This window comes from Triturus cristatus, chromosome 10, assembly GCF_964204655.1.
Source record: "Triturus cristatus chromosome 10, aTriCri1.1, whole genome shotgun sequence".
In the NCBI taxonomy this organism is placed as follows: domain Eukaryota; kingdom Metazoa; phylum Chordata; class Amphibia; order Caudata; family Salamandridae; genus Triturus; species Triturus cristatus.
Genome location: NC_140593.1, coordinates 75,399,567 through 75,471,655, shown reverse-complemented (window position 1 = coordinate 75,471,655; position 72,089 = coordinate 75,399,567). Strand labels below are relative to the sequence as shown.

General features: G+C 45.2%; 1 long non-coding RNA gene across 1 annotated transcript; it reads right to left on the bottom strand.

Moving 5' to 3' along the window:
- Positions 1-34,439: 34,439 nt before the first annotated feature.
- Positions 34,440-65,691, bottom strand: LOC146788863 (uncharacterized). The gene is made up of 3 exons (XR_014969716.1): positions 65,596-65,691; positions 39,274-39,406; positions 34,440-34,844 (listed from the first exon to the last, which is right to left on the bottom strand). It is a non-coding gene; the product is annotated as an uncharacterized LOC146788863 (long non-coding RNA).
- Between the last annotated feature and the right edge of the window lie 6,398 nt (positions 65,692-72,089).

Sequence of the window (72,089 nt, the reverse complement as noted above, 5' to 3'; positions counted from 1 at the left end):
ATGAGTTCTGCCTTTTCTCAGGGAGCCTGGCACCCTAGCTGATGTATGGAGGATTCCCTTGTCGATTACAGACTGTTTGTCAATAAACACTGTCCGAATCAACCAACAACTTGAGGCTGACCTTTCTTCTACTCATAGAAGAGTGTAATTTTACTAAAAGGCTTGGATTTCGAACTGGCTTCTGTAGGGGTATATTTTGCCCTTGTGGAGCGCAGACGTGGCTTCATTGTTTGACCCTTAGTATTACCATGGTTGAATTAATCAGCTGGATTTTACCGCTCCCGGCCAAGATGACGAGAAAAGTTTAAGTAAGGGTTCTCCAAACTCGGTCTTGGAAGGCTGGATCCATGCCAGATTTTTAAGATAACTACATTTATCTAAATGGGGATATGCTAAAAATCTGGCATGGATCTGGCCCTTCAGGACTGACTTTGGAGAACCCTGGTTTAGGTGAAGCAGCAATTGCTGCTGGTTCCAACATATCCTGCAGTGTCCTGTTTGTTTCTTCTGTGTGGGATCTATGCCCTCGACGCCCCTGCGTGTCCCCAGTAAGAAAGAAAGCGGGTGAAAGGTCTCACCGGCAGAAGCAGCAGAGGCAAATGTGTTGTAGGGGCAGCAGAGAGAAGCCACTGGTCTTCTCTGGGGTATCCGGGTCCTTCAAATGTGGGCCTGGCTTGTGTGCAGAACAGGACATGCATTTCAAGATGGTCTCAGTTAAGAAACACCGAGGAACATGACAGCAGATTAAGAACTGATTTGGAGAGCTTGATAAAATGGTACAAATGTGAAGGGTAAAAAATGTAAATTCATTCTGGGGCAGAACTAGTATTGTGGAGATGAAATGTTAAAGAATGGGACAGACCAAATGAGGATTTGTAGCGTGCGCTAATCACCCGTGAGGGTATCCATGTGCTAGGCCCAGGCTGCTCAGGGCTTTAGCCAAAAAGCCAGGCCTTGAGACCCCTTCTGAACTCCTGGAGGGATGGCGAGGTCAGAAGGTGGAGGGGGAGGCTGCTCCAGGATTTTGCCGAGAGTTAGAAGAAACGACCGCCATTGTTGCTGCGGCTGAAGCAGGCGTAGTGCGCAACAAAGAGCAAAGTGGAGTCCAGGGGTCTGGAGGGTCAGCCGGTGGTTCATCTATGGTTCATGTATGCTGATCCTTGGTTGTGGAGGGCTTTATAGGCATGCATCAGTCTTGAATGTATCATAGTGAATGTATTGAGAAGTTCGCTGACCGCACTATGACCAAATATTATTAAAATATGTGAGTTGTGTGTAGACCACAGAGCCTGGGGTCCCTTTATGTGTGAGTAAATCTGCACCCTGGGGCAGGCTGTGGGCATTCATGGAGAGGCTTAGCTACCAAGGAGGGTAAATATGCAGACACATTTCAGAACCACATTCCCATCCAGACCCAGATAGACCACCATGGCCAGGCAGCGATTGCCGGGCTTTCTGTGAGTTTCAAGGATTTTAGGACCTTTGTTTCTTCTGCTGCAAAGACTTGGGAAAAATGTATGGAAAGCAGTGAGATGCAAGGGGTCGGCTGAGAGATATTACAAGTATGAAGAGCTGTGCACAGATAATGTTAGGGTGGAGTCTCACAAGCTTGCACTTAAGGAATCTTATGAGTTCTTAACTCAGATGATGCCTGGTGGCCAGGGAAGTTTTTTTTGTTGGGGAAAACGATGTCACCTCTACACCTCCAGTGATGGCTGGTCCACCACTCTGCTTGGATTAAGGGCCTGAATTAACCCTAGGGGTCCTCAATGAACTCATATTGTTTGAGCACATTGCGCAATCGTAATAGATAGCGAATATGAGTAAGTGACCCAGGAAATGAAATTGCACTTGGAGAGTTGTGGTAGTATGGCTGAGCAAAAGGACACACTCAATTCTAGCAGATCCTGTCCTCACAAACGGCAGCCTCAAAGAGCGATAGAACCATTTGCCAGTTCAAGTGTGGCCGGCAGAGGGATGTCTACAGGCCTCCAGTAAGTGCTAATAGCATCTGCCAAATGTGAACGTGGCGGTGTAGGGACCGCTTCCGTACTGGTCTGAGAGAGCATGTTTGGAGACTTGGTCTGAGTGTAATGTCTCTCTGGGAAGCACCAGTGGGCTTTCTCATATGGGCTGCCACAGTTAACATTCCTAGGGAATTGGAACATGATGTCTCTACCAAGAAGGGAAAGTCCTTAGGTTTGCCGAAGATTGTGGATGAGTGGCAGTCCCTGCAGGTACGCGGCTCGAGAGATGTGAGCAGTAAGAATTAGGAATCTCCTGCAGGTTCCCAGTGAGCTGAGATTGCATTTGGAGAGGAGCTGCCTGCAAGGTATCCCTGATGGGCTCCATCCCTGTGCTACAGCATAGGGAGCAGGGGAAGCAATATTTCCTATGAGTAGACCCACGTCTGGATGGGGCTATTCAACAGATGGAACAGAAGCCTTGGAAAACCAAGAGAGGGACAGTGCCACACAAAACTAGATCTATTCTACCCATGGGTAGATTCCCCAGAGCCACTGAGACCCTCTTTACACAGACAGACAGACAGACAGAGGATGAAGATGAATTGGAGCACAGTGTAGACTCCTAGGTCATAGTAAGTGGCAAAAGTACTGTTGACCCCTTCTGATAGGACTACCAACCTCACAGATGAGAAAGTAAACAGGACCTGATGGGTAGTTTGGGGAAGACTCTGCTCCAGACATCGCCTTCACCAGGTACTGCCACGGGTTCTCCATATAGCGATTCTAGGCCTACTAGACTACCGAGTAGACCCTTAGGGGATAGAGTAGGGGATACAAACCCTGCTCGGTCTCCAGGCTGAATTTGCGCAGTTCCCAAAGACAGCTGGAAGTCCCTCCAGAGGTGTCGCTATGGAGGATAAAGGTGACCCCCATCTCTAAATGAGGAACCACAGCATGAGGTATCTCTTTGCCCAGGAATCACAGAGGGACTACAAGGGCCATGGAGGAGTGCACATTGTGCCATATATGTGTCCATAAATGAGTGTGGCTCGTTCTATGCGTGAGCTGCCCCAGCTCTTCTGATGGACCGCACACAGCCTACAGACGGACAGAAGCCCCTCTTTAACTGGTAGATGGACTGCAAATCAGATTGGAGAAACCAACATGTTTTTTTTTCTGCAATTCTGATTTCCTACTTTACAACCAATCATAAATGGTCTCTATGTTTAGACCATTGCTATTGGTTACTATGCAGAGAATGTGATTAGCTGGACCCAGCCCACCCCTTCCTGGATTGGTCTGTGTAACGAATGCACAAGTTGCCCTGTGCAAGTGGTCGAGGAAGCGGCCTGTGTTATCCAGTGGGAGTATTTGGATACCTGCTGGCAGCTTCCTGTCTGTGAATGCAGAAAGAGAGATCCCAAAATGGCGGCTTTGCAGTGCCTGCCATTTCCTAAGACACAGTAGGAGATAATGAAGGCACATTCCCCGCGCTGTGCTCTCACCGTCTATGCAGCGCATACTACTGAGCGGGATCACTGCTGATCACGAGCATGACATGTTGTCCCAACACTAGGCCACTTACCAAGTCAAATGTTTAAACTAACGAGCTCATCCCTTTACAAACCACCCCCCGGGGAGAATCCGGCAACCCCGCGCCCCGGAGTTTGCTCTGCGCGCTAATAGCTTTCTCTTTCCACTTCTGAGCTGGATGGGTAGGTTCACTGTGTTAATAATAAAAAAAAAAGAAAGCAATAATATTTAATTAATTCTGGCTGAACACACATGGTTTAATATACTTGGCACTGTCGCTCCATCACATGATACGATAATTTAATGGAATTTTTTTTATTTAAATTGCTGGCAAGTTTATGAAATTATACAGCAAATAGGCCATGCACTTGGGTGTAATTGACTGCGTAAAATGTGTTTTATACTATACTGTTGGCAAATTAGCCAATCCCTGTCACAGAATCAATTATCTTCAGTCTTCGGTGCACACAATGCGGCGGGTTCTGCGTTTGTCAAATTTCCCAGTTGCCGGAGGAATGGCTTCGCTGCACAGGGAGCTCTCAGGGTACTTTGCATACTGCTTCGTGTTCTGTCAGGATCCTGGGAAGGACCTAATCTGCTTCAGAGATAGACTAACTTTATTCATATCGCGCTGATGCAACTCTACGATAGGCTGGTCAAAGCATGGCGCGAGGGTCAAGTGGTCGTCATGGGATCTAACAAGAGTGTGTGAAGAAACCATCATCTCAACAGATGGATTTTTAGCGTCTTGCGTACAGATCGATAGCAGTCAATTTAACATTCACTGCGGAGATCTGGCGTAGCATGATGGCCAATGGTTCGAATCCCAGCAACTGGTTCTATGATGTTGATGAGACAAGAAGCATGGAGCTGGGGGCAACAGAAACACCTCTTGTTAACAGTAGTACAAAAGGGCAAACCTCTGGTCGAAATCAGTAGAAATATAAGAAATAGCAAATATTAGGTTTGCTGGACTTGGGTTCAAGAAGTGTGGACCAAGAGCTGAGACATCGAGCGTTTTGCGCTGGTGAGATCCTTGCCTGGTTCAAGGTTAAGAAGAAGAGCTGTTGAGTGGTCGATGAATCAAGAGCAGCCGCTTGGGCCAGCCTTCGGCGGGAGTCAGCGAAAGGCTGTCCGTACCGCTCGATGGTTGCCGGTCATCCCTTGAACCACCAACGGAGAAGACTTATCAACAGCTGTGAACGACCTTCAAGAACCCTTGTGGTCGTGTCCTTCTCAACTTCTGTAGACTTAAGGAGGGCTGAGAGTCTTCCAACGATCAACTCAGAAGAACTAGGCCAGCTTGAGGACAAGCTGTGCATCTCTAGTGGCCGATCCATACTGGGCCGCACATCGCTCGTATGACGTCGGTGGCGGAGAGCCCAGAAGGAACGATAAGAAAGTAGGCTTTCTGCGTAGGATGCTCTGGGTCCCTCCCCCTTTCCGCAACAATATTGCTGTCAAGGCAATGAATCACCATGAACGTCATCATGGACATGTTCTGTCTTCACCAACCTCAACACTCAGCACTGCCCAACCTCTCCCTTGCTCTTCCACAGAATATACTGAACTATGTTATGTACTTACCCCTGAGCTGCACAAAGATCTTTGTAACATTTTGTAACACACACGCCTGCCACCTATCTCCCCTGCTCTGTGGTGTCTCATTTGCGCTCCATAAATATCCATAAAGAAATGAAACAAATTAAAATGACTGGATGTGAAAGGGGACAGGAGGCGTGGCCATTTTCAAGATCCCTGGACACCTGCACAACCGCGGTTGTTTATTCATTCCTTTCAAGCACTGTCACATAAGATGTCACTGGGTGATGGACAGGGTAGTTAATAAGAGAATGTGACCTCGGGGTGCATCAGTGATTTACCATGCAGGGTATTGGGGCAAACATTAAGCCCAGCAAGAGATTCAAAGCCTGTTAAATTAACAGGTGCAAATTAATTTGATTATTCGAGGTGTATTTATGTAATGTTTTATATTTTGGCCTATGGTATATTTTATTTTATTTCATCTCGAGACTTATGGTTTTTTTTTTTAGAATGGCTTTTTATACATCATTGTAAAAATGATGACAGGAGAACAGAGATCCGACATGCAGTACACAGACCTGGAGTGAGAGACTTGAAAGATATGTGTGAATACAGTCCCTGACGTGCCTAGACTGTCATCACCACCAAAGGTAAGGAGAAGGTGTGGGTGTTGCCACCAAAGGCGAACAACAGATTTAAAACAAGCATTGGAAATGCAATCGGTCTCGTATTTGTTTGAGCTATTAGTATTGTAAATGACAATGTCTTATACCTATGTGTTATGGAGTGTATGTATGTGGTGTGCAGTGGAATTATGTGGGTTGTATTGGATTAGTTAGTTGTGTAATTGTGTGGCAGGGAATTGTGTGGTGTGGAGTGGATTTGTGTAGTTGAATTATGTGGCATGATGTGCTGTGGAATTGTGTGGATAGTAATCATGTGGTATTGAGTGTACTGGAATTATGTGGATTAGATTGTGTAAACTGGAGTGTAATTATGTGGAATGGTATTTTGTGTTGTGGAGTGGTATGTTGTGAAGTTTAATTATGTGGTATGATGTTGAATTGTGTGGCATGATGTGGGATTGTGTGGTGTGAATAGGATGTATGTGCTGTGTTATTTAATTGTGTTGTTGCGTTGTATTATGTGGTTTGGTATCGAATTATGTGGTGTGGATTGGAAATGTGTGGAGTTGAATTGTGTGGTATGGAACATTGTGGATTGCTTTGCGCTTTTGAGAGCTATTGGTATTGTCAATATATTTTAGTCATATGGTATGGAGTGGAGTGGATGTATGTGTGTGGATTGGAATTATGTGGGTTGGATTAGAATTGTTTGTTGTGGAATGGTGTGGCATTGAATTGCGAGGTGAAGATGAGTTATGTGTAGTGGAATTATGTGTCATGTGGTGCAGTGCAATGAAGTGGGTAGTAATTATGTGGCATTGAGTGTACTATAATTATGTGGATTGATTGTGTCTTATGGAGTGTAATTATATTGATTGGTATTGTGTGTCCTGGTTTCGAATTTTGTAGCACAGTGTGGAATTCTGTATTGTGTATTGGATATATGTGGTGTGTAGTGGAATTGTGTTGTGTTGTTGAATTATCTGTCTTGAAGTGGAATTATGTGGTGTGGAATGGAATTTTGTGAAGTTAAATTGTGTGACATGGAAATGTGTGGCGTTGAGTGAAATTATGTTGAGTGGAATTATGTGGCATGGTGTGTAGTGTATTTATGTGTGATGTTATGTGGCATAGAGTGGATTTATGTTGTGTGTATATGTGGTATTGAGTAGAGCTTGTGGACTGCTATCTATTTTATTGGTCTGCAATTAGTAAGTGCACAATTAATAGACAACATGTCAGAGTCGTGTTGCATCGTCCTCGGACCATATCTAATTGGGAACTCATCAAGCAGCTGATAATTCAAAAAGATCTGATCCCACCATGGATGGGTGATCGGTAAGCTGCAAACATCCGGACCTTATCGATGATCTGATTTCAATCATGCAGACACTTTAAGGCTGGGACTGTCACTCCACTCCACTACAATCCCTAATTAGATATTTTTGCTAGGGTCATGTAAACTTGAAACAGTGATCGATACTCTGTAACTTGTAGACTTGAAATATGGCGGATCAGATATTTGTGACACGTCACAGAGCACTCACCCACCAAACTCAAAATCAGGCCCTTTGTCTTCAATATTGGCGCAGTCTATTGCCAATATTCAGGGTTGACTGAAGAAGCCACGGCCTCCACGTCGCAGCAGTCGATAGTAGCAGCTGCTACCCCTGGCTTGTACTCTAGTATCCCTGGAAGCACCCCTGCTCCTCCTGGTCGTAGCATTGAGGAAAGCAGCAGGAACAGCGCCCCTAGGGGCATATCAACAACAACCGGCGATAATTATCGCTCAGCGCTCTTAGCGTGAGGATGATTATCGCCGGCTAGCGTGAATTTTTATCGCTGAGATAGCGTGCTATTAGCAACACTTATCTCAATAGCGATAAAAATCTACACGCTAACAGGCTAACGTGTGATTATCGCTGGAAACCCAGCGATAATCACAAGTTACCTTGTTGATAGGGACAGGCAAACTTAGCCATGATATCCTCCTTCCATAGGATATCATGGCTAAGTCAGAAAAATACCAGACGTAAAAAAGCAGCGTTAACCGCGGTTAGCGCTGCTTTTTTTGTCTCTAACAGGGTTAGCGACATTCTTGATAATAGGAGAAATGTCGCTTAGCGACATTTCTCCTATTATTTTACTCTGGAACGCCCCCTTTGCATCTCATTAGAGATGCAAGGGGAAGCGTAGAGTAAAAGGGTGCTAACATGCAAATTTGCGTGTTAGCACCCTGTTGTTGATAGGGCGCTAGTTTTATCTCTGCTTTTTTGGCTTTTAAAGCCAAAAAAGCAGAGATAAATCCCTTGTTGATATGCCCCATAGAGTCGCGCGTGACTGGTGGGGGCGTGTACTCCGTGCCGCCGACTCACACCTGTGGCACCAAACACAGGGACGTTGAGGGACTATTGTTGGACACAGTACAGAGCCCGGAATGTGATAAGGGGCCAAGGAGCGCATGATGTCACTGCTCTTACCCGCAGCATTTGTCAGTGTGCATGGGAGCAGCCTCGTAATTAAAGTTTTCGGGTAAATGATACCGTTTTTTGGCCGCAAATAACAAATTCAATGATACGGTGAAGGCACAGGGGTCGCTTCTTTCATAAAGAAAAAACCCTCAACTGGAGTTTCATTGGATCCTAGTTGGAATGTGTTCTTTTAACATTCCTGCGAGCTCAGTGGATTAGCTTGAAACAATGTAAGCCCTCGGCTGGCGAACTTTAACTTTCAAAGATCTCTTCAGTGCAAACATGAGCAAAGTCCTTAAGAGCGAGTGTGAGCACAGCCAATAGGAAGTACAGTCGTCCAATGCAAAGGTTTCACCGTACATAGGGTGACCAACCGTCCGTAAATTTCACGGACAGTCCGTAAATTGGACCTCACGTCCGTTGTCCGTGAGGATCCTTTTTACGGACGCCTTTTGTCTGTAATTTTAGGCATTACAGAGAACAGATCTGTTCCCCTGCGAGGCCTCAGCCCCCTGATGGGGCCGCCTCGCACTCCTCCGAGTACAAGAGCAGCCCCACCCCGCCCATTGTCATTCTGTGTGGGGCTGATTGCCACATACAGAATGACAATGGGTCAGTCTGGGCTGGCACAGCATGTGGTGGCCTCCTCCAGCCTCGGTCCAGGGCAGGGCATTCTGTCACATGGAAGTGCAAAAACGCCCGAGCTGCTGCTAGGTGAGAATCCAGTTAACCAAAGGAAGGCGGTGAAAGAAGATCAAAGGAAAGGATTGTAGTTATAGTATAGCAGCCATGATTGCTGCTTTTTTATTTTATGCAACTAACAACCATTGACAAAGCCAATAGTTCTGGCTTGTTGTAGATGTAACGTTACTTGTTCTAAGTGTAACGTCACTTGTTGTATTATATATCTGGATGCAATGACACAAGCAACAAAAATACCAGTCGGGCGGCACATTATATTAAGCACTGATTTTTAGTTTGTGTTTTAAGCCACGCATTTTATTACATTAAACACCCTTTTGGAGAGACCCCCATAGTTTTTACATCCCACTTAAAGCTCTGGAAACAACACCATGTCAAAGTCGCCCCACGTCCAGGCACTGTGCATCATGCATGACTCATGCCTTCCACTTTCTCAGATTGCCTAAGTGCAGGGGCATAGTGAACCCTGCCCCACCCCACCCCTTGCTTTAGGAACTACAGCGAGGGTGGAGTTCTTGATGGGTCTCATAATTAATGTGAAAAGGTGAGTGAGTAAGTAAATGAAGGGATGGGTGGAGGGATGGGTGGATAGATGAGTGAAATGATGGATTGATGGATGAGTGAAAGGATGGATGACGGGTGAGAGAATGGGTGGATGGATGAGTGAAATGGTGGATGGATTGATGAATTGATAAGTGAAAGGGTGGATTGATGAATTGATAAGTGAAAGGGTGAATGGATGGACGGATGAGTGAAAGGGTGGATGTAAGGCTGGATGAGTGAGTAAAAGGGCGGGTAGATGGACAAAAGGATGGATAGATGAGTGAAGGAGTGAAATGGTGGATGGATGAGAAAGGATGGAAGGATGAGTGAAAGGATGGATGAATGATAGGTTCAATGGATGGATTCATGAGTGGATGAGTAGATGGATGGGTGGGTGGATGGAAGGATTGATGGCTAAGTGAAAGGGGATTTGAAAGAGAAAGGGGGATGGATAAATGGATGACTGAATGGGTGAATGGGTAGAAGGATGAGTGACTGGATGGATGAATAAGTAAGTGAAAGGATGGCTGGATAGGTAAATGGCTGGATGGATGAGTGAATGGATGGATGGTTGGAAGATTGGATGGATGAGTGTACGGATGGATAGGGTGAAAGGGTGGATGAATGGATGATGGATGAGTAAAAGGGTGGATTGAGGGATGGATGAGTGACATGATGGATGGAAGGATACGTGATAGATAGGTTTGTAAATGATTGAATATCGATATGGATGGGCACACAGATGGAAGGACAGAATGAATGGTGAAAGACTGAATGATGGATGAAAGTATGATTATAGATTGTAAGCGCCATTATCTTAAGCAACATTTCTTATACATTGACTTTCACATTTATATGAGTCTGTCTCTATATAATATGTGTGTGTTGTAATGCACTCCAACACTGCCCCACATACTTGGAATGAGTAGCACTATAGAAGAAATTAAATACACATGAGAGAGGGTCTATGTGAAGATGAGGGGCGCCATTGAGGGTGGTATCAAGGCCGGACTGGCCGGACCGGGCATCAGACGTTTTCTCTGGGAGCTGGAAAGGTGGGGGCGGTTTCGTTATCACAAAAAGACCTGCACATTTGCTTAAAGCTGCGCGCACACTGACAAACCATGAAGTGCACAATTGTCTCAACCTAATATAAACTTCTTTTCACTTGTACATTAGTAGTTGTCTATTTACTTACTTATATACTATTGCGCAACCTTCTCTGATTTGTCTGTAAAACGTACCTTTTGTCCTGAATTTTGACCTCCTGTCCTGAATTTTTGTCCTGAATTTTGACCCCTTGTCCTGAATTTTTACACTCACTGTCCTGAATTTGCACCCATGTCAGTTGGTCACCCTAAGTCCGTACAGGTTTTCACAGTGTTAAAATCTGGCTGCAAAAACACGCAATAGGTAACCGAGCAACACAGACCACTGTTCGAAGGCGTGTGGAGCTGGGACTGGTCACTGTCGAGCTGGAGCGCGAGTCTACTCTCGCGCAATGACTACACTCCACGCTGTTTCTTGAAGCGTAAAAGGCCATTTTATTAGGACAAGGTTGCAATCATCTAAATTTTATTAACAGTACATCAATGCAAGAAATATACGTTCCCATCCCATACCCACGCATTCTCCATTCTGCCTTCTCAAAACCATCTCACCTGTTTGACTCTTCCCCATTCACTCGATAACCTCCTTCCTTTCCCCATTCTCACCTTCACTTGCCCTCCAAGCATCCTCTGTTGACTTTGCCTTCATTGCTCATTGCCTCCCGCGCCCTGCTATCAGTCACCTGTGTACTGTTCTCCCACCCCGAGGGGTGGATCCACCCATATGTGACTCCCCACCCCTCCAAAGTACCGTAATGCCTCTGCTCTGCAACCTGCCCTAATCTGGCACTCTCAGACCCAAAAACCACCCTTAGCCCGTCGTTGAAAACCTGTAGGGTGGGCGGGTGGACAAACTTTCTAAACTTCCCGGTGGTGATCAGGTGTCAGGAAGAGGCCGGATCTTCCTCTCCTGACACCTTATATGCCCTCCCAATCCCACCCCTTCCTTTAACCCCCTTTAATCCCACCCCCACCTTGTCCTTCCGCTATTGTGCGAATACCCCGGGGGAAGACTGGTCTGCGACCTTCACTTACCCCGGGGGCCGCATTGCCCCGGTGGAAAGGTGCCCATGTCACTGGCAGGAGAAAAGAGGCTGCAACTGTAAGTAAAGGGGAGGGGTGGTAGGTAGCATTGTCCAGGGCTTTATGTGGAATGAAAAAACTAGGGGCGGGGGCCTCTCAAGGGGGCGTGGCCAATGTAATTAAGGGCGTGGCTTAAAACACATAAGCTAAAAATGTGTGCTTAGCATAGTGTGCCACCCGACTAGTATTTTGTTGTTTCTGTCATTGCATCCAAATATATGATACACCTACAACAAGTCAGGACTATTGGCTTTGTCAATGGTTGTTAGTTGCATAAGATAAAAAAGCAGCAACTATGGCTTGTATATAATATTCAAAAAGCTTCCACTTAAAGCCCTGTGACACCACAACAATGTTGCTGCTCCTGAGTTTCAAAAAGAGAAGGGAAATCCAGAGAGAAAATGACTCTTTAAAGGATTTCTTTTCCCCTACAACTTTCACCTGGCATGACGTCATACCGTAACTTCTCCACTAGTAAGAAGTGAGCAGTGTGAGCATGCACACATGGATGTGTCTGCTGTCACCAGAGGCGCAACTAGAGCCAAATTTCGGGGGGGGGGCTAAGAAAAAATTTCGGGGGGGCTGAATCTTTTAAGCCATAGGCAAAGTGGAACTGCAGGGGCTCTTAGAAGGGGTGAAACAACAGCGAGGCCTCATTAACATGCAAATGGTCTTTTAAAGACCTGTGAAGTGCTCGGGTGCGGCTGTGTGCGCGCCTGGAAGCTGTCTCATCCCGGGCTGCCACACACGACGGGGGGGGCTGAAGCCCTTTGAGTCCAATGGGTGTTGCGCGCCTGGCTGTCACTGCAGTCCGAAAAAAACCGGACCGGCTGTGCCAGGGCACAAAACAGAGCCCGATAGAGTTCCGTTTCGAGACCCTCTTTAAAAAACTGCCGGTGCTCAGCACCGGTGAGACCCGGCCCCCTTAAAGCCCTGGCATTGTTGTTCATATTGCCTGCGCTGTTCTGGCATATTGAGACATCATATCTTCCACATGGAACTTGCCTGTCTAAGGTTCTGGCAGTGCCAGTTTTGTCAGTTGCTGTCAGGACTTTGACCAGTCAGGACATATGCAGTCGTGGCCATTCTTCTGATGCCCACAGTCTTGATGATACCATTCGCATCGGCGCCTTCGCTGCTGTGTGCTCTCCGCTTTGAGCTTGTGGACCCTCTGTAAAGTCACTTCTATGGCACTATCAGCCGCGGTGATACTGTGCTAAACACGCCCTCCATCCCTCACTCCAGCTGCTTCTCTCCCGGGCTCCGAGCATAGCCTGTACCACCTCTGCAGGGTCCTCCCATGTTCTGCAGGTCTTGAATGTGCGACCTAATAAAAAATAAGTTCTGTAAAGAACCAGTCTCTGGCACAAGTATGCATGTTGTGCCAAGAAAGCATTTCATAATTTTGTAACTGCAGCGTGTCTCCAGTTATTGGCAGTTGAGACAGGCATAAAAAAAAAAGTTGTCGACCCTTTAATGAACAGCTGCCGCTGCCTAGTTATTCAGCAAGCTATATAGGAACAACAATGGTTCCTGTGGAATAATATACTATGAGGTTATGATACATAAGCACAATCGCGATATAGAGGGTTTAGGAAGGAACCACTGACACACCGATTACAGTGTAATATATTTTATGAATTTTTTAAACAATAAAGTTAGGAGTAAACATTATACATCAAAACAACATTTGTGCATAGTGTCCCAAGTGACAAAGGGAACCTAAACCTAAGTGACAATGTGAATATTAAATATAAGGTTTCCACAGTTTGTACAAGTCGACCATTATCATAATAATTCCATGTGAACAGCAGCTATATACAGTGATATGTGCTGGGGAAATGGTTCGCTTCTTCTGTATGTCGACGGCGTTCCGACCCTCAAAACAATGTGGGGTCTCTTCAGGACTGTTGATGAAGGGACATCTGAATATATGCTTGCGCAGCCTTGTGAAAATGATGTGCCACACATGAAGAAAAGAGGAAAAAGGTTTACTCACATCAGGACCCGTCCGGGTACTCAATGTGAGGACAGGCTGTCAATCCAATGGGGTATGTAGGTGGGCCAGAGGGGCGTAATTAATTATACGCCACAGCCGTAGCGTTGTATACTCCCTTTGTGGATTAACAGTGACAATGCACTGAGAGTATTTCTCGGTAGAAGAATGGAAAAGCGGGACAAAGCTCCACGTGTAGATTCAGAAAAAGCCGCGTCAGTCAGCTTGATCAGGTACAATTCAGCAAGTGGCACATGGCGAACACAGGAAGAAGAGCTCCCCTCACTCTGGCTCAACCCTTCTGTATCTCCCCACGCAAGTGTTTGCACCAATGGTCTTGTTTGTTTATAGCGAGTGAGGATGTGACTCCGGTGGAAGGTATGTGGCTTCACTGGGCGGTTCCTCGTTTCTGGGTGATAGCTCCTGCCACATACTTCCTGGCTCTGGCTCAACCCATCTCCATCCCCCCACATAATACTCACCTGGGGAGGGAGTAAGCAGAGGAGAAGCTGCGTCCAGTAGCACCACTATACGAGCTCTCCCTGAAAAACAGGCTGCACGTAGGGACTGCGTGCATGCCGCTGCTCCTACCCACAGCGATACTCCATAAGAGTGACTTTCTCAGAAAAGGTGGGGCATGCACCCACCATTAGCCATTAGCTGGTTATGATTTTAAAATAACACACAGAAAAGCCAATCCAAGCCGGGAGAGCAGTCAAACCCACAAAGTACAGACAACAGATCGCCTAACAGCGCAAGCACTGTATAGGCTCGACCTAAAAAGGATGCACTTGGAGTTGTATGGAGTACATCACATCCCTAGAGAACTCTAACATAGGCACCAGGAAGTTTGTCCACTGTTGCACAGGTTCACACCAACTGGACCTCCACATGAGGAGTGCCAACCGAGAGGGTTTATAGTGCACCTATGAGTCAAAGAGAGCTACACCCCTGACAACACAACCTAGAAAAAAAGTCTTCAGGTTTTATGGACTAAACATACAAAGGGATTGATTTATGAAAACATCATGCCAGGTTTGCATTACAGAAGTGTTGCATACTGGTGAATAGTGTTGTTTTGGGATTTGCTTTCAAGCAAAAATCCTGATTTGCATCAGAGCAGCCCTCAAGTAAGGTAAAGTAGCACTATGTGCTACTTTCTGCTACTTTGCGTCAAGTAGGTTTTCCATTGGTAGTACTTAGTGATTCTCATGCAACCACTCATGTATTTTGACACAAAGCCCTATCAACTAAACAGGTAGACAGGGTTTTGTGCCAACTTCTGTTTTCATGGTTGTTGTTGATCCAGGGATGATCCTCCTTCCAGCTTCACCCTGCCGAGAGGAGGGAACTGCAGCTATGCCACATTGCTGGAAAAAGAATGAGGGCTTGATGATGAAGGAAGTGGCCCGATTAGGGTCACCTGGGTCACTCACGACCACCTCTCAGCCTTCCATATCAAATGAAGAGTCGCTCAGACAGTAGAGAATACAAACCAATATCTATTTATTCTAATACACTCAGAGTGGAGCCCAGTCTGCCCAGTCGCCTAGGAGTGCTGCAGAGGGACTGGTATCAGCAAGCATAACGATACATTATGTACATTTCAAGATCAACAAAGGCACGCCCATAATGGAATTTTCCAAGCAGATGCAGCAAAACAGTGAAATACAAAAATTAAGTGTCGATTCTGAGGCCGGGCACACACTATCTACTATTCAAGGCCGTTCTTCCTGTGCCAGCCACTAGACAAGGGGGAGAAGGCCTATATCCAAAGGGAAAGGTATGCGCTTATAAGAACAGTGTATTCATTAGCGAAGCAAAACCTAATCCAGGAGAAGCAGAACTAAACAGAGGCCGTTTTTCAGAAATAGCAGACTATAAGTTTCAATTATAAAACAAAATGGCTCCGGCATAGAAAATGGTGCCGCGAATGCTACATACATAGAACAATGTGTAAACATGAATTTTCCATTCTAACAGACCCTCCTTTTAGCATGAGCTAAACATTTTCTGATAATAACAAAGAACATATAAATCAATAAATCATAGATGAACTTTTTTAGGAATACTCCATACTTTCAGCACCAGGAAGGGAGACCACAAGGAGGGAAGAAGTCTCATAGATTCCCTCATCTATTTGCATGAAGTCATCTATTTCTTTTTGGATCATAATTGTAGCATTTGTGTCATGAATTGAAATTCTCTTCTTAGGAGCGAGAAAGGTGGTGCAGTAAGAACAACAGAAGGGAAGGCATTGACCAAGGACACAGCAAGAGACCAATATCACAATGAAATAAATCACCTTTTCAAGGATCCAACCCCAGCTGCCAAAAAGAGACCCACTCCAGTTCCCACTTTCCATTCCTTTAACATTCTCTAAGATGTCCAAAATGTGTTGGGTGATACTCTTTTCCATGTTTGTGATCCCGACTACACACTGATCTCCTACTACCGCGCACACACCACCACTCTTAGCTAGGATGAAATCAACTGCATATCTAGTCTGCTCGGAATATATCCGCATACTTTCCAATTAGGTGGTGATGTCACGCAAAGCTGCTACTGTGGAGTTAGACAATATTTGCAGTTTACATCCGAAGTATTCTCTAGCTTTCTCCCCCCTGGCCATAGCAGTACCACCAAATGTAATTATGGAGGAAAGAATGTATCCAAAAGTAATACCATTACTATAAATATTGTCTTCGAGATCTGTCACTCCTTCACAGAATTTCTTGGTTAATGTCCTTATAACCCATCTTACTTTAGGCTTCGCTTATTTGCGAGGGACACCCAGAGGCAGCACCATCCCAAGTGCCACATCATTTGTGCCATTAAGAATATTAGAATACGCCCCATTAGACAGAAAGAAAACACCAGGGCGTGCATAACTCGGGCTATCATAATCCACAGCACAATATTGGGTATTCATTCTGACAGTAATTGGATCGTCTGCTCTTACCAAAGTGATTGTTTCTTTATACATCACTAATCCAGAACAATTTATGCACAATGACGTGTCAGTACTATTGATAATAGGACAACAAGCAGGATAATAACCAGCTTGCCAGGGGATCGTCAATTCTTTATAATGCCAACCTACCAATGTTATGTTCTGCTCTTCCATATAGAAATTATCACATTAGGTGTTGTTTCACAGCCAGGATAACCCTCCCCCATTGGTTATCGATGGTAAAGGCATGGTCCTGAATAACCAGATCCAAACACTCCTTTTATCTCCACAAAGTCAGGGGGTTCAGTATATGTATAATTCACTAAAGACAATGGATATGTGGTCCATAAACTAGTGACATAATCAGTGGGGTAACAAGCAGTACCATCTCCAAAGAATCTCTTATGTGTATCTAAAAATATATTACCCGGGATCACTCTTTTCTGCCAAACCTGAGGCATAACCTTACCCTTGGTATATGATGGTGCATTGTGATCCTGTTCCAAAACCCATGAAACCCGCCCAGGATCAACAGCAACAAAACAACAAAAACAGCACATATAACCTTTTAATTGTGGGCCAAAATACATGTGTGTAAACAAGGGGAATCACTGGCTGCTCTTTCTCAGCAACCATTCTGCCAAATTGGTACATGGTGAATAATCGAAAAATAAGGAGGAGGCAAGGTGCAAAGAAGTGTACTAGTTCCAGTGTCCGTCAGAGCCTCACTGGTACAGGCTCCTATTGTTCCTCAATACATTGGTGCTCTTGAGCACCGGCGGTGGAGCTTGCTCTGTCCTATGCTTCTATCTCAGGTCGACCAGGATAATGTACCCCCCACGGGATACTTTGATCAATCCTGACCAATGTTCAAACGGCACAAAACTCTCATCACCCTGAACTAACTCCATTGGTACTATAGCAAAGTACACCCTGACTTACACAGTCCATCCCTGTCTAATCTTTATCCTCTTTTGGTGCACCGCCCCTCAGCCGAGGGTGAAAATTTTACCTAGTGGCTCCAGGCACAGAGGGATCAATGAAAAGAGGCTCCTGGATAGCTTGTATTTCTGGAGGTACAACTGCATTCAGCACATTATCATTTTCCTTGTCCGTTCGTGTCCAGATCAGCTTGGCATCGCTAAAGGGGACAAACCGAGGTACCGTCTCACACTCGGAGTCCCCTATACCATCCTTCACCCACTGGTCATAGGGTAGGTAGAGGAATCCTGCGACAATGAGTCGCATGAATCCAGTTCTTACGGCCAGCAACCTCTACTGCTGTATGAGTTGCTAGCAGGACCTGCTCCGGCCCCCTCCAACGCGGATCCAAACTTTTCTTTCGCTGAAAATGTCAGATTACAATGTATTCGCCAGGCTGAATCTCATGGACGGGTCCCTCTGGCGTAGGAGGCAAGGAATCCCGGACCTGTTGGGTAATAGAATGTAAACTTTCAGGTAACTGGCCAAGATAGTCAATCAACAACGGGTACTCAATATCAGAAAAGCGTTGAGGTCGTGGGATGCCCCAGACATTTGCCAGGCGCTCAAACACAAGCTCGAACGGTGAAAATCCTGTTCTAGAATGTGCTGTTCTGGTTGACAAAAGAGCTAACGGTAAAGCATCTGGCCACCTTAACCCTGTGGTCTCCTGATTTTTTGCCAGTTTGAGCTTGACAGTACCATTGTACTTCTCAACCAAACCTGCTGACTGTGGATGATTGGCAGCATGGAACTTCTGCTTTATGTGCAAACCATCAGAAATCAATTGAATCACTTCAGCATTAAAATGACTTCCATTATCACTCCAGATCAAACGGGGCAAGCCGAAATGAGGAAAGAACTCCTTCAGGAGTACCTTTGCAGTGGTAATCGCTGTATTGTCTTTTGTGGGATAAGCCTCAACCCATTTACTAAATGCACAGACAACCACTAAAACATACTTCAAATTATTGCATCTCTCTAACTCAATATAATCCATTTGGAGGACCTCAAAAGGAAAGGTGGTTGATACAAAATTACCAGGCAGTGTAGGGGTGCCCTTCCAGGATTGTGCATCATGCACATCATACAGTACTTCACTAAATGTGCAGCTGTCTTTGGAATATTGTCATTCTGCCATACAGAGTCTAACAATTTGCAAATACTCTTATCTCTAATATGGGCTGGGCCATGGGCCATCATGACTACAGGAAGAACATATGAATCAGGCAACATCCATCTCTGCTTTCCTGATTTATCAGTCCAGCAACCCTCATCGTTCAACTGTGCTGTACTTTCCTGCCAAACTGCTAACTCTTCTACTGTGGCTTCACTTTGTATTTCTTTTACATTCTCAAGTGTATCCTCAAACATGGCAACTTCAGGCACCCATCTAGCCGGGCCTGCTACAGACATTCTTTTCATCTTTGTCCGAGCTGTTTCCTTAGCTGTCTGATCTGCAAAAGCATTTCCCCTACCTACATCATCAGTGACCTTCCGGTGGGCGCTATTCTTCACTATGGCCATTTTCTTAGGGAGTGTCAAAGCAGACAAAAGCCGCAATATAAGGTGCCCATGCTGGATTTTGGTGCCATGGGAAGTAAGGAACCCTCACTCAGCCCAGAGTCGCCCAAAATTATGCGCGACCCCAAAGGCATACTGGCTATCTGTATAAATATTAACAACCAGTCCCTCACTTAATTTGCAAGCTCGAATAAGGGCAGCATGCTCAGCAGCTTGAGCTGACTGATAAGGGACTTGTGATGTCTCTACTAAAGTACGCAGTATGGTAATAGCATAAGCAGCAGTTTTAGTGCCATCTGGTAATTTGAAACAAGAGCCATCGACATATAGTATACAGATAAGGGAACATCAGTCAAGTCTACCCGTCCTTTCGTCTCTCCTTCCGTCCACAAGATGCAATCATGTTTGTCGACTTCATCACTCTTGGAAGGAAGGGGTAGTAACGTGGCCGGATTCCTAGTAGCACATTTTTTAATTGTGATATGTTTAGCATTTCATAGCCAGTAAGACGTGCACTGGTGAGATGCTGTGTCTTTGTCTTATTCAGAAGTGTATCCACAGCATGGGGTACCTTGAGTGTAAGGTCAGTCTAAAAACAGTTTGTTATAATTAGGGGTGCCAAGTACTGGAGCCAAACAAAGTGCAGTTTTCAATTGCTCAAAAGACTGCTGACATTCAGGCGTCCAAGGCAAAGGCTCATTCACATCTTTCGTTGTTAGTGCAAGCAAGGCTTTGATTAGGAGGGTATAATTAGGACAGTAGGAAGTGATACCTATAAAAGCGCGCACATCTGTCTGAGTTTGTGGAACGGGCATTTTAACAATGGTTCTGATACGCTCCGGGGTCAATCTCCTACCCTCCTTTGACAGTAGGTGACCTCCTGTCGACAATACTGACATTTAGGAAGGGAAACTTTATATCCATGTTGAGCCAAATGCAACAATAATTTAACTGTACTATCTTTACAACCCTGCTCTGTATCAGAACCAATAAGGAGATTGTCATCATACTGCACCAATGCATTACTTGTAGGAAGCGAAGGGAATCTAACGGACTCTTTAAAGCCTGACTGTAAATGCTTGGACTCTCAGTATAGCCCAGAGGAGCTCAACAGAACCTAAAGCTTCTGCCAGCTAGTGTAAACCTATTATCTGGATGCATAGGAATACTAAAGAATGCATATTTCAAATCAATGACATAAAAGAATTTAGCAGAAGAAGAAATCATCGTCAAAAGTGTAGTAATATCTGGAACCACTGAAAACTGATGGACCAATATTTTGTTAACTTCGCGCAAATCAATCACAAAACGATAAACATCTTCATGATCATCAGGGGAACATGAGGGCGTCCGTTTAAGAATTGGAAGAATGGGACTATTACAAATATTGGCAGACGTCTCCTCAACCACTCCTTTCTTAATCAAATCCTGAATAATTTGCAATAAAGCTCGCTCTCCTGCCTGTGAAATTTTATACTGAGGAATACGGAGCAGAATAGCATTGTCTTTAACCTGTATCGAAACTGGTGGTATATGCAGCAGCCCTACATCTGTATCACCTGTCACCCACAAAGTGGGTGGCACATCAGCAAATTCAACGGGAAGAGGCGCATCCTTGGACAAACACTTTTTAACACCTGCTACATCTGGGCCCATTGTCATATGGACACCTGCCAGGGAACAATAAATAGTAGCATGCAATTTCTTCAACAAATCCAAACCCATCAAGTTCTCACCACAATTAGACGTCAGCAAAAATGGCGAATCCATAGTGAAATGGCCAATAGTCAATGCAAGGGGACTTAAAATGAGGCTTACAGCCGGTACGCCAGAAAAACCTACCAAAACATTATTATGGCCAGACAGAGCTGCCCCAGGAACCATGTTTCGAGGAACAGAACTTTTTGTCGCACCTGTGTCCACCAAAGATTCCTTAGTTGAACGTTGCAGTTCCGCTGTTACATAAGGACCATGCTGGTCTACAGGTATCGGTACTGGTCCCCCACTCTGTCCCCGGCTGTCCTAGCTGTAAGAAATTCCTGTCTCTTCTTCCATATCATAATCATCATGGTAGTACTATCCAACTCGAGGGTCGTCAAAGTAATTATTATCAGAACAACCCTGTAAGGCCGCAGCGTTTTGAGCTCTATCACCCCCACAAGTTCCACGACCCCGTCCACAAGAACCTCGTCCTCTAGGGATCACCACCTTCTGCAGAAGCACGCGACACTCACTATGCCAGTGACCCTCCTCCTTACAATACGCACACTGATTCGGCCCCAGAGGCATTGTGTTCGGCTGCCTACTAGTGCGTTAAAGCTGTTGCGCAGGATCACCACGTCCTCTACCATTCCCTCGAAACAATACCTTTGTCTTTAAATCCTTATGCTTTTTCTCCGTCCTCTCTTTCTCCTCATTGTCCCGATGTTCATAATATTGAGCCATATTCAAAATAACAGAAGGGGAAGAGGTGGACCAGGTACTTCAGAAGCCTGTAAACGAGAAGCAATTTCGGGAAGTAAATTAGAAACAAATCTGTTGACAAACAACCGAACACCTCCTTCAATAGACAGATCCTGCCCACTGTAATTCAAAAATGTATCCTTGAACCGGGTGAAGAAATCAGACACACTCTCATCTTTATTTTGTCGACAAGCCATCAACTTATTCCAATCTACTTTCCTCGGCGGAATAAGAGAATGCATATATGTAATAATGCGGCCTGGCAACGCTAAAATCTCCACTCGGGGATTATCACCTGATTTTCTTTCCTGATCCCATACTTTAATATGAGCCCAAGTACCACCCAACTCCAGAACATGATCTTGAGTATGAACCTGCCACCAGATATCAACCAAAACAAGAAGATAAAAAAACATTTCAATATCAGCAAGAGTCATTACCGTCAGAGAAACAACTTCAGTCAATTCCTTATAATAAGAAGTAGGATTTTTCCTAGGATCGGGTAGATGACTCTTAAGGTACAGAACCTCACTCCTCTTCCACGGAGTATAAACCCACTGTTCTCGAAACCGGGCCGCCACACCCGCCAGAGTAACATTACTCCCCTGATCAGTTAACTCTGGTATCTCTAGGTGATATATGGGATGAACTTCTCGCATCAGAAACTGAGACACCGGGATAGGACTCTTTTCACGCAACCTGCCCCTATAAGCAACCAACGTAGTAATTTTCCCGAAAACTTGGCCTGGGTCAATACCACTGGCATACACGCGGTCTCTTATATTGAATAACATTTTTGGCGTATCATTCCCAAAATGTTGCTGCCAAAGGCCATTCAAAGTAGAGGATATATGTTTAAGAGCATATTGCTGTATAAAAGGCTCATAATTTTTCATCACATCCCAAATATCCTCCACACTATAAATGGGATTACGACCCCATTGTGCAGCCTGATTAGCTACTACCTTCTTTTCTTTATTCCCCACTGCAGACCGTACAAAAGGGCTCAAACGCTCATTAAATTTAATCAAACCTCTATTCTCAAATTCACGAACCGACGTCTCAACACTTGCAAATGTCGGGGGATGAAGAACCGTAGAGGGAGAAACAACAGAAGTAACAGGCACAACTGTCGATGGTAGTTGCATCGCAGGAGAAAGAGCTGGAGACAGAGATGCTGAGACAATAGGTGTGGCAGGGGTGCTAACAGTCACAGTTTCCACAGACGACGAAGACACAGCAGGAGGAGCCAAAGCCACAGCCGTGGAAATAACAGCAGTAGATAAAGGGACCATGGAAACAGCCTTAATGGGTGGCCGTGATGGCACAGGGTCAGTAGGATATATTATTTGTGGGTCATATGGGGTCAGGGGTCGGGTGTCTAACAACTCTTCCACAAAGGTATCTGTTTCCTCCTGAGCCAAATACGATTTATCAACATGCAATTAAAATCTCCTATCTTCACATTCAAATCCCTTCTCGTGTTTTTCTCTACCATATGCTACAGCTTTCTGAGTCAGTCTGCATTTTCCCTTTTTGTGCATCTTTTTCCATTTTTAATCGTCTCTGCCTAGCTGCTTTCTGCCATGTTCTGAGGGAATCAAACATAGACTGTCTACTTCGTCTCTTGAAAAACTGTTCCTGTAAATACCCAATCTTTTGTTCATCGAAAGTACACGTCAACGGCCACTGCAACTCGGCATTGTCCCTTGTATATTTGTGCCGTAATGTACTTAACATAATAGGGCCAAGACCATGCTTCACATACATATCAAAATTTGGAGTGCTTTCTGGAGGCCCCGGCTGAGCTTCTTCCAATCGAGCATCTGCAGAACAACAACGACAGCACAAAGAAAACAATTTACTGATCCCAGTTCACTATTTATGCCTGGCAAAGCAATTAAAAATGCTTTTATCCAAAAACAGTCTTTAGACCATATCAAATGCAAACCAAAATGTTAACATATCCACAAAGAATCAAAACAAACTAACCTGATATATGCAGGTCAAGCGAACTAATTCTCCACTGCCGACTCTTCAGACCAAACGGTCAGATCCAAGGGTTTCGCTGTTCAGATTCTAGTCGGGAGGACTGCTGGGTGAGGCACCGTCCGGCAGGACGGAAGGGACAGCTGGGAGCAATCAATGCTCCTCATACAGGGATCCCTGAACCGTCAGTCCGACCCAATGATGGCCTCGACCTCCCACCCATCAGCGAAAGGTCACTCACCCGAAGGAGTCCCTGTTCGGGCGCCAACTAAAGGAAATGGCCCGATTAGGGTCACCCGGATCACTCACGACCACCTCAGCCTTCCATACCAAATAAAGAGTCAGTCAAACAGTAGAGAATACAAACCAATATCTGTTTATTCGAATACACTAAGAGTGGAGCCCAGTCGCTTAGGAGTGCTGCAGAGGGACTGACAGCAGCAAGCATAAAGATACATTATGAACATTTCAGGACCAACGAAGGCACGCCCATAATGGAATTTTCCAAGCAGATGCAGCAAATCATTGAAATACAAAAATTAAGTGTCAATTCTGAGGCCCGGCACACGCTATCTACTATTCAAGGTTGTTCTGCCCGTGCCCACTACTAGACAAGGGGGTGAAGGCCTATATCTAAAGGGAAAGTTATGCGCTAATAAGAACAGTGTATTCATTAGTGAAGAAAAACCTAACCTTGGAGAAACAGAACCTAACAGAGGCTATTATAACACAAAATGGCTATGGCGTAGAAAATGGGGCAGCGAATGCTAACATACATAGAGCAATGCGTAAACATGAATTTTCTATTCTAACAATGCCACTGGTAGTCCTGGGAAAAGACTTCTTCTTTTCCTCATTAGCCACTTTACTGGCAGAAACCTCCTTCTTTGGGGAACCTCCATCTTCTTTAGTCCTTGTACGGGTCAGCAGCACAAGCCAAAGAACTTTGCAGCGAGGATTCTGGACTCCAGTGTCAGGTAAGTCACAGAATTCTCTCTGTCTTACTCAGTATCGCCCTATGCACCTGAAGATGATAAAAAATAAGGGAATGAAACTTGACAATTCTTGTCAATGCAATACAAGTTTTAAATAATCATTATCATAAGAATATTATAACGATTAAATACATTAACATAAAAATACCTGGTATCCCACCAGGGCCCATGAGACCCCACTCAGGAGGTAGGGGGCAGGCAAAAATTGAATAAATTAATATGAAAACACCTGTCGACCCATCCATGGTCCATGGGGCCCCTATGGGAGGAAGGGTGCTAGGCAAAATTCACAATAATTAATATAAAAATACCTAGTGTCCCTCCAGCGTTCATGAGCCACTATGGGAGATGGGGTGGCAGGCAAAAATCCAATTAATTATTGTGTAAATGCCAGTGTCCACTCTAGGCCCCTGGGGAACCTTGACAGGCACAGGGAGGCAAGCAAAAATGAAATGAACTAATATAAAACAACTGTGTATTACAGATTATTACATTCAGCCACAAGTATATATAAATATACCAGGAAAAATATATTAGGGAAAAACGAAATCACAAAAAATGAATAAAAATTACATGAACTTATTGTAATATCAATGCTCCCAGCGGCATAGCTATCTGAACCTCGCACTGGATGTTTTAGAGGTCCGAGAGATCTGGTTAAGTGACCTCCCTGCGACTTTAGTCATAAAACTGCTGATGAAACAAGAAGAACTATTATCAAGGGAACAGGATATGCAGGCCCTAAAGACACAGATACATGGTGCTTGGGCAGTAACACTGTATGAGCCAGGGGCTCTCACAATCTATCACTCACTACCCTTTGGTAAAGACATGAAAAAACTGTTGATGCCATGAAAATTTGGGTTAATCCCCTCGTCCCATATCCTGTGTATCTGTAAAATGCTGCTCCCGCTAAGAAAGGTCTGGTTGCGCCCTATGTGTGGTACCCTAAATATCAGGACTTGTCAGGTGCCGTGCACGCATGCTTGAGAGGTGAATCATCTCAGTTATCGGCTCGATTTCTCAAATGTATCAAATATTCCTTAGCAACTTTGTAAATGTGGTGGACATTGATGTAAGTAAGTTAAGGGTATCTCGTCGTATGCCCTCACATAAAGATGCTGCCTATACGTTTCGGCATTTTTGGGCGTGGGCAAGGGACACCTTTCGAACACCAACCGGACTCGAACCCAAAGTAACGTTGGCACTGGGAAAATGACCTTGCATGTCCAGTATATCACCAGTGCAGGCCTTTTAATTCAACACGCTGTTAAACTTTGCACTTTACCCAGGCCTCAGAACTGGAGCTTTCACCGGTGGAACTGAGCACTTTATGGTCTTCAGGAGGTCAGATAATAATATCACCAGCGCAGGCCTTTTAAAGTAACACGCTGCTAAAACATTTGCACCTTACTCAGGCCTCGGAACTGGACTTTTCACCGGAGGCGAATAGTGCACCTTATCGTCTTTTGGAGGTCAGCCAATATTATTGCCAATGCAGGCCTTTTTAATTTAAACATGCTGCTAAAGATTGCACTTTAACCAGACATTACAATCGGACTTGGCACTAGAGGCCTACCTAGCACTTTAGGTGCCAGACGCAAAAAGTGTTGCTTTTAGTCCTTTCTAATTTGTATTGTTGCCATTTTAACCACTTTGAGGAATTGCTCTTTTATCTTCTCGTTTCAGTGCATTAAGCCTATAAAGCATTTGTTGAAGAATTTGGGGCTCTATTGGAAGGATTTTAATTTATTGTGAATAAAGAATTATCTATCTCCTAGAAAATGGCTTTTAAAAATGGAATAAAATGATTAATAATCAGACTACTAGCTTCACAAAATGGTGCAAAGAAGGAGACGTGAAGAATAAAGACCTGAAAAGAATAGCCAACATACAACACAAAATGGTTGTTACCGCATAGCTATCAAAGAAGGAGGGGTAGAGCACAAAGACAAAATGGCCACCTAAAATGGCCACCTATCGCTCACACACACACACACACACCAACACACGCACACACTCCCGCTCTCACGCATTGGCTGAACAAAATGGTCAATGCAACATGGCCAGCAAAGACTGAGACAAGGAAAAAAAGAGAACATGGCTGCCTTACTTTGGCTAGTGCCCCTTCTTCCCACCTACCCACAAACATTTGTAGGACTGCACACATATACACCCAAAATGTGACTGGGCATATCCAGGGGCCTTCATAAGCCACCAGTAAAGCAGGAACAATAAATTGAACAGTACATAAACATGGAAACAGAGAGGAAAAGTTGAAATAAACTTTAAAAATGCCCAAATACAAACAGCACAAGGCAACAATTATCCCTGCAAAATACATGTAAAAGTTTAAGAAAAACAATCAATCAACCATCTCACACAAACACATACACACAATGGTGGCAAAACATATAGGAAGGAGCAAAAGAACATGTCTGGCTACTTGGAGCTGGAATCTTGGAGTCAGCCAGATCCTAGCCCACAACAGGCACATGCAGAAGGCAAAACAACTAAATTTGGCATGAATACAAAGCTATCCACAAGCCCCTAAATAAATTTAAAAAAACAATCTCTAGCACCAAAGCAGTGAGAATGTGAAAAATACATAGAAAAAATATATCTTAGGTCTATGGCAGACTAATACACCACAGTATGAGACAAATCTGGACAGAATTCACAAATACACAGGAACATGTGGAAATGGTATTACCCCAGCCTCCACCAACCAAAAATGTGCGTTATCCCCTATTCTCATATGGGATTGCCTGCACCCTCTCTAACTTAGACTCCAGTCCATCAGCAACAAGCAAATAAAATGAAAAAAGGAACACAAACAGTGGTGTGTGCCAAAGTGAACACTTTGCAAAGAATTGCACTCAACATACTTGAGTAACCCAAAAAGCCTAAATATTCCAATTTCTAAAGGTGGATGGTGCATCAGACATTGCAAACGAAGGAAGGGTGTTGCTTACCCTCAAAAATCCAAACTCACCAAGGGCTGGACAAAGCACAGGGAGGAGTCTGCAGATCCGGAAAAGGAAGTTGATACGTTATGTACTGTAGTCTCACTTTCTATTGCACTTCCTCTTAGTAAAGCAATTTTTTTTTTTTAAAGATTGATTTTGTGATAAAAGGGTCTGCTTGGGTAAAGCAGTTAACACAAAATGACCTCTCAAATAATGTTATCAATGCCACTGTTATAGCAATTACACAAGTGTTTTTGTCGAGTACGTTGTTGCCACTCATTGATCGCAATGTTCCCATGCTCCTGCGATATTTTTTCCCCCAAGGCTGACATCTTTTTGTAATGACACTATCTCGGGCATTGCATGTAATTTTCGCAATGCAAAATTCCCAAGATTGTGCCAGCATACCGAAAATGGCGCCCAGGCCTAATGGTTACTTAGGAGCGCTGAAAGTTAGATGGAGGAAGAGAGTGTGTGCCCGCGGGGAGTTTAGCAAGTGTGGGTTATTCTTGATTAAGCACACGAAAGGTGGCTGGAGGAATGCTTACAATAGGTCTAACCTTCATGAATCCGAGTAGCATTCCAACCCATAGTTCTTTTCCCACCATGCCACTTCAGAGTAGACCCAGCCGTATGCAAAACAGTCTTGGTCCTGCTCCAATAGAAACAGTTCAGCCCAAATTGCCAGACCAGGTCCTCTCTGAACCCGAGCACAAGCAACAACAGGCTTTGGGCCTGATTGGGCCTCTTCAGTCAGTGTAGCTTGGTTCCAGTGGCACAGTGAGCAAGGGACCCACGTCTGGGGCACACTTCACCACTCAGGGCCTTACATCAAGCACGCAAAAGGGGGCACAACAAGCACATAAAAGGAGACAGGAGGAACCCTTACAGTAAGTCTAAGACATAGCAATCGCTCGTGGTAGCATTCCAACCCATAGTTCTTTTCCCACCATGCCACTTCAGAGTAGACCCAGCCGTATGCAAAACAGTCTTGGTTCTGCTCCAATAGAAACAGTTCAGCCCGAATTGCCAGACCAGGTCCTCTCTGAACCCGAGCACAAGCAACAACAGGTTTTGGGCCTGATTGGGACTCTTCAGTCAGTGTAGCTTGGTTCCAGTGGCACAGTGAGCAAGGGACCCACGTCTGGGGCACACTTCACCACTCAGGGCCTTACATCAAGCACACAAAAGGGGGCACAACAAGCACATAAAAGGAGACAGGAGGAATGCTTACAGTAAGTCTAAGACATAGCAATCGCTCGGGGTAGCATTCCAACCCATAGTTCTTTTCCCACCATGCCACTTCAGAGTAGACCCAGCCGTATGCAAATCAGTCTTGGTCCTGCTCCAATAGAAACAGTTCAGCCTGAATTGCCAGACCAGGTGCTCTCTGAACCCGAGCACAAGCAACAACAGGCGTTGGGCCTGATTGGGCCTCTTCAGTCAGTGTAGCTTGGTTCCAGTGGCACAGTGAGCAAGGGACCCACGTCTGGGGCACACTTCACCACTCAGGGCCTTACATCAAGCACGCAAAAGGGGGCACAACAAGCACATAAAAGGAGACAGGAGGAATGCTTACAGTAAGTCTAAGACATAGCAATCGCTCGGGGTAGCATTCCAACCCATAGTTCTTTTCCCACCATGCCACTTCAGAGTAGACCCAGCCGTATGCAAATCAGTCTTGGTCCTGCTCCAATAGAAACAGTTCAGCCTGAATTGCCAGACCAGGTCCTCTTTGAACCCGAGCACAAGCAACAACAGGCTTTGGGCCTGATTGGGCCTCTTCAGTCAGTGTAGCTTGGTTCCAGTGGCACAGTGAGCAAGGGACCCAGGTCTGGGGCACACTTCACCACTCAGGGTCTAACATCAAGCACGCAAAAGGGGGCACAACAAGCACATAAAAGGAGACAGGAGGAATGCTTACAGTAAGTCTAAGACATAGCAATCGCTCGTGGTAGCATTCCAACCCATAGTTCTTTTCCCACCATGCCACTTCAGAGTAGACCCAGCCGTATTCAAATCAGTCTTGGTCCTGCTCCAATAGAAACAGTTCAGCCTGAATTGCCAGACCAGGTCCTCTCTGAACCCGAGCACAAGCAACAACAGGCTTTGGGCCTGATTGGGCCACTTCAGTCAGTGTAGCTTGGTTCCAGTGGCACAGTGAGCAAGGAACCCACGTCTGGGGCACACTTCGCCTCTCAGAGCCTTACATCAAACACGCAAAAGGTGACAAGAGGAATGCTTACAGTAAATCTAAGAAATGGGACTCCCTTGGTGTGGCATTAAAACCCATCATTATTTTTCCCACCAGGCCTCCTGAGGCATGCCAGCGTATACAAGGAAAGGCTTAGAATGTGATGCTGTACTGAAAAGACCACATATCTTCACCTCACCGGGGAACAGGCTTGTAAAAAGAGTTTGTTTACGTGGGGCAACACTACTTTTCACTACTACAATTATTATAGTAATGGAGTACTTGTCCTTTTGACAATGTACCCAGGGGCAGGGGGAGAACTCCTTTGTAGATGTAAACTGGGACTTGCTGGTGAATTCTTGAAAAATATTTGCATGAGAGGTATTAGTTATTGCCATACAAATTTCCTTTATACTAATATACTAAGTTGCTCAGATGAGCTTTAAAAGAAATGAAACACGTATCAGGGCATTGAAAATAAATGGTACTACAAGTGCCACAATGGTGTGCCTGACTTGAGATGATGAAAGGTCAAACTAGGAGAACACACTTGCAACATGAGAGAGCTTGTTTGCTTGACTGTAATATACACTACCTACTAATTACCATTATGCAAAGTCCTTCCTAAACACCACAGTAAGGTAGACCTGCCAATACATGGAGTTTGGAAAATATGTGTTTCACCTTGAGATAGACTGGACCATCTGTGATTGGAATGTGACCCCTTCCTTCATAGCTGGCGCACTCTATATGAATACCATGTAGCCAGGGCAGCAACTTTAAACCCCAGGAGTGCTCCAAAGGGTTCTGGGGTGGAGGGGGGTGGGGGGTGGTAGCTCCTGCTTCTGTACCAGGAGTGACAAGCTTGGTGCACTTGCCATCTGCATGGTACAGACTGATGCTCCCTGCCTGCCCTCTTAGGTGATCAAAACAGTTCGGTGACAGTAGAATGTGCAGACGCGTAGCTACCAATGGTCCCGCAGCTGCAGTGGCACTGTCGTCCATAGGCCTGAGGTGCCTACCGAACATTGATTATCACTGGACTTCACTCACTGAATGTGCTCTTGGGGTAGGATTTTTACCCAACTTGAAAATTCTTCTCGTGAATGCTAAAATGTTTTTTATTCCATGTCAGGACCGGAGGCTCAGATTATGCTTGTTTAAAGCTGAGCTACCACCACTGACGCAACATCTACAATAGGCTTATATTAACAATATTTGAAAGTGGATTTGGACGACCAGTCTGCATCTTTAAGGATGTCGTCCAACCTGGACCATAAGGAAAAGGATTTTGAGGCCATAACCCCCCTGACTAAATGAGCTCCAAAGATGGAAGCACCAATACCAGCCTCTGACAACAATCAACGGAGCCACCTGGCTAAGGTGGCAGCTGCAACAGACCTGAAATGTTTGGCAAAGCAATCAACAATTGACCCCCATATCAGCGCGAAACTCACTGGTAATAATAATCTTTCAAACATTGTTCCACACACAGTTGACAGTTACCAGGGAATGCTGTGTAAGAAACAGACCTAAAATTATCTTTTGTCCTCCTGGTAATAGTAAAGGAAACCCCTTCCAGAAAGATCCATCGCCCGGGCATCAGACACCCTTTTGCATGAAATCAAACATAAAAGCATCCTCAACTTAGCTGACAGTTGTTTGCACAATAAATATTTATTATCTGGCCACCTCTCCAAAAACCTTAGAACAATATTGATGTCCCATAGAATGGTATATTTCAGTTGAGGAGGCTTGGCCATTCAGATACCTCGTAAAAGCTTGCATACAATCAGATATTCCCCAATTGGCTTACAAACCAAAGGTAGGTGACCTACAGAAATTGCCAACCCATAGTTGTTGACTGACCAATAGGCCATGCCAGCAGACTCCAAGGAAGAAAAAAAGTTCATGACCAAACAGCAATCTACTCCGTTAATGGCACCAACCACACCAACATCGCCATGCAGAGGCATACCGTTTGAGGGTGTTTGAGGACCATGCTTTTCTGATGAAGGCCGCAGTGTCCAGCGAAATCCCTGGGAGACTCCATCTCTCCCGAAAACCTTTCATGCCAACAGCGATAGGTGTCCTGAGGGGAACAGAGGATGTGGTTTTCCTACTGGATCCAGCAACAGGTTCCAACGATTCAGAATCAAGATTGGACAAGCACACGCTAATTCAAGTAGTATTGGAAACCATGCTTGGGCTTTCCAAAACAGAATCACTAGAATCATCTCCACTCTCTGATACCTCACCTGGGAATCATCATAAAAGGGAGAAATGCGTAGCTCAGGGAGAGTGACCAGTCCTGGAGGAAGGCACTCGTGGCCTGTGCTTCTGGATCCAGGTGCCAACTGAAAAAGATCGGAAGTTGCCAGTTGAAGCAAGAGGTGAACAAGTCCACCATACAAGGGCCCCAGAGTGTGAGAGATCTTTGGGTGAAGTCTCCAGTCGCTATAATCCAGTAGGTGACAGGAATGCCAATCCCCTACAACACTGTGCTGGCCCGTGAGATATTCTGCCACCATAGACAGGCGGCGTTGAAGACAAAAGTGCCAAAAATCCTTGGCTATTTCCACCAGAAGATGAGATCTGGTCCCGCCAAACTTGTTCACATGCCGCACCGTCGAGATGTTGTCCATCCGCTGAAGGATGCAACAATCCATTTTGTCCGGAGAGAGACTCTGAATTGCAAAATACCCCACAAGGAGCTCCAATCAATTGAATACACGAGACAGTTCCGACTGGGACCAACACGCTCCCAAGCCCCAACAGCTGGCATCCGACTCAATAATCATCTCCGGAGCCATGCCAAAGATCGCTCTGCCATTCCAGGCCTACATGTGGTCCAGCCACCATGACATTTCTCTCTTGTCTTCCTCCAACGAATTCACATGCTCCGAGTAACTGAGACTCTTGCGGAGATGTTGGATCTTGAGCCAGTGAAGAGCCCGGCAGTGGAGAGGACCCGGGAAAAAGGCCTCAATTAAAGAAGCTATAAGACCTACATGGCGAGCTATTGATCTAATGGATATTTTCTGTTTGCACATTGCAGACCTGAACTCATTCTTAATGTCCTGGACCTTCTGGGGGGCAGGTCCAGCTGTGTCAAGTTCGAAACTACCTGAAAACCCAAGAATTCCAGGCACTGAGATGGGACAAGGATCGATTTCTGTGCATTAATAATGAAAAACAGATCTTGAAGGAGAATCGTCCATTCTAAGTGAGAGGACTCTGGGCCATAATAATGATGTTGTCCAGATAGACTATCTAGCATACACCCCTCGCTCGAAGGAACCCTACCACTGGCCTCATGATCTTTGTGAAGCACCAAGTAGCAGAAGAGTGGGCAAATGAAAGGACCTTGAACTCGTTACAATGGTCTAGCCACAGAAGTTGTAGAAATCGACGATGGGGTAAAAATCGAGACGGGTAGATATGCATCCTTTAAATCTAGATGAACCACCCAATCCCACGCCTGAAGGATGTCTTGTAAAAGATGGATGCCTTCCACATTGAAATGCCTGTAGACTGACAAAGCATTTAAGTTCTTCAGGTGGAGTACTAGACGCGACCTGCCCCCTTTCTTCTCCACTAGAAAGATAAAACTTAGGAACCCATTCGGGTGGGAAGAAGTCAGTACTATAGCCTTTTTCTCTTTTCTCTAAGAGAGTCTGGCTCTGAGGAAATGAAATCTCACTCTTGTTGGGAAAAATACATCACTTCGGGCTGCGACTCTTGGAAAGAGGTGTCGTAAAACTCCAACTTGGACCACTGCACTGATTCTAGTACCCATACATCCCGGTTTAACCCATGCCGATTGTGCAGAAATAAAACAATCCTGCCCCCAAAAATGACCTCTGATAGAGAAATAATTCACACCTGCATCTCGGGAATTTAGGGGGGCTACTTGTGCACCTCTGTAGTGCCCTCTCCTGTAGCAATTTTTGCTGCCCTGATTTCGGGAACGGTAGAAGGTGGAGGAATTAGAAGTTCCCTGACCACTTCCTCTGTTGTATTGGTAATAGCCTCTCTGCAGGTGATGGAGCGGAGGGTTACCACCTAAATGATACACACTATCCACATACTCACCTGGGCCCATAACCATTCATACTTAAGCCAGTAAGCGCCGCTTGGATCAATTTTGTTTGTTAATGCCTGTGAGATAAATTTACCTCACCAATTCTTACCATTCCTTCCGTATGAAATATAATTTACTCTGATTAATAGACCTAGTTGTTAGCAGTTTAGGTGTAAATACCATCAAGTAAATACTTGTAAATGGCCACAGACTCGAGAAGGTTTAAATGTTTATATAATAAATTTCATGTGAAACCAGAAGCATAAAGTACAGTTCGTACACCGTTTTCTTTCGAGGAAGGAAAATCTGATTATTCAGAAACTTTGAAATAAGTTAGGAAATGACAGTACCTGGAAAGGAAGAAAATCAGAGAGAGCAGTACAGTGACATACTACACAGAGTTATATTTACCTAGGATGGTATGGACACCAACCCCTTGGCCTAGGAGCTGGTAAGGGTCCCTTGGGACAGGATAAAGGACCGAAGCCTTCAGGACAGGATTCAGGACAGGATTCAGGACAGGAATGGTGACCTCTTCTAGATACGACACCTGCGTTGCACCCCTCTCTGACACTATCTTCCTCCTCGATTCTTCCCCGATGTTCTCTATTATGTCAGGTTCTGGGTTCTGTAGGTCGGATCTTCTTTAGGATTTGCTCAATTCTCGGACAGCATCTCAGTCTCTCAGCATCTCTGCAGCAAGAGCGGGTATCTAACTAACTAAACTACCTCAATTATACTCTTCTAAGGGAAACACCACCCCCAAATGTTTCAATGTTCATGAAACACCTAATTCTGATTGGACAAGCAAGGGGAGATGATCATCACACCATGATCTGTTTAATACTTTTCTGTAAGCTTATTGTTCAATGTTTCCATCCCCCTACTTGACTTTCCCATGCTTTATTTCCCACCCGTATTCACATTTTAATCATTACAAAGTATACAATTCGGTTCCGTTCACAGGTCTTCATGCTTGTTCCCAGGTCATGTTGCTGTTTTATTTTGGATGGCATTCAAGGCTTTGCATCGCGTATTCCGGGTTTGCCATTTCTGCGCATGTGAACTAATCACGACGTACGTCAGCCCCAGCTTCCCTCAGAGGCCCGAATACGACCTAGTAGAGAAGTCAAAGAAAAGAATGTTAAAATCAAAAATAAATGATTTCACTGTATACCACCTATCTCTACTCTAATCCCATTTACTTATAAAAATCTTTCGCATTAGCATTTTAGTAAAGCTTGCATAGTTTAGTTGCAGCAAAGCATGCGCATTATAATGTGGGTTTCAAGCGGCCATATTGGAAGCAACTGCGCAGCTGCAAAGATTTTTCCCCCAAGCGATAGAACGTCATACTACGTAGATGCAGTAGACGCATGCGCAATACAGAATCCCGCGTTTAGCAGCCATCTTTAGTGTCACTCGGGTTACTTGTTAGTAAAACACATAGGCAAGCTTCCCCTAGATTTGTGTGTAAGAACATGTAGTGCAAATTAGTATTTACGAACACAATTATTACGGGGTTACGAGTTATTTGAGAGGATTGCGTCCAAGCAAGTCTCATTTTATACAAGTCCTTGCTCCATCAATACCCTCTCTGATGGTATTTAATGCCATCACTAATTTTCCCACCACCAGATCAGATGCCAACTTTAGCACATATCAATTCCCTCTTCAATCTTTTCAACCCTTTCTTTTCTTTCTTTTTCGTTGTTAATTTGTAAATTCTTCATCTTTTTGTATAGCTCTCCTTTCATTTCCTCTAACTGTATTTCATTGTATTTTCTCTTCTTTCCTCTTTCGTTTACTGTATATCTCTTTCTTTTCTTACAACACTTGAACCATGTCATTACTGCTAGAACTAATAGTGTTATTCCTAATACTGGTAATATTATTTTACCTATAAGACTATTCCCTAAGTTGAAAAACCAACCACCTATGGTTGTAATACTATTTGTTAATTTCTTCCATACACTGTCAACTTCCAGTGGTTTTAAATCTTCCTCCAATTTTGTAATATTTTTAATATATCCTTCAATTTCGACACTTTTGTCAGGAATGTAAGTGCAACAATTCGTACAAAGAAGGAAGGTGCACCAGAAAAAAGTCAGCAAGCTTCAAATCAATTCAAGAATATGTCCTTTATTACTCTGTAGTATTAAAAGTGATCATCAGCCAACGCGTTTCATTCTCAAGGAACTTCGTCAGGGCTCAAATATTCAAAAGAAAGTCCAGTTGACATGTATATATTAGTCAATAGATTTCGATTGGCGAATGGTATAGGTAGAAAAAGGTTTCTCTCTGATATTTAGAAAGAACCGAATTCTCGGTAGGCAGTCCCTCGCAATTTTGCTCAATGCACAGGGCAAGTATAGATGTCAGTAGTCCTGGAAAGTAATGATGTCGACGAGCAGAATCCCTGGGATTTTGCACAGTGGGTCTCTGCCTAATAGATTTACAGGACTGGAGTCACACACCACAAATTTGTACATTATCCTTTCATATTTGGTGATCCGACTAGGGGTAAGATACTGAGTTCGCTCTCTTGTCAGCAGAATTTAAACTGAATGTGGAACATGTACCTTTACCGGATGTCCCATCACAATTGACTCGCTTTGTTCAAACTTGTGCATGTGGCAGCTACCGCTTTTAAACAACCAGGTAAAGCGGAGCCTACAGGGTCCAAAGTGGCAGAAAAATATGCCACTGAACATCGAATCAAACCATGTCTCTGAGTTAACACTGAAAGTGCACAACTATTTCTTTCACAACAAAATAGTGCAAATTCTTTCGAGTAATCTGGCATACCTAAAGCAGGTGGTTCACATAGACATTTTCGCAATTTTACAAAGGTTTCCATACTTTCATCATCCCATTCTATTAGATCTCTTGCTAGTTTCTTAGTCATTTGTATCAGGGGTTTGGCTAGCAAGGAAAACCCTACAATCCACTGCCTACAGTACCCCACAACTCCAAGGAACATTCTTATTTTTCTTTGGGTCTCAGGCAATTTCATCTGTCTTATTATTTCTATTCTTTCAGGAGTCACTCTCCTCACTCCACGTTCTATTTGATGTCCAAGATATTTGACCCCATTTCTGCAAAACTGCAATTTTTCAGGGGACACTTTATGTCCACCATCAGCCAAATGGTTCAACAAGGCAATTGAATCAGTAACACAGTCATCTCTTGTTTTTGATGCGACCAACAGGTCATCAATATACTGCACAGGACTGACTTTCTAGGCAGCACTAAGGTTTCTAGACACTTTTTGAAAATGTGGTTATAAATTGAAGGACTTTCAGTATACCCTTGAGGAACGCGATTCCAAACGTAAACACGCTCCTCAAATTTGAAAGAAAACAAATATTGGCTATCAAGATGCAGCTGGATGGAAAAGAAAGCATGACATAAATCAATTACAGTAAACCATTTTTAGTGGCTCTCTGAGCCCCGGAGTCGACGGGCTCATGGTTACGCACCTGCGTTCGCTACGAGAGGTACAGACCTGATATGATTTTAGCAGCCTACACAAGCAACCCTGCCTGCTGACGAGCGGCAACTACCGCGAAACACGTGTCCAGGGATGGCTAACGCTACTCTGACTTGCACGCACCACTGAGCATAGGCGTACCCGCCGACGCTGACTACAGGGACCACAATTCTTCGGGGTAACACGCTAGTGGGTGGAGCAGTGTGCGACCAACTTGGTGACACATATTTAGTGGCTCTCTGAGCCCCGGAGTCGACGGGCTCATGGTTACGCACCTGCGTTCGCTACGAGAGGTACAGACCTGATATGATTTTAGCAGCCTACACAAGCAACCCTGCACTCTTCCTACTCCCTGCTGACGAGCGGCAACTACCGCGAAACACGTGTCCAAGGATGGCTAACGCTACTCTGACTTGCACGCACCACTGAGCATAGGCGTACCCGCCTACGCTGACTACAGGGACCACAATTCTTCGGGGTAACACGCTAGTGGGTGGAGCTGTGTGCGACCAACTTGGTGACACATATTTAGTGGCTCTCTGAGCCCCGGAGTCGACGGGCTCATGGTTACGCACCTGCGTTCGCTACGAGAGGTACAGACCTGATATGATTTTAGCAGCCTACACAAGCAACCCTGCACTCTTCCTACTCCCTGCTGACGAGCGGCAACTACCGCGAAACACGTGTCCAGGGATGGCTAACGCTACTCTGACTTGCACGCACCACTGAGCATAGGCGTACCCGCCGACGCTGACTACAGGGACCACAATTCTTCGGGGTAACACGCTAGTGGGTGGAGCAGTGTGCGACCAACTTGGTGACACATTTTTAGTGGCTCTCTGAGCCCCGGAGTCGACGGGCTCATGGTTACGCACCTGCGTTCGCTACGAGAGGTACAGACCTGATATGATTTTAGCAGCCTACACAAGCAACCCTGCACTCTTCCTACTCCCTGCTGACGAGCGGCAACTACCGCGAAACACGTGTCCAGGGATGGCTAACGCTACTCTGACTTGCACATACCACTGAGCATAGGCGTACCCGCCGACGCTGACTACAGGGACCACAATTCTTCGGGGTAACACGCTAGTGGGTGGAGCAGTGTGCGACCAACTTGGTGACACAATTACAGTAAACCATCCAGCTTTCCACGGTATCTGGTACAAGATTACTGCTGAGTTTGGCACCACAGGGCAACATGGTACAACAATCTTGTTAATCTTTCGTAAATCTTGCACCACCCTTTATTTTCCATTAGGTTTCTTAATGACAATTATAGGTGAATTGCATGGACTGCTCATTATTTCTTTTAAAATGCCTTGTTCAACCAATCCATTAATTTCTGCTGAAACACCAGCTTTAATTTCGGGACTCATTTTATATTGTCGAGTGTTTGGTTAAACTGCACCTTCCTTTATGGTTACTTTTACTGGATCTACATTTGTCATTAATCCTACTTCTTTTCATGTAAAATCCCAAACCTCTGGATTCACTGTTGATTTAACCTCATCTGATAAATCATCTGTCGTCATCACAGAATACAGCTCATCTACTTCTGTGCCTTGTGTAGCAAACATAATTTTATATACTCCATCTTCATCTGAGGTTTGAATTGCAACACTATCCGGTGTGCAAAATATTGTGCAGTTCATTTTGCACAGTAGGTCTCTGCTTAATAGATTTACAGGACTGGAGTCACACACCACAAATTTGTGCATTTCCCTGAAATTGCCAATTCATACCTCCATTGGTTCTGTAATAGGAGTTCTGATCTGTTTGTTCGAGATGCCAACTACCTGGATTGAATCTCCCAAGAGGGGTAGGTTTGGAATATCTGCTGTTCTCACAGTAGAACGGGTAGCACCAGTGTCCAGTAAAAAGGTAATATCCTTCCCTTCTACTTTACCATCAATATATGAACCTGACTGATCTACCGGTAAGGGTGCGCCAAGTACACACTCCTTTTCCTCCCCTCTCAGGCACCGTCATTGATCACTATCCTGGAAATAATTATCCTGCAAAAGAAACTGTGATGTTACATAATTTTTCTTACCATTTCCTCCTTGAAATCCGGTGTCCGCACTGTAATTGACCTGGTTCCCAAAATTTGGCATAGGGGCAGATGGCAACTGACTCTGTGGACTTACAACCTGCTGCGGTTGGCTCATGATCCCCTCATTCTGCGTCTGTGGATTTAAGTTTGTATTTGGGCCATTATTAGTCTGAATACTTTCACACTTGTTTTTCCAATGCCCCAATTTTCCGCACCCATGACAGGGAAACTTTTTCTTCGCTTCTTCTCTACTCATTCTTGCCCTTTGATTTCCCCCATTATTTTCACCTTGGCCTTGTCCCTTCCCTTGACTTCCTGTCTGACTATTTAGTTGGACTTCCTGCTATGCTGCTAGTTTCACTTGAGCCCACATCACTTTTTCCTCTAACTTTTTTCGCCTATTGTCAATTTCATCCCCACAGTACTTTGCGTACTTGAGGATATCATCTATTGGCCTTGCCTGCCTACACAACATGTGTTGACGAATCATGTCTCCAATTTCTGGGTTTAATCCTGTCACAAATCGATACACAAAATGTCCCATATCTTTATTTCCAATTTTTTCAAGTCCGCTGTACTGCTTAAATACTTGTAACAGTAGTTCATAGTAAGTATGTACTGACTCATTTCTATCCTGGGTTGTTCTGTCTATTTTTACCCAATCTATTTCTTTCGGAGGAATTTTCCCTTTCAAGAAAGTGATCACCTGGTGATATTTCTTCATTACCTCTTCTAAAGGAGCTCGTGTTTTTGCATCTCTTGGGTACTCATCACTGTGCCAATCAACAGTAGTTTTACATTCTGTCCACAAATCTGCAGGTACTACTATGTCAAACAAACCATCCAAATCTTTTAACAAAACCTTTGAAACTTTCACAAATCTTTCAACTTGCCTGTACCATTCAACTGGTTTTTCTCTTAACTTCGGGAAATCATTAGTAAAAGACAAAATATCCTGTCTAGTCCATGGTACATGTACATATCCTCCTCCTGGTACGTCTCTCATGGGACATAATCTCTCAACCTTTCCTGTTTCTTTCAACAGATATTCAGAAGCTGTTCTATTTGCCTGTGCTTCTTCCTTTTTCCTCATTCATCTAACTTTCCATTTGTCTAGATCACCCCATTTTTGCAGATTGGTCATTAATTCTTTAACCTGTAACTTCCTTGCGGACACATTCATATTTTTTAAGTCTTTATCACTAATATCTGCACTGTACGGTTTTTGTAATACCTTGGATTTTCCTGTAATTCCCATTTCATGGGCTAAATCTGTCAATTTCTAATGGAATACTTTTGTATTTCTGGTGATACTCCTACAAATGAACAGTAACTCTTCTTCACTGTAAGTATTTAGCCTGTCTAATCCCACATTTCCAGCTATCAGTTCCTCCAATTCTACTTTTAATTTGTAAATACCTAGAACTTTCAGTGGCTGTTTTGGCTTCTCTATTTCTTGTGCCCACCTTTCTATTTCTTCTGGTGATACTAATGTGGCAATCTTTACTCCTGTTGGAGTCTCTAGTTGTACTTTTTTTGAACTGCTAGGTATAACTCTTCTCGGGCTTCATTTATCCGTCCTCTTATTGGTAAATCCATTAATGATATCACTGACTCACATTCACTGCTTTGGTCATCAATTTATTTGTTTCTTTTCTAGGTTATATTAAAGGTGTGGACATTACTGGAGGTTTAGGGCCGATCACCTTATACCCATACAGTGGAACAACTGGACCTATAGTTACGGGTATGGTTAATGCTTCAGGATGGGTATTCACTAGGGGTGGGCGGAATTTGCGTAATCGCGTTACGCAAATCTCCGCAAAACGGTAAAAAAATTTCGCAAAGTCGCGGAAAGCAGAATTTTTGACAATTTCGCGTTCTCCGCGGAACGCGAAATTACCGAAATTCCGCAAGCGGAACGGAATTTACCGCCCAGGCCTAGTATTCGCTTTGGTTATTTTCTGTATTAATTCTTCTCTGTTCTTATTCATTGCCTCTCTTTCCTTTTCCTGCAGTGCCCTCCTATTCGTTGGATCATGTATAACTTGTGGAACCAATGGTATTCCCAAACCTGGGGCACTACGAATAGATCTACTAACTTCAGCATGATATGGTGGAGGGCTTTTCATTAATATGTCCTCCAAAAAATCATCTTCTGATTCTCCACTTCCTGTCATTGCTTAATGTTTTGTCTTCTCGGTGCACTAGCCTCCTGACTGTTCCTCTGTCGTCAGTACATGATATAATCCTTCAGCCACTATTGCTTGTCTCCATTGTTTCATCTGATGATCTTGAGTGTCACGCTTTAGCCTGGGATAAAATCCACTAAGGTTTCTGCTACCTCTACATCTGTCGCGCTCAAATGCTTCAGTTTCCCACTCTTCTAATGCCTCGTATTGAGTTAATCTTGGTCTGGGTTCTAATTCATTCATTCTCAATCTCAAATTATGTAAAACTCTACCATTAAATGTACCATTTTCAGGGAAAGCTAGCACTCCATCACTCTTTGTATATTCTATCCAATTTTCTAACCCTACACAGGTATGATAGCCTCTTTCCATCATCATGTATGATGCGGGCGTTTTCGGGGGAGGGATAAGAATTCCTTCTCTAGTCTTAAGGGGTTTATCCTTCTTGAAATAATTTTTAATTTTCTGCATAGGTGTAATTTTCCTCTTTTCTCCGTACATTTTTGTTGTCGATCCTTTTATATACTGTTCTCCAGCAAATCCTAAGTACCTTCTGTCTGGGCGATTCCCTACTAAAGTAGGATCGTGTTTCCACATGCAAGACCCACTATCAGTTATTAGTATTGCTTCTATTTTCAACTAATTCAATGTCCGCTTTTTCTTTTATAATTGACCAATACCAGCGGCTTTTATTCTTCTAACCAATCAAATTCTGGTTTACGCTATGCGTTTTAGCAAATACTAGCGCGTCTCTCAATGACGTTGGTATCACTCCTTACTACTGACCCCTCCTTCACAATTTTTGCGTCTCACGCCCGCTGTTCCAACCAATCCCAACGCGGCCCTCTGTGACGTCAGTGCAGCACTCGCAACTGACCCCTCCTTCACAATGTAACACAAATGACTCCTTCTCTTACAATTTCATGTAAAAATTCACTCAATACAACATAAAACATTCGCTACTCTGTTTGCTTCTTCTTAAAATCTGGAAATCGAATTTACATTTTCTGCGAGTAAAACTATTCCGCTTACTCTTCATACACTACGAGTAAAACCTTCCACTTACTCCTCACTCAAGCATTGATGAACCTGCTACTCCTTCGGAATTACCCTTTCTAGGTGATATAAGACCAAAGTTTCACCAGCGAACTCTTTGCTATCAATCACTCTTACCTTTATACAAATTAATCCCTTACTCAGCACTGTCAGCCCTGCATAGCTTTTTCAGTGCTACCTTAAACAACGAATAACCTCACTGCAGTATGGCTTCCATTTACCACCCGCTATACAATATTCCCGGGAATTTCCAGACAGCATAGAACAAGGTACAAAACGGGTGTGTTAATACATAAATTCAAATCTCAATATTTACACCTACCTAACTAAAACTAACCATAGCTCTGCTATCAGAAAAACTGATGGAACGGAGAGTTACCAGCTAAATGATACACAATATCCACATACTCACCTGGGCCCATAACCATTCATACTTAAGCTAGTAAGCGCCATTCGGATCAATTTTGTGTGTTAATGCCTGCAAGATAAATTTACCGCAGCAATTCTTACCATTCGTTCCGTCCGAATATAATTTCCTCTGATCAATGGACCTAGTTGTAGCAGTTTAGGTGTAAATACCATCAAGTAAATACTTTTAAATGACCACAGACTCGAGAAGGTTTAAATGTTTATATAATGAATTCCATGTGAAACCAGAAGCATAAAGTACAGTTCGTACACCGTTTTCTATCAAGGAAGGAAAATCTGATTATTCAGAAACTTTTAACTAAGTTAGGAAATGACAGTACCTGGAAAGGAAGGAAATCTGAGAGAGCAGTACAATGACATACTACACAGAGTTATATTTACCTAGGATGGTGTGGAAACCAACCCCTTGGCCTAGGAGCTGGAAAGGGTCCCCTGGGACAGGTTAAAGGACCGAAGCTTTCAGGACAGGATTCAGGACAGGAATGGTGACCTCTTCTGGCTTTGACATTGGGAAAACACTGTGATCGGCAGGGCTGCACGAGTGGTGTTTTTTAATACTTTTAACATTTGCTTTAATTGACTGTTTGACTTTTAGTACTTAATCTGTGGCAATTTCAGCAATTACGCGCATTTGAAACCCCGGCGGTGTCCACCTGTCAGAGTGGGCTGCCGTGTTGTGGGGTTAGCACTCTAGTTTTTATGCTCAGTGTTGACTATTTAGCGTCACACTGGAGCGACCGCGCAGCGGGCTTCGGCGCGCCAATGGCAAGCCCGTCTGCGCCCGTTCGCGCACCGGCAGCGTACAGCACCAGTAATGCTGCCGGTCTATGCAAAGTGCTGCTGGATAATTCTAGTTGCAGTCACTCCGGGGAACAACTACGCGATATAGGCAACCGGGTAAGCGTGTTCAGCAAACTGGCACTAGATAATGTAATAGGGATTGACCTTGGCATCGTAAAGAATGATAGACTGAACTGTGGTCTGCTAAATGTAAGATCGCTTCCTAAGCACTCCACGGAGATCCAGCTTCTGCTAGAAGTCCATAATCTTGATGCTCTGTTTATGACAGAGACATGGACGACGGCAGGGCTGGAGTTAGAGCTGGGACTGGCCTGTCCAGTGGGATACAAGGTCCGGGGGTCGTGGTGGAGGGATTGGAATTATTTTTAAAGAGGTCTGGGATATTACTCCCTTGGACATAGATGAGGTCACCTGTATGGACATACTGGGTTTTTACGTCAAAGATCAGATGGGACACTCTCTCACGCGCATGGTCTGTTATAGACCGCCGGGGGCAGCTAATGCACAACAACAGCAGGACTTAATCGATGTAATCAGTAATATGGCCCTTACCCATACCAGGTTATTAGTAGTGGGAGATTTTAACTTGTGGGCCAATGGGAAAATTAATACAGCATACAATAATCTCATTCAGTCCTGCGCAAATCTTAGTCTGACACAATGGGTGTCAGAACCAACGCACACAGAAGGTCATATTCTAGATATGATATTTGCTGAGGAAGGCCTGATCATAATGGGAAAAGTTCTGCCAGTGGGCTGGTCGAACCATCACTTGGCCAGTTTCAGCGTGGCACTTATAAGCAAGATCAGGCCCCTGACCAGGGAAGAAAGGAGCTATCTGGGCAGGGACTGGAAAGGACTGCTAAGGAAGGCAAAAATGGCCCCTCTATTTCAGGCAGAGACACTGTTCAATCCCGAGAAACAGGTAGCAGAGAATTACATAGCTCTCTGTGAGCACTTAACCAGGACAATTGACACACTTGCCCCTTTAAAGGATATTAGGAAAAGGAGAAGACCCTCAGCTCCAAGCTACACGGAGGTATTAAGGAACTATAAGTTGGATTGTAAAATGGCAGAAAGACAGAGGAGAAAGCACTATGCTGAAAACGATAAAGCCAGCTGGAAGGAAACCTTAATCAAGTACAAAAGAGAAATAGCAACTGCTAAAGCGGAATATTTCGCTATCTCTATTCTTAAGTCATTCAATAGTTCCAAGAACATCTTTAGGATATGACCTACCCCGCCTGTATAAACAATAAAGTTCCACCAACTCAGGAGCTATGTGATGGACTGGCAATTTTCTTTCAAGAGAAAATTAACACGATTGTTGAAGGTCTGAAACATGTGACCCCACCCGGTTTCTCGGACCGGGATGAGGGAGAAACATCAAAGACCAACCTAGACAGGGATAATAACCTTAGTCCACTTATCCCCGAGGTTCCTATCTTACGTCAGTTGTGTGGCCAGTCTCTCAGTAGCGGAGTGGAGTGGAAGCAGGCAATTATTACACCGCTCTTGAAAAAACCCACACTGGTCCCAGGTTGCCATAAGAACTACAGGCCGATCTCCCTCTTACCATACCCAGCTAAAATTGTGGAATGTTTGGCAAGCAGGTCATTGTCCCTTTACAATAAGTTGGAAGATGAGCAATTTGGCTTTAGGCCTGGCCACGGAACAGAGACAGCCTTGGTTACCGTCCTGGAAAATCTCCGATTGACAGGGGTCAATCGGCAACTTTAATATTGCTAGACCTGTCCGCCACTTTCGATATGGTAAACCATACCATTCTTCTTACAAGGCTGAAAGCTCTGGGAGTGGCATGTGTGGCACTGAGCTGGATGCGCACTTATCTATCTGATAGATGTCAGGCAGTAGCGCCCCCCGAATCAATCGGAGTTTTTTAAAAATGAACATGGGGTACCTCAGGGGTCCTCAATCAGCCCCATATTGTTTAACACATACATGCGGCCACTTCTGGATATCATTAAAACCCATAATATCTGCGTGGTCAATTACACCAATGACACCCAGCTTATTGTGTCCTTGGACAGCGACCACGCAGACTCACAGGAAAGCTTTCATGTGTGCGTGCAAGAAATGGTGAATTGGCTGAGGGACAACTCGCTACAATTTAACAGTGAGAAAACAGAGATTTTGCACTGTAAGGTGGGTGGCATCCCATCAGTTCTACCAGCTGATTTCTGGCCCATTCCTACAGTTGTCCCTCTGGTACCAGTGAGCACAGTACGCAATCTGGGTTTCAGTTTTAATGAGAAGTTGAACTTGGAATCCCATGTCAACAAACTGGTGGGAGGTTGTTATACTCTTATCCAGGGACTCCGGAAAGTGCTACCATTACTGGCAGCCCAGGCAAGAATTACGGTAGTTAGGAGCATTATTCTGAGTCGCCTGGACTATTGCAATGCCCTGCTCTTGGAGTCTCCGGGATATCTGATTGCCAGGCTCCAGAGTATTCAGGCTGCAGCAGCAAAGCTTGCATTGACTCGGGCACGCCGCACTTTACATCCCAAGCGCTGGCAGACCTGCACTGGCTCCCGGTGGCTCAAGGGATTTTGTTCAAATCCCTATGTACAGTGTTTAAGGCACTTCATGGACAGGGGCCCAAACTGCTTCAAGGCAGATTCAAATGGTATGAACCTGCACGTAACCTTCGCTCGTCGACTGCTAGTCTTGTTAGGATTCCCAGGATAAAGAAAGTAACTCTGGGGGGAAGAGCGTTCGGCGTGGAAGCTGCCCGCCTTTGGAATAGTCTTCCTCTGGAAATTAGGAGAATACAGGACCTAATGATGTTCCACAAGAAAGTCAAGACGTGGCTCTTCCTCAAAGTATGACCCTCTGGCTTAGCTCTTCTAACTTCTCCTGCCAGTCTCCTTCCCAATGTCACAGCGCCAGGATGCCCGTAGGGTTACAGTGCGCTCTATAAATGTTAAAAATAAAAATTCTAGATACGACGCCTGCGTCGCACCCCTCTCTGACACTATCTTCCTCCTCGATTCTGCCGCGATTTTCTCTATTATGTGCCTCCTCGATTCTTCCGTGATGTTCTCTATTATGTCGGGATCTAGGTTCTGTAGTTCGGATCTTCTTTAGGATTTGCTCAATTCTCGGACAGCATCTCAGTCTATCAGCATCTCTGCAGCAAGAGCGGGTATCTAACTAACTAAACTACCTCAATTATACTATTCTAAGGGAAACACCACCCCCAAATGTTTCAATGTTCATGAAACGCCTAATTCTGATTGAACAAGCAAGGGGAGATGATCATCACACCATGCTAAGTTTAATACTTTTCTTTAAGTTGTCCTAAAGGTAGGATTCCTAACTTTACTACTCCTAAACTGAGAAAAATCCTAACTTTAAGACTTTCGGTATTCACAGAAGGCATTTAGGAGTCCTAAAGTTAGGACTCCTAACTTCTGTGAATACCGAAATGAGTAAGTGCCTTCTGAGAATACCAAAATGGTAGTAGGTTTAGGATTTTGTCTTAACCCCTTCAGCGCTGCGCGGATTCCCGAGCAGTGCTGAAGGATCTGAGCGCGGGCGGGGCCATGACGGAACGGTTCCGTCATAAGCACAGCCCAACCGACGTGCATGACGGAACCGTTCCGTCACAAGCGTCGAAGGGGTTAAGTTAGTTTTGTGAATCGAGCCCTCTGTCTGATGGCCTCCCCACTCAGGCCACCCCGAGACCAGATCAGCCTTTGCCTCCAACACCTGCCCCGTGTACGTAGGAGGCCCAGAGTCTCACACCTCATTGCGTTCTCCACCTCAGGGCGTTTGAGTATGAAGTTGTTGCCCCCTGTGCTCTTTTGACTATGACTGTGAGCCACATTGGCTCCAGATCCACCCCCAAGAACTCACCTTTGGTCCTGGTGATACTCAAGTGTTGCCCCCCCCCCCTCATGATGCCAGCAGCTATCTTCAGTGGCAGGGCCATTGTACTGCAGCACCTGCATTTCTAAGCACAAGGCAGTCGCCATGCAGTGCCCTTGCACACTAGTTCCAGAATTTCAAGGATAGGACCTTTGCCTGCATCACCTGTGCTCTGTGATGTCTTCATCTCCAAGGACAGGACCCTTGTCTTGGAGCACCTCTGCCAGGAGTGTACAAAGCTCCAAGAAAGGGAATAATACCTTCTAACACCTGTGTGCCACGGGTATCCTCACCCTGCAAGCTTCAAAGAGGGCACTCGTGCTGCAGCGCTAATGCCACTGCTGTCCAGTGCTCCACTGCAGGGATCTGGACCCTGCATCATCACTGCTGCTGGGACTTGAGGTCTGTCTTCATGAAACAAGGTGAGATCAAGCTCTCCAGCAGCTCTTGGCACCTTCTCGTGAAAAATTAAAACTTCACTAGTGATAAACAAAGGGATCTCAAAAAACCTATAACCTTATAAACCAAAGAGTAGCTATGTTTCCTTTCAAGTTTCCCCTATTGGGTAACATTGAGGTAAGACTTTAGCACCAACCACAGGTAACTAATCCTGCAAGGCACTGAACTTCCATAGGATAGCACTGTGCAGTTGAGTAACAGTGGCGCCCTAAGATAACATTGTGCAATCGATGAACATGACATGATAGATAACGCTGTGCAGTCAGTGAAGTGATGCCATAGGATAATATTGTGTAATCGACGAAGATTACATCATAGAATAACATTGTGCAGTCAATTAAGTGATGCCATAGGATAATATTGTGTAATCGACGAAGATGACATCATAGAATAACATTGTGCAGTCAATGAAGTGATGCCATAGTATAACATTATGAAATCGACGAATATCACATGATAGGATGACACTGTGCAGTCAATGAAGTGATGCCATAGGATAACATTGTGCGATTGATGAACAATAATGCTATAAGATAATATTGTGGGTTCGCAAAACAGTCATTCTTTAGTATGACATTGTGCAATTGACAAATAGTGACATCATAACCCTGTGCAATCGCTGAACATTGACATTGTAGGATAACATTACAAAGACGATGAAGTAGTACCATAGGATAACACTGCACAATTGAATAACATTCATGCCATAGCCATAGGATAACATTTTGCAATTGAAAAACTGAAACAAAAGGAGAACATTGTTCAAAAAGTTACACAATAGGATGCCATGGTCACTCAATGAAGTGATTCCGTACGAAAACGCTGTAAAATCATGGAATATTAATGTCACGGGATAACACTGTGCAATCAACGAACAGCTACACAATAGGATAAAATGGTACTGTTGTTTAAGCGAAGTCATAGGAAAACACTGTCAAATCGAGGAACATTGATGTCATAGGATAACACTGTGCAATCTACAAACAGTTTCACAATAGGATAACATGGTACTGTTGATTAAGTGAAGTCATAGGAAAACACTGTAAAATCGAGGAACATTGATGCGATTGGATAAAACTGTAATCAACGAACTGTGACACAAAAGTGTATCATTGTGCCATCAACAAACAGTTACGTATTAAGATAACATGGTAAAGTCAATATAGTGATGCCATAGTATAACACTGTGCAATCGATGACCAATGACTCAAAAGGATAACACTGCGCAATCGACGAACAATGACACAAAAGGATTACACTGCGCAATCGATGAACAATGACACAAAAGGATAACACTGCGCAATCGACGAACAATCACACAAAAGGATAACACTGCGCAATCGACGAACAATGACACGAAAGGATAACACTGCGCAATCGACGAACAATGACACAAAAGGATAACACTGTGCAATCGACGAACAATGACACAAAAGGATAACACTGCGCAATCGACGAACAATGACACAAAAGGATAACACTACGCAATCGATGACCAATGACTCAAAAGGATAACACTGCGCAATCGACGAACAATGACACAAAAGGATAACACTGCGCAATCGACAAACAATGACACAAAAGGATAACACTACACAATCGACGAACAATGACACAAAAGGATAACACTGCGTAATCGACGAACAATGACACAAAAGGATAACACTGCGCAATCAACGAACAATGAACAAAAGGATAACACCGCAATCGACGAACAATCACACAAAAAGATAACATTGAACGATCATCAAACAATAGCATTTTAGGATTACACTGCAATCCACGGATTCACAAGACTAGAACCGGAGGAAGATCCTTCTCCTACCCTGCTGCCAAGACCTGGAACACCCCGCCGACCCACCTCAAACAATCCCCGTCGCTGACCCAATTCAGGAAGGATCTTAAGACCTGGCTCTTTGACTGAACCTCCACGCCTAGACGGATCAGTAGCCCCCCCAACCCACAGCACCTTAAGACCCTCATGGGTGAGTAGCCATGCTATATAAACCCCAATCGATTAATTGATCCACGAACATGGGTACATAAATGCAAAGCTTTCCCTCTTCCATCCCTCCACTCTCCTTTTCAATCCAAATAACAGACTAACATGCCCACCGCTCAAATTAATTTCATATTTCTCTATACTAATTCACTACTAATCCTTTTTGGGTTCCGGAGTAGCGTGCTACTTGCCGAAAAAGCACTTTGACGCCTCGTCAGGGGTAGTAAGCGCTATATAAATGTAATTACAATTAGAGGCGCCCACTGTCTGGGAGGTGGTGTAGCAAGTAATTACAAATTTGTAAAATGAAGTAGAAGCATGATTTAGGAATGATTTATCCACACCAGAGTTCTTTTGAAGTTTATGATGTGCAGTCAGCAAAGAGTTGACCTAACTTTTGACGTCCCATGTATGTCCCCATGTCTGTCTATCATAACTTGTTTTTTTATATAATGTTGCATACCACATTTCTGCCATCTCTAGATCCTGCAGCCATCATGTGTTACTACAGTGGCGAAAACACATTTGCATCAGCACCAACAATGGAGAATAGGGCAACCAGCTTAATCAGTGGTACATACACGATGAAAAACATCTGCTTCAGTAAAACAAATAGGTAACCATCCCTCCAGCATGGTGCTAAAGCAGATGTTGCACTGAGAGGGGCCTCGCAAGACATTAGTGAACTGGGCCTCACAAAAGCTTCTGGCAGTCCTGTGCATAGGAGAAAAGAGGTCAACCACACACCCGCGCCTGGAGTCATGCTCTTGTCTTGGACTGCTGATAGAGAGAGCACCCCAACTGTTGCGTCTCCCACTTTCTCCTTCCCCCCTAGGGAGTCTGTGGAAAGCCATAGGGGTGAGGGAGCCAACACTGCGTCTTACTTGCTGTTAACGTAGTAGGTGACATTCCAGTTTGCAATCTGCCCCAGGGCCTCAGGCTGGCAGCAACTACCTAACAGAGACCAGAGCGGCTGGGGAGGTTGCCGGCCATGTTGGGAATGGATGGGGTGCTTTTTCTGCACTGGAGCATGCAAGGCAAAGGAGAGGGAGGGGGGCACCAGCGCCCCGCTCGCGCCCTGAGTAGGCCATGGGGCTAGTGAACACAATCTAGCATTAACAAGACCCTGGTTGAGATATAATTCTAAACTGTTATAACTCCTCCTCCACCTTTTTCTCATCATTGTTTCCTACTGATCAATATTGGGGTCTAGAGTCAATATTCGCTGACAGTATTATGGGTCCCTTTGCCCCACCACCAAAATTCCCAAAGCCCGTCTGCCGCCTTACCAACATTTTCCCACAAACAAGTTGCTGTATCTGCTTTAGGGCAACATTTGACGCCAAATGGCAGGAGCGGTTTTAAGGGCATCAGTTATCTGTGGCGGCAGTCCAGGCAAAAAGAGCGCAATTGTCAGCAGCGCAAGGATTCCATACAATGTGCCACAGTTGAAGGATCTCACCAGCACTCAGCCATTGTGAACACCCCCTTCCATCATGTTCTAAATGATGCAGGGGATATGACGGTGGGTGGGCAAGACCTGCGTTGCTTTTGTGAGCAGGTACCGTCCTGCCCACCCCTAAAGTGTGGCCCTCGGTGTGTTACTCTGGGGGAGAGTGAACAGGAAGGTTTGGAGGACAGCTGACAGCAGGGAGGTCTGCCCCCCCGGGGAGATTGGGAGGGTGGTGCAGTCTTGGACTGCCATCTTGTATTTGGGCTATTTTAGACTCCACTGTAGCCTAAAGGTTATAAGGGGGCTGTTTTTGGCTCCCTGTCACCATTTTAGGTACAGGTGACCTGGTGACTGGTGGCAGAGAGTCATAGTGGTTATATTGTTGCACCACCCGACCCAAAAACATTAGCTTTACTGGGGGTTATTTTGTTCCAGTTTTTCTGGCCTCATTGTTGAGACAGGTGTGCAAGGGGGGGTCATTATTGTACAGTTGTCATTTGACAGGTGCTTGGCGGTGGCCTGGAAAGTTTTGCATGAGTTTACAGAGGTTTGATTGGCACTGCCACTGGTGAACACTGTGGAAAGGGAGGGCAGGCAGGAAGTTCAAGGTTAAGAATAGGACGTTTGCTTGCTTGTAGGATATTGCATGCATTCATAGGCTGTAGGGGAAAATTAAAGCTGCAATATGTTCAAATTCACTACAAGGATGATATTGTTGCAGGGTGGGGTATGTTGGTGGGATGGTAAGGGTTGGGATAGGATACTGGATAGTTCATTTGATGTATAGCGAGATTTTAGTTTTATAAGGCAGGTTGCCCGGGTAAAGTTTGTGATGTGCCCCTGTTTCAATAAAGCGGCCTTTTCCACGCAATATAAGCAGTCTTTCCTGGTGAGCCCCCTCCTTTATTCTTTCCTGGTGAACCCCTTCCTTGTTTCCTTGCAGTGACCTGCTCCCCCTGGCTTGTTGTTGGTATCTTCCTGCTCACAGGCATCCTTAAAAGCCCTAGCAGCTAGTGAACCGCAGGTCACGTGCACAGCGGGAGTTGCCTTAGCTTTTCTCCATCACATGCAGTGCAGAGCATCAGAAAACACTTGCTTGATGAATTTATTTGACACCGCTTCTCTCACCTGCCGCTACCGAGTCTCACAAACACTTCCTGTCCCTTTTAGCATGTTTACTGCTGGATGTTTGCTGACTACCTGCCGCGTGTCCGCCCCTCCCCCCATGGGATGAGCATTTGTCTCTGACACCGAGGTGTCTGTCATTCCCTTCCACAACCCCCTTGCATTCCCACCTGCACGCGCACAACAACCACAAGATCAGAACGGTGACGCTTCGCGAGCGCAACCACAGATTCCTTCCAGGTCTGTGAACCGAGGGCGCGAAGTTTGCAGCAAGATCTCACACACCGTCAGAAGTGGGAGAATTAAAAGGCATGTACCATCTCCACAGACAAGCGCGTGACGTCTGTGTCACTCTTCTGCCTAACGATGCAATATACGTGGCAGAGATAATGACTGCAGCCAGAAAGTGCTTGTGACAGTGAGGTAGTCAAGGTCAAGAGAAGGCAACTCACTTCCACTTCCGGTTCTTACTGTGACTCATACAGCCCTGCCAAGTTTCCCAGGTCCATGTGTAATGTACTGTTCCGGGCTGGGATTTTTCTTTGAATTCTGGGAAATTTAGTCTCGTGTATTCCATCCTAAAACAGGACTCCAAGTTCCAGACTTCAAAGGGAAAAAATCTGGACTGGAGCAGCCCATCACACATGAACCTGGGAAACTTGGCAGCTAAGCACTGAGGGGTAGATTTACAACTTCTGGCGCATCTCTGCAAATCAACAGGGATGTGCCAGAACAGGTGCGTCACGCAATCCCCCATTGCGCCACCACGGATGTGTCGTATTTACAATGTGGCGCACCATGGTGTAAGGAGGGGCAGATGCGTGTCGCATCTTGTGGCGTACGGGTGGCACATTGCTGGAGTCGCGTCGCAAGTGCGACGCAACTCCTACAATGCACAGGAGCCACCCATACTAAATGTGGTACGTCACTCCTTACGCCTGCTTCAAGCAGGCGTAAGGATGTGACGCAGTTGCGTTGTAAAACTGACTCAGTGAAATCTTGTAGATTTCACTGCGTCCGTTTTACGGGGCTTTCCTGCGAGGGAACGCCCACCCTGTGACAGAACGCCCACATGAAACCTGACGCAGGTTTCATGTGGCGCAGGGCTTTACAACGTGACGCATCTGCCTAGATGCGTCACGTTGTAAATAAGTTGCAACGTGGTGCATGGTTTACGCTGCCGCTGCGTCATAAAAGTGACGCAATGGTGGCGTAAAAGTGTTGCAAGGGGCTTGTAAATCTGCCCCTGACTTTTTATCCAATTCCGGCTTTACGGCAGCAGTAAGACCGGTGCCACCGCATCGGGCACTAAGCTGGGGGGGCGGGGCGATGCATTTTGAATCTTTTTATGATGTTACAGGCCCCTGCTGCAGAGTTCCTTGTGAGCCCAGTAATTTCCAGGGAAAAAGAAAAATTTCAAAATAAGTCTAGCGAATAATGTACTTATTGGAGAGAACTCAGTTTTGTTTAGTCACAGTCAGGGACACCTTAAGGATTTTGGGGGCCCTGGGCCAAATGTATTTTGTGGGTCCCTTATTGGAACAGCTTTGGACTTATGATCCAATTTCAGCTCTTTCATGTCCTCTTTGGCCAGGTCACTGACAGTGCATAGGCACACTGGTCCAAGTTCTAAATGTGTTTACATCTATTATTAATGGATAGTGAAGCGGGACACAGCAGCAGCTCACTAATAGTACTGCAAATTATTTTGGTGACACCCTCATATTTCTCATATATCATGTGCGTTTTTGACCTAAAAAAGTATTTCTATGTAGGTTGCATGAAACATAAACAAAGTATTTCTCAGCAAAGACTCCCACTCATCAACCCCCAATAAAAATAAATGAAAGGAAAACTGTATTTAAATGTTTCAGAATTATTCAAGGTCATCAGGGCAAGACACTCTGCAGAACAGGACTGACTCTATCAGGGGCCCTGGGTCAGAGCCCACTTTGCCCATGCCTTAAAACTTCTCTGGTCACAGCTGTGACTCATCATGAAGGAGCAGAATGTGTAACATGCAGATCGAAGGATGATATTTTATCTAGATACCTCAGGGGGTTACTGCGTTTGTCGCAGGGATCTGTTGGTGATTAGCTTTCCATTAATGATGACCACAGTGTTGCACAGCTATGAATCTGAACAAAGAGCTGCAGGTAAACTCCGAGGCACGGGTTTAGAACCTTATTGTTATTCTAAGGTTGCTAAAAAGGATTCCATTGGACAAATACATTCTGAGTAGTAAAGACAACCCCAACCAGAGTGTTGTGTTTTAAATCCGGAGTTTGTCCAGACCAAGCACTCGTAACATATGTCTGCCAGTATGGATGGCACTTGAGGTAGTCCTCATTGTCTCATGTAACGTTTACTTTACATAGTTATATGAGTCATTGCCTCTGCATAATACATACATATGTGTGTGAAGTAAAGCGCTCTGACACCCTACATTGAAATAAGGAATTCTATCAAAGAAAATAAATACATATGAGAGAAGAGCTATCTAGAGATCAGGGGCACAGTTGGAGGATGGTAGTGAGGGAATCCCTAGAGAAGGAGGTAATTTGGGGGTCACCAACAAAGATGGTTGCACCGGGCACCTGGTCCACCCATCGACTGCTGCCCAAGTGAATATTTTTCTATGTTGTTTTGAGTCCTTCCACTCACTCCTTCACATTTCAGGTGATCATCAAGGGGCAGAACTCCTGCAGTCCAAAGAGACTGGATTTTCCTGTTAAGTGGGACATTTGAGTGCAAGAGCCCTCTTTTCTGAATCTGCTTCTAGAACTCTGTCTGGGGTGGTGTCAGAAGTGAGTAGGAAGTGTCTACCATGGACTAAAAACTCCAGAAGCGTCAGTGCGGATGCTGGGTTGAGGGAATATAAGGCTAGTGGACAGGACACTGCACTTCCTCCTGGTACTACTGTGCGCTTATCATAGGTCTATGACAGGGTGGAGATGCCACCTGTGGTGGAAGTTGAGAAGGGAAGGCCCTAGCAGTGGTGGGACATCTCTGGTGCCTGCTAAGGTAGAACTTGCTTGTATGGTATGTTCTTTTATGTTATGTTGTGTGTCCTATGTTGAGTACACAAATGGACAATTTCAATTTGTAGGCAGAGAACAGAGAAAGAGGAATAAACGAGCAGATTACAGCAGAACACCTCAGGACAGAGTCTGAGAAAAAAGGGAGAGAGGACCACCAGCCGCAACATTTTTGATTTCTACAGACCATTATTACAGAATTGCAGAATCTTTAATCAGCGGCGGCTCGTCTGCTATGGCGGAGAAGCATCGCCCCACTGCTGAAACGCAGCAGACAGAAGAAAAGTAAAATGACAATAAAACTATTTTATTTTTACTTTCAGTCCGTTGAGTCTAGGGCAGGGCGGGGCCATGCTGCAGTGTCACGCAGGAGGGGGAGGAGTGGTAGGCACACATGTCGGTTTGGCCGTCCGTTTAAGGATGGCCAAAGCAACATGTGCACTTGGATAACTCCAGCTGTTCCTTGGAGATATCCTAGTGCTCAGTGGCACCGCCTCCCAGTCCCTGCTGGAGTGCAAAACCGGCCCACTCCAATCAATCCCAACGCTTCTCTTATGCTGGGAGTAATAGCATGAGAGAAGCGCTGAGATTGCGTGGGGTCTTGGAGCCTGTGCTCATGGGAATTACAGTGCCTGGACAGGACCGGAGGAGCAGCGAGACGCAACGCGAGAGCAGAAGATCACGGCGGCCGAGAGGAAAGGTAAGTGTATATTTTTATTCTTATTATCCCCCCCCTTGGATTGGCAGCAGCCGCCGCTGTCTTTAATGCTGCATTATGCAATACCAGGAGGATGGCAGACATCCAGCAGATCCATCAGGACGCCCATAACTTCATAAACATCTGCCTTGTCTCGTCTTGTCTTATTTGTTCCAAAACTAAGATGAAAATAAAGGAAGTCCTGCAGGCCGGCTAGAAGGCAGCTCTGTCTGCGCCTAAAATGGCATTTGTTTCAATAAAGACTTGAGTTGGACAATGATAACCGTCTCCAAGAGTTTTACCAACTGGAGGATGTTGAAATTTGTGTGACAATTCCATGGACTACCCGGATCAAGCAATGTCTTTTTAAGTGTCTGGTGGGGTTGGCTGGGTGGCAACAGCGTCCTGAAGTAGAGTCTCGTTAAGTTAACAGAATCCTGGATGTAGGGTCCATAGAGGGGTGATCGGATTGGCTGGAGAATGGGCCTGGAGCTGGAGGTCTGGAAGAAGCACAAACACCAGGTGACCTTGGGCTGTGGAATACTTGCTGGTAAGGACTGCACACATCTGGGTGATAACAGCTGCATTAAAGAGGACTGGATGCTGGGGAGCTTTTTCAGGAGAGGTCGCTGGCGCGTGCACAGCTCTAGAGGTTGATAGATCTTTGCCCTCGATGGGGTGGTCACAGAGGACTCAAGCACAATAATGTCTGGTTGAGACAGCAGACCCTGGTTCTGGATTTACACTGTTGAATGGAGGGACACCCTCCTGCACAAAAATAATCCTGTGGGGTTTTCCTCTTTCCATGTGTGCAGCAGAACGCAGCACACATGCAAACAGAAAAAAATGAGGAGAAATAAAGATGTTTCTCCTCGTTACGCCTCCCCTGGGGAGGCATAGCATTCCGAGGTCTACCACTAATGGCAAATCTGAGAATGCATCAGAATCCATGGGTGGGTGCGCAGGAACACCCACACTCCTCCGACGGAAGGCCTCCCTGGGGCAGAGGAATGCAAGGCAGCGGTTTGTGCTGCCTTGCGTTACTCTAGATTTATCAATCCATGCAGGGTCATGCAAGGTGGCCTTGCACGGTTTGATAAATTTCACTTAGGTTTTATGTTGCCCTTGCACCCCCTTGTGTGGCAGAAGGGCGATGCAAAACCTTAATAAATCTGGCCCCAAGACTATGGTCTAACTCTCTACATACCTTCACACTAAGGCCATCATATAGCTTTCTACATATCTTCACACTAAGATCATTGTGTAACTCAAACATAGCATCACTATAAGACCATCATATGACTCCCAACATAACTTCACACTAAGACCATCGTATAGCTTGCTAAATATCTTCACACTAAGACCACTGTGTAACTCCCAACATACCTTCACGTTTCCCCCAAGAAGATCATCGAATAAAGTATCAAAACGTGTTACATTGCCCCCTTAGCCTCTCACATAGATAGCAACAGCCCTCCCAAAGCCCCGAGAGGGCCCTAATCTAACCCCCCACACACCCTCACATAGTCCACAAAATATCAATGAATCCTAAAGCAGACCTTAAGAGACCATCTTATAAATCTTAATGGTCACACAACCACCAAAGACCACCATATAAATCCAACAGCTCTGGCTACCAACATGTACCTGTAAACAAACCCTCAGAAGGAGACCAACTGACCCTCACACAGAGCCCAACACATCCTCACATAGCCTGAAACATTCTAACTCCCAACATACCTTCACGTTTCCCCCAAGAAGATCATCGAATAAAGTATCAAAACTTGTTACATTGCCCCCTTAGCCTATCACATAGATCCCAAAGCCCCGAGAGGGCCATAATCTAACTCCCCACACACCCTCACATAGTACACAAAATAGCAACAAATCCTAAAGCCGAACTTAAGAGACCATCTTATAAATCTTAATAGTCTTAACATAGCTCTCAAAAGACCCTCACACAACCACGAAAGACCACCATATAAATCCAACAGCTCTGGCAAACAACCAACTGACCCTCACACAGAGCCCAACACATCCTCACATAGCCTGAAACCTTCTAACTCCCACATGCATAGTGTTTCTCTGCAAGTTGCTGGTGATGTCACAAATGATCTCTTCAGTGATGTCATCAATGTGTGATATCACGTTTAATGTAATATGCAATGCTTCAAGGTGGTTTGTGGATGCATGGATACCATAGGAGGGGTCCTTGTGAGCCTTTAAGGTTTCACACTCTAACCGTAACATCACTTACATTTTTAATGGAGTTGAAAGGGTTTTCTGTCAGGAAGGCAAGCTCATCACCTCCTCAACGATTTTTCTTTTTTTGTGAACTTTCTTTGATTGAGTAATGGTATAAGAAAGATATTGGGCTTATAAACATGTACATTGCCTCTGATTGTGAGAGCATCTGACAAACAGATCACCTCACCAGTGGCAACATCCTGCCCGGGTCAAACAAACCTGTTACTGGCCTTCCTTGGCCGCCAGCAGCATTGACTTGTCCTCAGCAGACCGGGCCAGCAAACAAACACAGCAGCCACAAGCAACCTCAAGCAGTTTGGCAGGTGGTTCGACTTAATACAGGACGTGAGCCCTGGCAGCCATTTTCTTTGAACGGCGACCCTGTCTGGTTCACCAAGCCACAATCACAGGCAGGGCCGTCAGAAGGGGGAGGTCTGAGTGGGTATTGTTCCCTGCGCTCTGCATTTTGTCAGGGCCCCAGTCACGTGCTTCAACATCTATTTATAGATTTTGAATCAAGCCTACCCTGTTTATTCATGGCAGCTAGCTCTTTTTAAACTTATTAGATATCACCAGATACCGACATGGGGGTCCAGCACAACATTTTGGTACCGGGCCGCACAAAAACGTCTGACATGCTGATCACAAGATGCTTTAGAAAGATAGCCTAGCAGTAGAGTGGACCTGGGAGCACTACCATATGTTCATTTATGGGAAGCCTTTCACTACTGTGACAGATCACCAAGCACTAGTCACGATATACAGCAACTCAACCACAAAGATTCCACTGCGGGCATACGACTGATGGACTATGACTTCAAAATTATCTACAAACCAGGGAAAGAGCACCGCCCTGTCAACTAGATGTCACAGAACCCGTTGCCACATGCAAAGAAGGCATTGTCCATGACTGAGGAATACCTCAATTTCGTGCTGTGACAAAACACACCTACAGCAATCACGATGGAGGAACTGGTGCAAGAAACAACGGCCAATGCCACACTGGAAGCAGTCAATATAATTATGCAGCAACAGAGGTGGAGACATGTGAAGAACGCAAAACCAAAGGGGATGATGGACGGAGCGTTGAACATTGCAAGCACTCACCCCCAGTCAACTGATCTGGGTTTAATCCATCATCATTCTTTAGCTCACTCCGCCTCCCCAGTTCAGACATGGCCATATGCAAATTAGTCTGACCCTGTGCCTCATGGAAACAGTCTAGCCTGAACTGCCAAGCCATGTCTTCCCTGGACCGGAAACAAGCATCCTGGGACTGGTTTCGGGTTCATAAGCATCATCAGCCATGCTATCTTGAATCCAATGGCAAAGTGAGCAAGGGACATATGAAGAACAACAGCCCAGTCAGCAAAGAAACTGAATTGTCAAATGACAGGGCTGGTAGTGGAGCGGAGTGGAGTGTAGTGGAGTAGAGCTGAGTGGAGTGGAGCGGCACTGAGCAAGGACCCCCTAAAACGGTATTCACCGGTTGGAGGTTCCTGGGGACAATGGCGCACTAGTAGAGGGATGGTAATCACAAACCCAGTGAAACCCAATGAAGATCCCGATGGCTAGCCATACAAGGTTGTGGGAGCGTACATCAGGCTAGTAGTATGACGGTATTTAGTGTGGACTGCAGTTAATTCCTTGTAAGGTATATCTTGTTTTTCTTCTTTCCTTTCTCTTTCCGCCCACCACTCGGTTGCCCCTACGGGCAAACGTTTAAACAGTTTCATCAGGATTTGTAATGAAATAAAGACATTTTTATGCTCACAAAGTATACTATCTGAATATACCTTGTGTATACTTGCTAGCTGAATGGCTGGAGCTGAGTGGCACTGAATCTAGCTCCACGCAGAGCACTCTGTTGCTGTACCATGTTCCGATTACTGATTCCCGCAGCCGAGCAGCCGCCCTCTACTCAGTGCCCCCCAGTCTCTTCCCATCTTGTTCGGCCGCTCCACCGTGGATGCAGTCACCTCTGGATTGGATGAGTGCATGAGGGTGGCCTAAACTCAGCTGCTGGGACTTCAAACCCCCTGCCTGCAAGAGACTGGTGATCTTGGTAAGCTGAGTCCCCTTTGCCGGGAGAGATAGGTGGTTGTGTTATATGAACCAGAGAGGTTTTAATGGGTGATTGAACTGAATCTGAATACTTCATAGGAAAACGCCACCACATGACTTTTTCTTGCACTTCCTGGAATTGATGGTAATGGGGATAGTGGTGTCACCCTTTTCTACACTCTGCAGACAGGGTCATGTCTTCTTTGGAGTGGTGTGCTAAAGCCCTTAAGAGAGCAAGGAATAATAACAGGGAAGCGCTCTTGGAAGACAAAGTGGTCACTCAGACCGATGAAAGGCCTATCTGTGTGACCACCTTTAACACACACTCCAACAAGATCACTAAGATAGTGAATAAACACTGGCGTCTCCTCAACAGCTGTGGCTTGAACATTACGAAACCTATGTTTGCACATAAGAGGGGTCGTAACCTTAAAGACATGCTTGTCCACACCAGACCCAAGAACACATCCCGGCCCAGAATTGAGGGTCTGCTACCTCCAGTACAGGGTCATCATCCCTGTGGCAACTGTAGCACTTGTCCACTCACAAAGAGAAGCAGACATATTCAATTCCGCAATGGCAAGAAATGGGACCAGAGGAGCTTTACTAATTGCAACAGTAAAAACGTTGTTTACTTAATCACCTGCCCGTGTGGTCTTGAATATGTGGGTATGACCACGAGACCTGTCAAGACACGCATTGGTGAACATCGTAGCAATGTCAGATGTGGGCGAAGTACTACCAAAATGTCCAACCACTATATCTCTAGTGGACATGGCGTTAATGATCTACAATGGACAGTGGTTGAACAAATGGGCAGCGAACATGGCCTTCTAGAAAAAGAACAGCGTTGGGTTTTTCGCTTGGGTACCCACATCCATGGATTAAATGACGATATACCATGGAACCAGTTCCATCTTTAAGAAATCTGATTACAGACTGAATGGCTTTCTATCTTGGGCTCTACAACCTCACTGGAGCTTTCATTTGTTTGGGGGCGATCATTCCATAGCTGTGCCTATCAGATACCTCTCCTTCTCCACTGTGAGGTTTTTGTTACCCCCTCCTATTTTTAGGAATGTATTTTCCATTTTTTTATTCTTGGAATCATTGCTATATCACTGTACATTTTTGGCACTCTGGCAGATTCTCCCTGATGACGTTGTGCTATTCAGTCCATCACTAATGTGGCCTCTCCCTTTCCTTTGTGGAGCTATACCAATCCCTCCATTTGCATCAGATTAGTACGAGTTAATACACTCCTTGCCCACTATTACTACACACTCCCAAAACCCATTTGACCACAACACTTGCCCTTCTTTTATCCGACCATTTGTATTCCATCAGTCTGATATTTATGCAGGCATTTGGTTTAGACACCTATGTCCCCCCTGAGGTCCTTCGCCTGTAAGTCCAGGCTCATATAGTCGTTCTTGGTGACCATTCCGGTCTCAAGTCCCGGGTGACTACAGCATCTGCTCCGTTTTTATTCCATCAGGTTTTGATTCTATGCAGGCAGTGGATTAAGACACCTCTGTCTTTCCCCTGGGGTCATTCTCCCTTCAGTCTTGGCTCAGGCAATCGATCAGAATGACCCGGACGGTCCACTTCCGGTTCCGGGTCTCCGTTTGCAGAGTCAGCGCGCATTGGGCGTTTACCTCTTTGGCGCAATTACACTAATTGATGCAGTTATTTAAACGGGCTCCCTCCGACTCAGTTCTATCGACGGAGCCGACCGGGGTGGTTCATTTGGCGGGACATTGATCCCTGGAGTCGTAAGTACGGCGCTTCTGGGTGAACTAGGTAATATCTTGACAACGCTAATATTTTGATCGTTGGACCACTTTTTTCCTCTCCCGTTCCTCCCTTCATGTAGGTAGCCTACTTGGCACGCCCACCACTCGGTCCACGAGCTCATGAGGTTACTTATCTCCTTTTAGCAAGTATGTCCATATTTTTGTGGGGATCTTTGTTCTGGCATGGATATACACTGAACTAGTGCGGGATTTCAGTCCCTTTTTGAATAGAGTGTGTGCTTTTTGTTGTATGTCTGTTATGTCTAATGTTGTATGTCCATTTGTCACACAGTGCCTTCATCACAGATCACGTGATAACGTTACGGATAGCGTTAAGAGACCAGTACTCTTCACCTTTTTTTACAGATCACCGTACTCACACGATGGATTGAATTACTTCCTACGTAATTAATACGCCTTTTATCTTATGTTTATTCCCTCTAGGTTAATAGGATTATGTAAGACCTATCAAGGCATTACGACATCTTGGAGGCTATTTACTTCCTTTTTCATATCATTTTCTCACAATTTTTGTTATTAACACAACACAGTTAGTGGCAGGAAGGGATCCTTAAGGTCCTGACGAAGAAGCATGGGGAAGCTTCGAAACATGTCGACACCACTAGGAGACATAGCTCATTGAGGCATACACCCTCCTCACCCCACCTTTTAATAATACCAGCTCGAACGGCAGAATAAATTTTCCTAGACCTGAGAGCCAGGTATTTTTTAATTCACTCCTTATTCACTCCTGACCCTTCCTCTCACACCCCTGCATCACACATAGCTGTCTCACCAACAACAGTGCTCCCGCGCAAACGTAGGTCGTAGCACGCCCTGTCCCGTAGAGGGGCAGGAAGACCCCTATGATGAAGCATGACACCAAGGGCCCTTTTGGTGTGTGAGGGGTATTTAAACAACTAATGTGTATTCTCCACGACCGTGGGATACATATTGAGTAATCGGGTGATCTCTTATACTCGTGGGTGGATCCCTTTGTTTATGTACAATTGACTGGGAGGAAGTATCCACCTCCACCACTCGCTGAGTGGTACCTCTCTAATCCTTTCCTTGTTTTCCTTTCTGTGCTCACAAGTGGACCAGCTAAGCCACTCTCCTTGTGCAATGAAATATTCATGGGGTAATACTTGCAAAGGCCACTTGCTGAGAAGGCGAGATTGCCCCACAAAAAATGAAGGTGATGGTCATATTCGCAAAGGACATTGTCTCCATGTCTTATTTTAAAAACGTGCACCCACTCAGCTCCTAGATTGTGGAAGGCCCCTTGGACATGGATTTGGGATTGAAGGGGAGATGCACGGCCCGGGGTCACAGACAGCGCAGATATCAATGCTAGGGTACATCATGCCATGGGTCACTGAGTGTGGCGGAGGTTTCACGGTGAGAGAATGGACGGAGGGCTCAATCTAGTGTACTGTTGCATGCAACACTGAGACGCCTCTTTCCACGTGTCTCTTCTCTTATCTCCCTCTCTGCGTCCATCTCTTTTTCTTCCTTTCTATGTGTCCATGTCGCGCTCTCTCCACTGCTTTCTTTTTACACCTCTCTCCCATTACTCTCACACAGTCACTTCCTCTTTCTCTCACCCCCTCTTTCTCTCGATGTCTCTCTCTCACCTCTCTCACACACCACTCCTCCTTCCTTTTGTCCCTCCACCACTGTTATCTCTCACATACCACCTTCTCCCTAGCCACCTATCACTTCTCTCTTTCTGTTTCTACTTCCCTCTCTCTTGTGGTTTTCGGGGCTGGATTATTAAGAGTCTCATGGAGTTAACTCAAAACGGACAAAATATCAGTGTGTGGATCACACACAGGACAAAAAAGCATTTGCAATGCAACAGGTCTCGCATTTATGCAAGTTTGAGCTATTGGCATTGTAAATGACAATACCTTTAATTTATGTTTTGGTTTTTGAAACATACATTAAACACATTGTCATTTACAATGCCAATAACTTAAACATGTTAAATGCGAGACCTATTGCATTGCAAATGCTTGTTAAGTGTGCTGCATGCCTCTGAGGATTGTTTTCACGAAGGAAGGTGCCCCTTTCTGCACAAAAATAATCCTGCCTACAATACAGGCCACCTTGCACCATACTGCTAGGCAGCAGTTTGAGCACCAGCAGAGGCAGAGAGCAGGAATGCACTGTATAATGTTAAATATGGCGCAGTCCTGCCCTCTCCCTTTCATGAAACGCAGCAAGGTGGCTTGGTGTGCTGCGTTGCGTGAAAGTTGGATAAATATGCCCCAGAATCGTTAGGGAAAAATTCAACACATGAAAAAGCTGTTAGATGTTTGTTACAAAAGATATTAAAATCAGTTTAATACAAGTCATGTAAAAAAAAAAAAAGTAGAAACATACAGAAAGAGTCTAACTTTTCTTACCTTTGGAGTGTAAAAAATAAACATGTTGCCATAAGACTAGAAAAACAAAGCAGAAGAAAGAAAAGCAATGTTTCGTTTTTCGCTGTATAAACAGCTGCTTTAATTATGCTCTGTGACCTGACCAGCTTTTCACTCAGCTGCTGGCCCTGGCAGCAGGAATTGTAATGTCACCTCCACTGTAATAAGTTTCTACAGTTGACTTCTGATGTGAATTTTTTATAATCAGCGACTGAGGGCATCACAAGTTGCCAATTATAAAGAAATTAGAGACAGACTTTCATTACAGGGATTGCCGAACCTCGTATATTATGAAACATGAAATCAATCAGATTCTATCATGCTTTAACTATACTGAACTAATTTACACACTTAAAACACCATAATTCGCATTTATTTGATAACTGCATCTTATCTTTTATTAATGTTACAGCATTAAAACAATAGTTCAATAGTCCCAAATTACTTTTCAAGTGGACCTGATAATGAAAGTCGATCAAATTCAAATTTTGAGCACGAAAATTGTATGCTGGACAGCTATTCGCTCTATATATGATATTCCCTCATGTATGACAGTGGTCATTATGGGTGTGAGGAAGACCATGGGAGTGACACCATTACTATCGATAACCCCGCGGTAGAGCCCTCATGGGTGCCTTACCGTGCTAATGAAGATGACGACGACACAGCAAACACGAACTGCATAACCATAGTAACTGAAGACCTTTTCCCCACCCCATAGCATGCAAAGAACGACCCAGAAACAGTTCACCCAGGAAGAGGCCGGACCAGACGAGGTGACCAATTAGGAACGCCCAGAGGAGGTCACAAGCGGCAGAATAAGCCATAAACTGACACAGTCGGGCATCAGCTGTAAGGAAGCCGGTGGAGTCGGAATACGAAGCAGACGCCGGAGGAACCGAGAAGACCCCAGAGGAAGCTGTTGGCTGCGGACACGAAGACATCGAGGAGAAGGACTCGGAGGAAGACCCAGAAGCTCCTGACACCTGGACAGAAGACTGGTGGATCCAGGAGGACACGAACGAGCCGCCACAACTCAGGAGAGTTGTGGGAGACAGCGGTACGTGATGTGGGCAGAGGGAATACCAGGGAGAGGGGAAGGAGCGTATTCGACCTTTGGGGAGGTGTTAACTACCCTCTTGTCTCACCCTAGCCCTCATAACTCTTTCTGTGTTACGCCATCCTTCGCTTCCCTCCCTTGTTGTGGATACTACCTCGCAGTCGTTAACGGTAACCGCACTTAGGATCGGTGATTGACTGAGCCGCCTTTTTTTTCTTTAAAATTTCTCCCTCCACTTTATTCTCCCCTTTTACAATCGGACCTCACTCTTGTCGACAGGCTCTATCACGTGGTGTGGTGAAAGGTTAGGCTGGACGTGTAGGACTGCTGTTTTCTCCTTTTTATTTGAGCGAGTGCCAGAATTCCGATGATCAACCAGGTCTCTAGAAAAGCTCCAGAAGTACCTGTGGCAACCGGGAGTCCCAACCAAGAAGGAATCCTCGGAGGGCAACCTAAAGACCTGTGCTGAAACAACAGGAATACCCTATCTTTTGTCTTTGCCATCCTGACATTTAAAATCTTTCATCTTGATCCTTACTTTGCTGTGTTGTATATCATCAATAAACACTACAGCATTGATCCTATACGACCTACTCGCTTCTGTTTCCGACCGTCCCTCCGACAGTTGGTGTCAGAAGTGGGATCGGAGGAAATGGAGGCTGTAGTAAAAAAGATGGCAGAGGGGCAGGACCGCCTCGAGAACATTATGGCTCTGTTTCTAGAAACGGATGAAACCGAGAGGAAAGCCCTACATAAAACCCTTACTGGACAGGGCCAAAACCAAGAATCCACCATAGGAAAACTTGCAGAAGCGCTTGGACAGCCCTGGGGTTACACCGCCCCTCCTTCAATAGTGGTACAAAAATACGTCCAAGGGGAAGACCCAGATTTTTTTCTATCAAACTTTGAAAGGATGGCCCATGCTGCCCTATGGCCTGAAGATAGGTGGGGACAATATCTGGGACGCCTTCTTACCGGAGACCTCCAAGCAGCCTACCAGGCCGCCAATCCCCTTGGAACCACTCCCTATCCGGACATCAAAAGATGTATCCTGGAGCGTATGGGTATCGACGAAGAGACCTACCAAATGATGCTCCGTCACATACGAGAGGGACCACAAGAAAACCCCAGAGCACTATGTTATCGCATAAAGGACACAGCTGACCGATGGCTAAAACCCCTAACCTCCTCCAAGGAGGGTATATTAGAGAAAATCTACCTCGAACAGTTCCTCACCTCTTTGCATCCTCCCATTCAGAGATGGGTTCGTCAACACACTGATCTAACCTTAGACAAAGCCGTGGAAGTGGCAGCAGCATACTTTAGAGCTACAAAAGGGAAAAGTGGAAGGGACCTGGAAACAGCCTGGTAAACGTCCTGTGAGGGCCCCCAGACCAACCCACTACCCTAGAAAGCCCGAAACTATAACTGTGGTACCAAATCCTGTGATGCCAATACCCCGACCCACTGCTCCTTTGGGACCCCAGTGTTTCCATTGTGCCGCCTTCGGACATATAGAGCAGGTCTGCCCACAAAAAGACTAACCTATGGAAGTAGGGTACACGCGGGCTCTGTATTGTTATATAGAAGGCGATTCCCATCCATTTCACAGACAGGTAGTCATTAATGGTGAACCCAGAAATGCCCTAGTCGACACAGGGTGCCGACAGACCCTCATGAAACCGCAAGTCATGCCCGGTGGACCACCAGCCACCACAGGGGTTGTCAATATACAGTGTCTCCATGGGGACAGTAAAATCTATCCCATGACTAACGTAGCTATCCAGCACCAACCAACCCAAAACCCAGTGAACATGAAAGTAGGTCTCCTCCCTCACCTACATGAGCCAGTGGTCTTGGGAACTGACTACCCCCACATACACAACTTATTTCAAGACCCAGAAAAGGAAGGGACTGACTGGAGAGAAGAGGCACCGTTCTTCTATGAACTAGATCCCGGGTAGGAACAAGGGAAAGACAGGAAGAGTAAGCAACAAAGAGGAAGGGAGAAGAGAAACGGAAACCCCACCCTTCTAACCCATACTGCTACCCCTCTATGGGACCACAATAGGAACTTTCATGCAGCTCAGAGAGAGGATAACACCCTACAGGAAGCCTGGAGGCAAGCAGCCGAACAGCTAGATCCCCTACAATTAGGTCCACAATTCTTTAACAAAGAGAGTTGTTGTACAGAAAGGGGGGAAGATCCATGCCCACTCAGTTATTAGTTCCACTTCCTTACCGGGAAAAGGTCTTATACCTGGCACACAGCCATTTGTTAGGTGGTCATTTTGGGGGAGATAAAACCGAGAAGGCCATCCTGGAGAGATTTTACTGGCCGGGTATTTATCAGCAGGTCAGAAAACCAGTCACTACATTCCACCCCGAGTGCCCCTAAAACTTCTCCCTATCATTGATGTCCCTTTTCCAGGGTAGGAATGGATATTATCGGCCCCCTCTTGCTCTCTCGTAGCGGGTATCGCTACGTCTTGGTCCTAGTGGACTATGCCACAAGATTCCCAGAAGCAGTTGCCTTTAGACAACCCAATACTACCCAGATAGCCAAAGCCATGGTTAACATTTTCTCACGTGTCGGTTTTCCCAAAGAAATACTCACCGATCAGGGTCCGCCTTTCACATCCAAACTTATGAAACAGGTGTGTCAGCAGTTACACATCAAACAGATCCGTACTGCCGCCTACCACCCCCAGACAGATGGACTGGTAGAGAGGTATAACACCACCCTGAAGACCACTTTAAGAAAGCTGCTAAATCTAGAGGCATGTAGGTGGGAAGATATGCTCCATTTAGCCTTGTTTGCTATACGGTGTGGACAACAAAAGAGCCTGGGCTATTCCCCGTTCGAACTATTGTATGGAAGGCCACCACGTACCCTTATGGACATGGCCAGAGAGGAGTGGGAGGAAGAGGCTGACACCTCGAAACCTCTATTGGACTATGTGGCCAGCCTTAAAACACACCTGAACCAGGTACGAGACATTGTACGAGCCAACCTAGAACAGGCCCAGAGTGCACAAAAGAAACAGTACGATGAGTCCACCAAAGAACGCTCTTTCCAAGTAGGCGATCAAGTCCTGTTACTACGCCCCACATCTGAACATAAATTATTGAGCCAATGGCAGGGACCCTTTAAAGTGGTCGATAAAGTAACATCTGTCACATATAAGCTAGAAATGGATCCCTCAGGTAGTCCTACTCAAATATACCATATCAACCATCTAAAAAAATGGGAAGGTCCTACGCCTGTCCTAATAGCAGAACAACCATCCTCCCTGGTAGAACAAAGCATGAATACAGACTTGTCAGAATCCCTTAAACGTGAGTTAAAAGAGGCATTGCTCCCAGTACAAGAGGTTTTTCCCTTAGTCCCAGGCAGAATCACCCTAGGGGAGCATGAGATCCATACCCAACCCGGGAAAACGGTTCGCCTGCGACCCTACAGAATTCCCGAAGCAAGGAGAGAGGCGATAGACCAAGAAGTATTGCAGATGTTGAAGTTAGATATCATTGAACCCTCCAAAAGTGAATGGTGTTCACCTATAGTGCTTGTACCCAAATCCGATGGGTCTATACGTTTTTGTATCAACTTTAGGGAGGTAAATAAGATATCCCAGTTTGACGCGTATCCCCTCCCTAGAGTCGATGAAATGATAGAGAGACTCGGGAAGGCACAATACATTAGCACATTGGATCTCTGTAAAGGCTATTGGCAGGTGCCCCTAAGAGTCCAGGACCGGGAGAAAACTGCCTTTTGCACACCTACGGGACTGTTCCACTTTAAAGTATTACCCTTTGGGTTACATGGGGCACCTGCAACTTTCCAAAGGCTCATGAATAAAATGTTACACTCCCATAACCAATATTCAGCAGCTTACCTAGATGATATAATCATCTACAGTAACTCCTGGGAAGAACACCTCCAACACCTAACAGCGGTGATCCAAACCTTAGGGGAAGGCGGATTAACCATCAATCCAGACAAAAGTCATTTAGCAGCCAAGTCCGTAAAGTATTTAGGCTTTCTCCTGGGAGATGGTTGTATTAGACCCCAGAAAGAGAAAGTAGCCGCCATCGCCCAAATACCCTTCCCCAAAACCAAGAAAGACCTTATGACCTTTTTAGGCCTTCTTGGTTATTACAGACGATTTATCCCCCACTTTTCCCAGACCGCCAGCCCCTTAACTGATCTCCTGAAAAAGACCATACCAAAAGAAAAGTGCCTGAGAAATCCCCCTCCCTCTAAGTTAAATTCCTTCCAACAGCTGAAACACCTCATCACCTCCAAACCCCTTCTTTTAAATCCCAACTATGAAAAACCCTTCATATTGTAAACAGATGCCTCCGACAGTGGAATAGGGGCTGTTTTATCCCAAAAACACGACCAGCAACAAGAACGACCCATCCTTTTTATCAGTCGCAAATTATACCCCAGAGAGACCCGATACACAGTAAACAAGAAGGAGGCACTAGCCATTAAGTGGGCTGTTGAAGCCCTTCGTTATTATCTTGACGGTAGGGACTTCTTCCTTTAAACAGATCACGCCCCTCTTGAGTGGCTATCCCAGAACAAAGAACATAACCCAAGAATCTTAAGGTGGTTCCTTGCCCTTCAGCCCTTCAGGTATACAGTCCACCACCGAAAAGGGAAAGACCAAGCCAATGCAGACCTCCTATCTAGGTATCCCAGGGATCCTTTTCTTGCATATAAGAAAGATAGGGTAGGGGGAATGTGAGGAAGACCATGGGAGTGACACCATTACTGTCGATAACCCCGCGGGAGAGCCCACATGGGTACCTTACCGTGCTGATGAAGATGACGACGGCACAGCAAACACGAACGGCATACCCATATTAACTGAGGACCTTTTCCCTGCCCCACAGCATGCAAAGAACGACCCAGAAACAGTTCACCCAGTAAGAGGTGGGACCAGACGAGATGACCAATTAGGAACGCCCAGAGGAGGTCACAAGCGGCAGAAAAAGCCGTAAACTGACACAGTCGGGGCGTCAGCTGAAAGGAAGCCGGTGGAGTCGGAATACGAAGCAGATGCCGGAGGAACCGAGAAGACCCCAGAGGAAGCTGTTGGCTGCGGACACAAAGACATCGAGGAGAAGGACTCGGAGGAAGACCCAGAATCTCCTGGTACCTGGACAAAAGACTGGTGGATCCCGGAGGACGCGCACGAGCCACCACAACTCAGGAGAGTTGTGGCAGACAGCGGTACGTGACGTGGCAGAGAGAGTACCAGGGAGAGGGGAAGGAGCGTATTCGACCTTTGGGAGTCATTAACTACCCTCTTGTCTCACCTTAGCCCTAATAGCTCTTTCTGTGTTATGCCATCCTTCGCTTCCCTCCCTTGTTGTGGATATTACTGTGCAGTCGTTAACGGTAACCTCACTAAGGATCAGTGACCGACTGATCCCCCTTTTTTTTTTCTTTAAAATTTCTCCCTCCACTTTATTGTCCCCTTTTACAATCGGACCTCACTCTTGTCGACAGGCTCTATCACGTGGTGTGGTGACAGGTTAGGCTGGACGTGTAGGATGTGTGCAGTGACCGCTGTTTTCTCCTTTATATTTGAACGAGTGCCAGAACTCCGGGGATCCACCAGGCCTCTAGAGAAGCTCCAGAAGTACCTGTGGCAACTGGGAGTCCCAACCAAGAAGGAATCCTCAGAGGGCAACCTAAAGACCTGTGCTGAAACAACAGGAATACCCTATCTTTTGTCTTTGCCATCCTGACATTTAAAAACTTTCATCTTGATCCTAACTGTGCTGTGTTGTATACCATCAATAAACACTACAGCATTGATCCTATACAGCCTCCTCGCTTCTGTTTCCGACTGTCCCTCCGACAATGGCTAAATTCCTTCTACTCAGAATTAAAAAAAATACTTCATTCTTTTGAAGATAACAGGACGAAGTATGTTTGTACTGATAAGGAAATATCAGTTCCACCCTCACCACTTAAAATACACCTAGACATGCAAAGTTCTAAAACCGATTGGTCACTACTTTACACTACTGTTTTCACGTTTAATTTCAAAACCGTA